The 56105-nt window shown below is 40.7% G+C and overlaps 1 protein-coding gene across 1 annotated transcript; it reads left to right on the forward strand.

The window, feature by feature from the left end:
• Positions 1 to 6366: 6366 nt before the first annotated feature.
• On the forward strand, positions 6367 to 48218 carry LOC120531649 (fructose-bisphosphate aldolase C). The gene is made up of 9 exons (XM_039757248.1): positions 6367 to 6495; positions 29479 to 29599; positions 29887 to 30098; positions 30601 to 30655; positions 30754 to 30914; positions 35250 to 35333; positions 35531 to 35705; positions 36131 to 36330; positions 47338 to 48218. The coding sequence occupies exons 2-9, from the start codon at positions 29488 to 29490 to the stop codon at positions 47431 to 47433; spliced, it is 1095 nt and encodes a 364-aa protein (XP_039613182.1). The 5' UTR covers positions 6367 to 6495; positions 29479 to 29487; the 3' UTR covers positions 47434 to 48218.
• The last annotated feature ends 7887 nt before the right edge of the window (positions 48219 to 56105 follow it).

Here is a 56105-nt window from a genome sequence, read left to right on the forward strand (position 1 = left end):
CTTGCCGCAGTCGCTTGTAGTCTGTCGCTGCAGAAAACATAGGTATTTTTCAGTCTCATGATACTCCAGGGCATAGTGGGTAAACCAGTCCAAAGATAGTACTGGTCTACAAATTGGTTGCAACAGACACCCATTTCCTGCAAAGTTACGCGTGTGTTGTTTTTCACTCATTATGCAATTACCTGCATTTTACTTATAATGATGACTATGATGCCAATCACCTGGCTGTGGAATCTGTATCAGGCAATTATCAAAAATATGGAGTAGGTATTAATTATCAATCATAAGTACAGTGATACCTTGAGATACGAGTTTAATTCGTTCCGTGACCGAGCTCATGAGTCAAAATGCTCGTATCTCAAATCAATTTTCCCCATTGAAATTAATTGAAATGAGATTAATTCGTGCCAGCCCCCAAAAAACCACCCCAATTTTTTGTTAAACGTTTTCAACATAAGAAAAATGTATTTATAATGAACAAATATTGTATACAAACAAAATAAAACCTAATAAATAAAAGAGAATCTAAAGAAATAAATAGATGTTGGTGAAGCCGATTAGCGTATTGTAATGTTTTTTTCTTTCACTTGACTTTTGTTTAAATAAATTTTTCTTCTTCACTAATTTTTTTCTTTTTCGTCACGCTTTCGTCACTTTCATTCGCAGGGCGTTGCAATAGAAACCTGTCCAAGGAGCTTTGTTTAGTCCTTCCCTTTAGAATGTTTCTGAAATGAGTTAGGCAGGTGTCATTAAGTAGAGCCGCTGCATGTTCAGTTTCTTTTCAATAAAGTCAGGCGTTAGGCAGGTGTCATTAAATAGAGCCGCTGCATGATCAGTTGTAATTTTTTTAGGGTGTTTCTTTTCTTTAAAGTTCGAAACTTTTTTTCCCACATTGCAAACACTTCCTTTATCTCACTTTAAGAGAGAACCACCTCCGCGATACCGATCTTCTGCAGAACCTCCATATGTTGCCGCGTCTGTAGTTTCATCAACTTCTCCGTTGTCAGTTCCTCGGAATTTGTGGGGACAAGCTCTTTGATGGCTCGTATTTCGAATTTTGGCTCGTAACTCAAGACAAAAAATCGCCCTAGTGACAGCTCGTATCTCAAAAAACTCGTATGTTGGGGCACTCGTATCTCAAGGCACCACTGTATTAACAAAAGTCTCAAGGGTTACAAGGGAAAGCTGTCGTGGATACTGGACATCACATCCAAATGGGTATGATTCAGTATCAAGTTGTACATTCTATGCAAAGCAAGCTCTGTGTACATCTGGAACTTAAAACTTCACACCAGTAGAAGGACCAGACAGGATGGCAAGTACGGCCAACATCATGTCCCTACCACATCTGTGCTGCCATTGGCAAGGAAAACTGATGTACATGGCACTGTATGACCAAATGGTGACAACTTCAAGCTGCTATGTGGCAAAAAGGCAAAATGATTAGTCAAGTGGAATGACGAAGAGGTCTACCTCCTAAGCACAACTCACAATGCAGCAACTATTACAGTTTCTCGAATGCCAAGACACATTTCTTGAAAATAAGCTCCATTTCCCAAAACTCTAAGCACAGTTATGAAACTGCACATTCAACTCCACAGACTTTAGAGGTCAAAACCGTGTAGTCTTATATCAAAACCAAACTTTGCCATCACACAGAACACCTCAAAAACGCTTACACTTAAATCTAGCCTTACACCACGCGGAGACCAATTGAAAACCCTGTTACTGCAACGAGTAATGCGACTTACTGTATGTCCACTCCCTCACAGTACCTCTTTACATAATGAACACAATATAAACAAATGTAAACCTTTTCTAAAAAAAATAATTTAATGTACAGCACCATACATAGAGAATTGGAAAGAAAAAGACGATTCTATTCAGCCTCAGCATTCCTTAGCTGATATGCCCAGAGAATCTCATCGACATCACATGCAATACGAGTCTTGGCAAGGCAGCAGGGGAAAACAAAATGCTGCATGCCTTATCCACCCCTGGTAAGCCTCAATTGTGATGTCTAACCAGGCTTCCTCCGTGACTTGGGGAAGGTGAACACGAATGTAGGAGTCTTGGTCAAAGACCTTCCACTGACATACTGAAACAAAAAACTCGACTATAGGGTTTAGGAAAGGAGAATATGCAGACAGAAAGATGAAGATGTTACTGAATCTGGGGTTGTTCGTGAACCAGTTACAAACCAGAGCAGCCTGGTGGAAGCTGACACTGTCTCAAATGACGACGTTAGCATGGCTGCTCCAGTTGTGCTGGCTCCTTCTGGTGGAGCTGGTATACATCAGTGGGGTGGAAGATGTGAAAAAAAGAAAACGAATCAAAAATATGAAAAATACATCTACTGAAACCAAAATAAGTTAACTTAAACTACATTCTGATACTAGAAAATTAAATATAGAGTTAAATAAATGTCGATAAAAGTTAAGTAGGTATAATAAAATATGCATCTATGATATATCATTCATTAAAAAAAGAACAAATTAGTATTAGTGGGTTCCTTTCAAAAAAACGTTAAGGGGGTGCGATTAAAACTGTTATGAAAACTCAGGTCGCAAATACTTAAAGGTTGAGAAACGCTGGTCTACATGAACTCTTGAGACCGTCAAGGAAAACCAATAGAAGCATGGTGGCATATGGACCTAGGATGGCAACTCAGTGGAGGACCCCTGAGGGGCGGGTGGCAGCACACAATGTCCCATTCCCCCCAGGGACACTCACATTGGCGCATTAAGTCCTTTTAGTGAGGTTGAAGCCTGCCTCATCCACAAAGAGGAGCTCGTGAGGAGTGCTTCTATTTCAAAGTCTCACTACTGTAGCTGACGATTCTGAAACACATTGCTGGGGTACACAAAAAAGGAGGCCATAATACAGTTTGTTCTACACTATATAGTGCTGTGCAGTACTGTAATACATACTGTTACTACATTCACATACTTCACACAGCATGAAAGAATCATACCTGCGCATATTCCAGCCACTGGTTTTTAACTCCATCGGAGTCCATTTCAGAAGGAACACGAAAGGCCTGTTTCATCGTCAATCTGTTCTTTTGAAGAGTGCGGTCAACTGAGGAAATGCTGACTGCACCCATCCCTCTGAAGTTTTCTTGGTCATCAATAACCTTCTGTTGTATCTCCTGCAAGCAAATCGTGTTGATGGCTATAACCAAACTGACCATCGCCCTCTCTTGGTCTTCTTGCTTCCATCAAACTAAATAAAGAGAAAACTGAAATTTTAGTAATTGGCAATAATGGATTCAATGAGGTTATCAGAAATAAACTTGATACACTAGGATTAATAGTTAAGACGGAAGTAAAAAACTTAGGGGTAACCGTTGACTGCGACCTGAGTTTTAAATCGCATATTCATCAGACCACTAGGACAGCATTTTTTCACTTAAGAAACATAGCTAAAGTTAGACCTCTTATATCATTGAAGATGCGGAGAAATTAATTCACGCTTTTGTTTTCAGTCAACTAGATTACTGTAACGCACTCCTCTCAGGACTACCCAAAAAAACATAAATCGTTTGCAACGAGTGCAGAATGCAGCTGCTAGAATCCTAACTGGGAAAAGAAAATCCGAGCACATTTCTCCAGTTTTGATGTCACTACACTGGTTGCCTGTGTCATTCAGGATTGACTTTAAAATACTGCTTATGGTTTATAAAGCCTTAAATAATCTCGCTCCATCTTATATATCGGAATGCCTGACACCTTATATTCCAAATCGTAACCTTAGATCTTCAAATGAGTGTCTCCTTAGAATTCCAAGAACAAAGCTTAAAAGAAGTGGTGAGGCGGCCTTCTGCTGCTATGCACCTAAAATCTGGAATAGCCTGCCAATAGGAATTCGCCAGGCAAATACAGTAGAGCACTTTAAAACACTGCTGAAAACACATTACTTTAACATGGCCTTCTCATAACTTCACTTTAACTTAATCCTGATACTCTGTATGTTCAATTCTTCATAATAATTATTCACAGTGGCTCCAAAATCCATACTGACCCCTACTCTCTCTTCTGTTTCTTTTTCCGGTTTCTTTGTGGTGGCGGCCTGCGCCACCTCCACCTACTCAAGGCATCATGATGCACCAACATTGATGGACTGAAAGCCAGAAGTCTACGTGACCATCATCATCAGGTCCTTCCATGAAAACCCTAAATACAAAGAGGACTGTTTGACTTATGTTAGGTAGATTGCCCAGAGGGGACTGGGCGGTCTCTTGGTCTGGAACCCCTACAGATTTTAGTTTTTTCTCCAGCCTTTGGAGTTTTTTTTTGTTTTTCTGTCCACCCTGGCCATCGGACCTTACTCTTATTCTATGTTAATTAATGTTGACTTATGTTTATCTTTTATTGTGGCTTCTATTTCTCTATTCATTTTGTAAAGCACTTTGAGCTACACTTTTTTTGTATGAATATGTGCTATATAAATAAATGTTGATTGATTGATTGATTAATCAGGTGGTTATCTCTCAGTTCTGGAAAACAAAATACTGCAAGTACTCTGTAACTGTAAAATCACACGTTTTACAATAGGAACATACAGTGGCTATGTGAAATGGTGCATTCACACAGCATACAATCCAAGAGAGCAAAGGGTACATGTTGGTTTTGTACATAACAGGGTACAGTACTCCAAAATTACAGCAGAGAGCAGTGCGTAAATAACCTGCGTGTTTCACCTCTGAAGGTTCAGATGATTGAAGCTGCTGTGAAGAGGCTCAGGTTTGGTTACACTCTTTGACCAGCTTCTGCCACCGACATCCCATGCACAAGAGTGGCACAAATCTCATTTTCTCTCTTTGTCTCCTTGCTCTCTCTCTTATTCTTCCTTGTCCTCTTCCACTTCCCCACTTGTGCCCTCTTGTGCCTGTGGTGGCTGAGCTATTTTTCCAAAACAAGTGAACTGACCCATGGCTCTTTTATTTATCTGTCTATCCTAAAGCTATGCCTGGTGTGTGAACAATTTTGATTTGTGTTTGAACCTGGGGAATTGCGTGCTAAATGTACTTAAGTTAATGATACTGAAGCTAAGTGAGTAAACTGTATAGTAAAGCCAATCATACATGAAGGGATTTGTGTGTAGAATTTTGCACAAATTGTTAAAGAAATCTGAATCATGTGTCTAAATAGGGGAACAGTGTTCATAGTTTCGGGAAATGAGTTTGGAATTTGGTAGATGGCGGTATGGTTTACGTCTTTTTACTTAATGATTTTGGTAATAATGTGTGAGTGATTGAGAAAACCTATAATTTTCGTGTCAAGGGAAATGTGGAAGTCGCTGTGTCTTGTGCAGTGTTAACACAATGAGTGGTGCTGATCACGCGTGCTACCCTGTCATGCACAAGCAACAGAAAGAAGATCACAAGAACATCTTTCGACATCTGCTCCAAAAGTGCTCATGTGTGTTGGTGACGACTTCAAAACATATTCCACAAAGCTTGTATGCTGAGTCTTCATCAGTACAACAACAGATACTAGACAGAGTGCTAATACTCTGATTGCGTTGAGCTTTTGATATTTATGTGTTTCTGTTACACATAAGAATATTTTTCGTTGTGGAAAAAATGTCAGTTTTGACTCATTTTCTGGGTGTAAACAAAACAATAAGGAGGCTACAATGTTAAAATTCACCTTGTGGCAAAAAGTGTAATCAGCTGATCAACAGTATAATGGATTCAGAAAGAATTCAGATCCCTTTATTTTTTCACATATTTTATGCATTTGCACACATTTTTTCTTATCCCATTCTGTGGTATTGTTGATAGATGTGGGGAGAAAAATTACTTTAAATAATTTTAGAACAAAGCTGCAACATAGCAGCATATGAAAATAGTGAATACTTTTTGAATCCACTGTTTATGCTTCATTCATTAAAAAGTTAACATAATATGTGTGTAATTATTACAGTCATACTTCCCATTGTGTGCTTTTTTTCTACCACATGCTTGCTTACCTGCTGTGGGCTGGCGCCCTGCCCAGGGTTTGTTTCCTGCCTTGTACCCTGTGTTGGCTGGGATTGGCTCCAGCAGACCCCGTTACCCTGTAGTTAGGATAACGCAGGTGGGATAATGGATGAATGCTTGCTTACCATAGGACACCAATAAAAAAATGGTTGAAATGAAGACCTGAAGTCTCGGTGGGGGGCTGTCAGCAAATAAACATAACCAAAAATGGCTTCTATCAATGACTGTTGACTCCTGTAAGTCATTTGAACACTGAAAGCGAGATTTCTGCTCTAATGAGTGACGCGTCACTCACTCTAACCTGACCTCCATAGCCCCAGTCTAATGGGTATATGACGTAGTAGGAGTCCCTCATGAATATTCATTGCCGATGTGCTGATGACGATTGGTCCCCACCTCCGGCCACTCTCCTCCGTTATCAGTCACGTAGCTCTGCGGCAGTAGAGAGATTTTTACAGCGAGGCAGGGAAGAGGAGAAGCAGTGAGGTAGTGGAGAGCGAACAGAACAGGTGAGTGCGGGTCTTCTTCCGTCGCTTCTTAAAAGGAAGCAGTATGTATCTTAACTTTTAGGCGCTGCGAGATGGACCTGCGCAGACTGTTGTGTGATGCAGGCGGCAGTGCGGGTGCTGGAGACCTGATGGCAGAAGCGCATCTCTTAACTGGGCTCAGGGGGTGGAGCCTAGTGGAGCCGAGCTTGTGTTCGGGCACCGTCGGTATCGCCTGCCGCTCCGTCTGGGATATTTTCCTGATATTTTGCATTATCATGCACGTTCTATAACATAAAGCCCAGTCAGAAAGGAAAATAATCGTTTCAGTAAGAGAATGGAAAAAATGGGCAATTTCACCTTTCGATATATTAAATATTTATTTAGCGAGCAATGTGTAGAATTTGAGGTTTTTAATATAACACTTTTATTTTATTTGTTAGTCTACGTTACATATTTTTTCCATGACAAAATCACAGCAAATGGCACTTGTTTAAACTTTTCCTTGAAAAGAGACATTCAGTATCTGAAAATTATTCTCGTGCAGAACTGATTTAAATGTACAGTATTTCTGTGTAACCGGCACCGGTATGAAATGATAGGGCTGAGGTTCTAAAGACAAGTGGAAAAATACTAACTAGGCAATGACAAGTAGATGGACTAGTGTGGCTACCCCGTTGCTCGGGGTTAGCCATGACAGCCCGTGGGTTTCTTTCTGGAAGATCACGTTTGCCGGAAGATTTAGCCAGTTAGGGCCAGTCTGGATTAAAGTCGCAGTTCCAGTCTGCCCGTTTCTTGTGCCTGCTTATCGCCAACATTCGCATATTTATGTAAACCTTGGGTTGCTGTTAAACAGGCTGGATAAATTGATACATGAAGTTTATTTATTTATTTTAAATGGGTCGAATTCAATAGTCACTGAATATAACGCGTTACTCTTTAAGGAGCGCAACTCTAGACTGCGGCACGGAAAGCCACTGCAGTCCATCGTAAAATCACCACCGTTACAGCACCTCATAGACGTGGAGGTAAATTGGGCCACTTGATCGATCCAAGTAGTCGCAGTGGGCTTTTATTGTTCATTAGCAATGTCGTAGTGTGAAATTATTATTGAGTTAGCTTTACTAATCCGTACGTGCTAGTATTGGCGAATCCTTTTGTGGAAGTATTAATTTAGCTGACTCCACAGCTATCTGTAGCAACTTACAACTCACAACGATGAGTTCCTTTTCACTATTCAAAGGGTGACATAATGGCAGGGCAAGTGTTGGAAACTGGAAAGCGTTGGACTTTGCAGGAGAGTTCCTCATAATTTAGCATTGTGACATGATTTAAAGACTCTGCAGCGCTTTAGCAGATTAGTGCATTGCGCAAGTTTACAGACTAATGTCTGTAGTCTGTGCGGTACTGTATATGGAGTTGATCAACATGTACGGTATCTACAAACAGGTGGAATGGTCTGCGCGGTTATCCTCAGTTTGCAATTATCTTGTAATTCTGTAAAGCAATTTCACCTGCACTCATTGTATGAAATATGTTATATAAATATGCATAAATTCCCATCATTATTAGCAGTTGTATTTATGCGATGATGTACCAGCATTGTGTTCAGTTCTGTTTTCTGCAGTGTTGCAGGCACAGGCTCCGTACCAATACGACCCAACACTGCAATCAATTAGAACTCAGAATGTTATGTTGTTAAATTTAATAAGAGACATTTATTTTTGAATAACATTCTTCAGTACTTCGCAGGAGATCATTCTGTGCAAGGTTACAAGCAACCGTGTCCGGTGTTTTTTTTTCTTCTTTTCACAATTGTGTGCATTGTGCCCGCATTTCTTCTCCTTACATTTTTAAATAATGTTTGCAACTTATTGTTTACACTTCTTTCTAAATAAACTCTAAAGGATCAAAATTAACCCATAGTTTTTCATCTTCCCATTATTTTTACTGTCATTTTAAACGACGCAGTAGTATTAATATTGTTATGAGTACAGTTGCATTCTGTCCAAAAACATGCAACACGTCGCCTTTCACAGAAATAAGGATGTGTTATAATTCATATCGTCATATTATTCAATATAAAACACAAACCAACTTACCTGGTGTACTCTTTATACCTGTTTATACGCAGGGATTTCGCTGAAAGTTTTATTTTTCCGTGCGTCCTTTGAGGAAAAGTCTATTAATCACAGTCCGAGTTTACACGTTCTTGTGTGTAATTTTTAGTTATTGATGATGTCGTTTATTTTTGGAAAACGTGTTCTTTTTTTGTTTTTTGTAACAATCCACACAACCTCAAAATGATATAAATTTACGCGCAAACACATTGCCGAAAGGGGACAGGCCTACGCTGATTTAGGCACGCCCATTGCTCGACTAACCAATAGAATCGCTCGTTCCTGGCGCTTTGCCGCCTTTCCCTTCACATTTTCACAAGGGTGGACCCCCTTAGACGCCAAAGGTAAGCCGTATTAGTTCGTTAGCAGCCGGGCTTTAATTGCACACCTTACATCTCAATGAGCGCCTAGTTTAACAATCTTTATTTATCGGTTTGTTCATTAGACAGACAAAATATAGTTAGGCTTTCAAGGCCGTTCATTCCTTAATTGTTGTTATGATCAATAAGAAGACCATTCTGCTTTTTTACTACTCTCTTCGTGTGGTCACCGTTACTTTCATTTATCACGGATTGTGGCACTTCCATTTTAGAGATGCATGGCACCCCTGAAGGGAAACGGCTGGCACTCATAATGTGCCCACAGTGTCCTCCCAGTAGCCCGTCATCTGTCAGTTATGGAGATAGATACCTTAGAGCATAATTTGTTGTATGGAATTGTGTTTTAAAGTGGAACATATTTTATATGTTTAGAAAAGAACTAACCTGCTCTTTGTTTTATAATGGAGCCCGTGAGTACCAGGGTCCCAATGTGAAAAAAGCATTACAGCTTACTGAATATGTCAATTTTTCAAACCAAAAATGTTATTGAGTATCGATCAGCGTCTTGATATTGTGCACATATTGCAAATCAGTGTATCCATGATGTTTAAAGATGGGATAAAAAAAAAGCAAAACATTGTTGTGAGATTCAGCCATTTTAAAAGCAGACCAGCTGTGTGCTTCACATCATCTTGTGTGGTACCCTTCTGGGCCAGGGTTGTGGGTTCACCTCGGATTCACCAAGATGTCAATTGCTGACTCTGTTCTGTAGATAACTAGTCAATAACAACTGAAAAAAATGCACACTTACCCTCACTCACAGTCTTTCATTATACAGAAGTTTATTATGTTACTTTGCAAAGATATTGCCTGCTGCCCCTCAGTGTCAACATGCATGTGTTGTACTTTGTGATCTAGCGAGGAAAAGATTTTAGCATTCAATCAAGGAACAAGAACTGAACAGACATTAAAAGCGTACATTTAGTTTTATTCACGATGAAATTTAGTAAGTTTAGTACAGATGTCTTAGCATAGGCAGAGTGGCAGCACAGAGCCTCACAGTGCCAGGTTCTGCATGCACGTCCTCCCCTTGTATTTACGGATTGATTAGTTTCAGTTAGTTCATTCACTCAAGAATGTCGTCCTTGGTTCTTTTATTAGCATGTCCTCAACACGAGCACGTCATCATGGCGTATGAATCTGTAAAAGTAGGATAAGAAGTAGAATAAAGTTTGTGGCGGTTTGGAGGTTGTTTGTCATAACTCCACCCATGGCACCCACTGCTAGCAGACAACCAAGCAAGAAATGTCCCCTTATCTCGAGAAAATAGCACCAAGAATCTGTGATAGCAGAGAATTATTTCCCGTTTACTTTTATTTCAAGCATGCCTCAGAAATGCATGTTTTCTTAATTGGAAACCTTTGCTTCTTTAAAGTGGACACAAGTTTTGGTAAATTTTAAGGCTTTTTTTAACACTGAGGCCCAGTATCCATTAGCTCTATTGTGAAATGTGAGATTGAGATAGATATTTTAAAAAACATGTAAAATATGCTCCACTTTAGAACACAGTTTCATGCGACAAATTAATATGTGCAGAAGTAACTCCTACTTGAAAACTATCGAACTTACAGTTAAACCAGACACATAGGGATGGTTTCTATCTTAACGCTTTGTCTGTACTACTTTAAGATGAGTGCATATATATATATATATATAACTTCATTATTAATACAAGCATTCTTTGAATTAATTGGCAGATTGGCATGGGGGTCTTCAAATATAATCCAAGATCTGGAAGCAGCTTTTATGGTCACTTTAAACTAGCCCCAGTCAAGGTGCATACCAGTGTACTCCATTGCCAAGTTCTAAGTGGGTTACTGCACTGATCTAGTGGCCATCTTACACGGTTTTTTTAGTCCTATTGTATGCCCATAAAGAACATCAATGGAGGAGTAGTAAAATATGTATGGGCATCATTAAAGTGTGCTGAACTTCAGTAAGGAAACTGAAGCTAAGCTTCTGTGATACATTTGAAGTTTTCATAAATAATTTTACCAGACACTGTCTTTTATGTATAAAGCCTTTTACATTCCAGTATTGGATAGTAATGTTATTTGTGCACAGAACACAAGATACTAGCAACGCAATAATTCCAACAGGATATTAAAGTGGGCGGCACGATGGCGCACTGGGTAGCGCTGCTATCTCGCAGTTAGGAGACTCAGGTTCGCTTCCCGGGTCCTCCCTGCATGGAGTTTGCATGTTCTCCCCGTGTCTGCGTGGGTTTCCTCCCACAGTCCAAAGACATGCAGGTTTGGTGCATTGCCGATCCTAATGTGTGCTTGGTGTGGGTGTGCCCTGCCCTGCCCGGGGATTGTTTCCTGCCTTGCACCCTGGGATTGGCTCCAGCAGACCCCTGTGACCCTGTAGTTAGGATATAGTGAGTTGGATGATGGATGGATAATTCTATGCTTTGCACATTCGGGCACTTTGTGAACTTGAGCTTTTGAGTTTCTCCGACACTCTATGTCACTCGATCAATTTTCTTTTGTTGTTTATACCACGGGGCAGCACGGTGGCACAGTGGTAGTGCTGCTGCCTCGCAGTTAGGAGACCCAGGTTCGCTTCCCGGATCCTCCCTGCGTGGAGTTTGCATGTTCTCCCCGTGTCTGCATGGGTTTCCTCCCACAGTCCAAAGACATGCAGGTTTGGTGCATTGGTGATTATAAATTGTCCCTGGTGTGTGCTTGGTGTGTGCTTGGTGTGTGTGCCCTACGGTGCCTGGGCTTTGTTTCCTGCCTTGTTCCCTGTGTTGGCTGGGATTGGCTCCAGCAGACCCCCGTGACCCTGTAGTTAGGATATAGCGGGTTGGATGATGGATGGATGAATATTAAAGAGGAAAAGACTGAGCACTTTAAGAATGGGAAAGGTGCTACATGAATACAACCATATTATTAAGGATGTGACAAAGGGAAAGGACAAAATATCCAAGCTATAGGTTTGTAAATTGAAAAAAATCCTTCCATTTAACAAAACCATGCTCCAAATTTAGTGTCATGACAGAGAATTTTTAAAATCAGTGAATCTCTTGACGTATGTTATGTTTTGCAGAAAATATGACACTAATATGTCAGTGTGTATGTAAAGGCAAGTGTATACGGTACAGGGATACACAAACAGATCTACCCGCTGTATACACATCACAGAACGGTCAAAGTCGATTTTGGTTAATTAATAAACAGATGACAGTCAATTGCTCTTGGAGAAATTAAAAAGAAGTTAAAAGACAACCTGTCATTCATTAAACCTTCATAATGTATGCCTTGGATTGTACCACATATCTGATTCAACAACTGCAGCTCTGCCTATTTTATGTATTTTTTATTTTCAGAGAAGTAACTGTTTTTCCCCCTCATATGAACAGTCCAAGGGTCCAAATATGTCCTCTGTTCCACCAGATCTGATGAGTCAAAGACTCAGTAATTAGCAGGCATGTGATACGCCGGAACAAAATGGTGGGCTGGCTGATGTCTGTGCTGCACAAAAAATATATTGTGGATTTATTTCATTATTGCATAAAACAAATATTTCTTCTGTCTGTACAGTACCTTTATATATTCTCTTTAAACATAATAATGAATAAATGACGGACAGTTAAAATTGTCTCAGAGACCATGAAATGGATAGAACACAGGAAATGATACGGCCATGCCTTGTGTGTTATTGTGCAAAAACACAAATTTGAATTTCACATAACGCGTACAGCATAAACCTACACAACATCTTGAAGTGTGGCAGTGTGCAGCATGCAGAAGTGAATATGTAGACAGTAATACATCCCTGTCAGAGACTCCAGTTTGGACAGCTGGTGTGCGACAGGCCGATTTTAAAGGTGATGCAGACATGTTTTATGGCCGTGTTGCTGCGATCATTTTCATGCTACCTGTTGGTGTGCAAGCATATGTGCCATTCCCTCCATCTTCATCACTCCACAAGCTTTAGCTGTTATTTGGTGTTTATTTATTTTTCCTCCTGGTCAAGCGTATGTTATTTGGTTTAGAGCAACCTTGAGAAGAAAAGTTACAACGTTCTTGATGTAGAAAAGCAAGGAAAACTAATTCCCAGTGCAGACAGAGTGTTTATTCAAAATAGTGTATGAGAGGACAAGCGTACAAGTTACGTGTACACATCGCAGTACATAAGTGTGCGAGTTATTTATCCGCTTTCTCGTCTTTCTTTTGCACTTCCAGCTGTAGACGGTGTGTACCCACCCAATATTGCAGCCTTCTTTCCATGGACAGCAAGATGTGCTTTTACTGGCTGAAGAAAATGGAAACCAGTTTATTTTTTGACATGTGCATTTAGTACATTCTCATTAGTCGTGGCACCAGAAAGCAGTGAGGAGGTGTTGCATGGTCACCCATGCAAGTAAGAATTTCTCTTGACACATGACAACACTACTGTTACTGCTAAAAGTTTTGACCTCTTCTACAATGGCTTTGTTGTATTATTCTGGAGTTAGAGTCCAGGAATATTAAGTGGATGCTTGTGCAGATTGAACCTTGTGATTTACACCCATACATGTGGCACATCCATCCATCCATCTATTATCCACAGGGGGTCTGCTGGAGCCAATCCCAGCCAACACAGGGCGCAAGGCAGGAAACAAACCCCGGGCAGGGTGCCAGCCCACCGCTGGGCGCACACCCACACCCACACTAGGGACAATTTCAAATCACCAATGCACCTAACCTGCATGTCTTTGGACTGTCCTCTTAAACTGGTGAGCAGACTGCCACTGAGCACTGCGTATGGCGCCTTTCTGTTAGTTGCCCATTCCATTTCCTCCACTCTGACGCACCAGCTTTGTGTTGAGCTGTTGCTTAGCACTGGAGACGCTGCTATTAACAGAGCACAATGGTTAGAGGTTGTTAGAAGCCATGGCCTACTTAGCAAGACACAAAAGAATGTGCCTTAAACTGCCTTATACCTGCTGGGCACGACAGGTGCCCCTGTGCTCTGCCAGCTGCCACTAGTGTGGGCTGGGTTTGATACACGTCAGCGTGACTTGCAGCCATTCAGTGTGGCGGCCTTTGTTGTCTCGTTGAGCTCTTGCTGGATATGTAATGGAAGTTATTTTTAACCTGACACTCATGTCAGTGCTTAGTCCTAGGCGCTTCTTTATCGAGGTAAACGGAGAAAGGCTGCGGCAAACAAACCATTAGATGAACGATCTGCCTGTCTCTCCCCAAGGGCTCTGCAGCTCTGCTCCTTAGTGATGTCTGCAGCAGCTCTGTGTGACTTTTTCATCTCCATCTTGTTGTTTAAACTACTTAATGCACATTTGTGAGCTCATCCTTGTTATATGTAGCGTCTTAAAAGTACTGGCATGAACAGACATTTTGAGAGGAGAAAAATAAAATGTAAACTTTACCAGAGTTTCTTTTTTTCCTTCACTGAACCTCCATTCAGTTTAATTTCCTTTCTGTATGCATTGCTGTAATGGAGACGGATATTCATAAAGTGAGACTCGCACTCCTGAGCCGCTGCATTCTGTTCACCCAGTTTTGAAATATCAGTGCCAATGAGCCTACTAAGTGATGGGACTTCAGTTTGAACACAAATTTGGCTTCTATGAGCTCCCTGAATGTGTGGAGGAAGTGACCAGGCCGTGTTTTAAAAGAGAACCGGAGGATCACATCAGAGGTATGGGGAAAGTCTGCAGTCAATACAGGTGGAGACTGTCACTGTGACTTGTAGGGGGCATGTAAAATTAGAGTCTAGCAGGATATAGACTCATTATATAGCACATTTTCATGCTATGCCTTCCCTAAAATGTCATATGTCAACCCAATGAAAAATCATTGGCATTCAGTTGCCTGCCTGTACATCCACATGCCCACCCCAGAATGGCATCCTAGTAACGCTACACCTGAATATTAAGTGCAGGGTAGGAAGTACTTATTGAGGTAGGTGTGTCAGCCAATTTGGATTCGAACAATGGCTTTGAAAGGCAGAATCTTAGAACAAATTTATGATTGGCTGCAATTGAACCAGATGAGCACTGTTGTTAGTCCAAGCTACCTGGACATTGGGGACTGGGGGGTGAACAAGTAAAATTAGAGTCTAGCAGGATATAGACTCATTATATAGCCCATTTTCATTCAAACAATGTAGCTCAAAGTGCTTTACATGATGAAGAAAGAGAAAAAAGACAAAATAAATAAGAATTATAATAAGACAAAACTCATTAACATAGAGTAAAAGTAAGGTCCGATGGCCAGGGAGGACAGAAAAAAAACTCCAGACGGCTGGAGAAAAAATAAAATCTGCAGGGGTTCCAGGCCATGAGACCACCCAGCCCCGTCTGGGCATTCTACCTAACATAAATGACCAGTCCTCTTTGTATTCAGGGTTCTCATGGAAGGACTTGATGATGACGGTCACATGGACTTCTGGCCTTTAATCCATCAATGCAGGGACATCACGGTGCTTTGATCAGGTGGTGGTGGTGCAGGGAAAAGAACAGAAGAGAGAGCAGGGGTCAGTACGGATTTTGGAGCCTGGGTGTAAGGCAAGAAGCACACGTACCAGCGCATTGCTCATCTGCAGAGCTCAATCACACAGCCAAGCAGAAAAGAGTGCACTGTGTGCAATCCAGTAACAGAAAAATATTAATCTAAGTGTTAGTTTAGTTCTAATCTATTTAGTATTTCCCCTAAATAAATATGTTGAAATAGTGTGATTGGGTGATGCAGTGACCATTGTTTGTACACTGTGTGCACAATTATTAGGCAAGTGAGTATTTTGACCATATCATCATTTTTAATGCGTATATTCCAACTCCAAGCTGTATTAACTTGAATGCTTATTGGATTTAAGCACGTCAGGTGATGTGTATTTGTGTAATGAGGGAGGGTGTGGCCTAAGGAGATCAACACCCTATATCAAGGTGTGCAGAATTATTAGGCAGCTAGTTTTCCTCAGGCAAAATGGGCCAAAAAAGAGATTTAACTGACTCTGAAAAGTCAAAATTGTAAAAGTCTTTCAGAGGGATGCAGCACTTTTGGAATTGCTAAGATATTGGTGTGTGATCACAGAACCATCAAACATTTTGTTGCAAATAGTCAACAGGGTCGCAAGAAACGTGTTGAGAACAAAAGACGCAAATTAGCTGCCAAAGATTTGAGAAGAATCAAACGTGAAGCTACCAGGAACCCATTATCCTCCAGTACTTTCATATTCCAGAGCTGCAACCTACCTGGAGTGCCCAGAAGTACAAGGTGTTCAGTGCTCAAAGACATGGCCAAGGTAAGGAGGGCTGAAACCCAACCACCACTGAACAAGAAACATAAGTTGAAACGTCAAAACTGGGCCAAGAAATATCTGAAGACAGATTTTTTTCAAAGGTTTTATGGACCGATGAGATGAGAGTGACTCTTGATGGACCAGATGGATGGACCTGTGGATCAGTAATGGGCACAGAGCTCCACTCCAACGTGGAGGTGGGGTACTGGTATGAGCTGGTATTTTTAAAGATGAGCTAGTTGGACCTTTTGCATTGAAGATGAACTCAAAATCAACTCCCAAACCTACTGCCAGTTTTTCGAAGACACTTTCTTCAAACAGTGATACAGGAAAAAGACCATGATTTTTATGCAGGCCAATGCTCCATCACTTGCATCGAAGTTCTCCACTGTGTGGCCAGCCAGTAAAGGCCTTAAAGATGAAGGAATAATGACATGGCCCCCCTTCCTCATCTGACCTAAACCCTATCGAGAACTTGTGGGCACTTCTTAAACGCTAGATTTACGGGGGAGAAAAACAATACACCTCTCTGAAGAGTGTCTGGGAGGCTGTAGTCACTGCTCCACAAAAAGCTGATCGTCAACAGATCAAGAAACTGACAGACTCCATGAATGGAAAGGCTTATGACTGTTATTGGAAAGAAGGGTGGCTATATTGGTCATTGATTGATTGATTTATTTTTTTTGAAATGTCAGAGATGTTTATTTGTAAATTTTGAGGTGTTTGTTTATTATTCTCACTATAACAGATGAAAATAAACAAGTGAGATGGGAAAATTTTCATTTTTCCTTTAGTTGCATAATAAATCTGCACACTAATAGTTGCCTAATAATTGTGCACATATGTATTCCCCTGATGATGTTCACACTCACATTTCGGTTGTGAGACATTCAGGTTTCAGGTTTATTAACATTTTGGATTGACTGATAGCACTGTGTTTGTTCCATATTAAAATTAATCCTCAAAAATACAACTTGCCTAATAATTCTGCACTCCCTGTATGTTGATTCTTTATGGGCTCAGGTCAAGGATGTAAAAATGGGATGAATGTTGTTTACTTCAGAGCAAATGAAGGACTAAATGGATTTATAAAACACATGAAAATGATCACAGGCTTCATGCTTGTTTTCAGACTCACAGGTGACTGATGATGACGTTTAACTTAGTTTGTCAATGTTTCAGCTTTTTGCTGTTAAAATCAACAGATATGGGGGTGGGAGCTTCACTAAGTGGAGATTATTGAGGAACCATGGGGTAAATTTAAGTCTGCTTCACAAAAATGCAGGATTCTTTCAGACCCAAAATCAGAAGCAGTAGGAACCTCCCCAGGGCAGCATGGTGACCCAATCGTGGGCACAGCTGCCAGGTTCTGAGATCAAATCCCAGCCTGGCCAGTGACTGTGGAGTCTGCACATTCTTCCAGTGTCTGCATAGGTTGTTCTCCCATTACTCAGTTTTCCTCCGACATCTGACAGATTTACAGATTAGGTTAATTAGACAAGCGTGTGCTCTGTGAAGGTTTAGCATTCTGACCTGGAATGATTCTCACCTTGTGTCTGATGTTGCTGGGATAACTAGGGGTTCACATGCACCCTTAACTGAATTAAAGAGGTTAGAAGGTGAATGAAAATGGACAAGGCAATCTAACGTACAGTGGTGTGAAAAACTATTTGCCCCCTTCCTGATTTTTTATTCTTTTGCATGTTTGTCACACAAAATGTTTCTGATCATCAAACACATTTAACCATTAGTCAAATATAACACAAGTAAACACAAAATGCAGTTTTTATATGATGGTTTTTATTATTTAGGGAGAAAAAAAATCCAAACCTACATGGCCCTGTGTGAAAAAGTAATTGCCCCCTGAACCTAATAACTGGTTGAGCCACCCTTAGCAGCAATAACTGCAATCAAGCGTTTGATAACTTGCAATGAGTCTTTTACAGCGCTCTGGAGGAATTTTGGCCCACTCATCTTTGCAGAATTGTTGTAATTCAGCTTTATTTGAGGGTTTTCTAGCATGAACCGCCTTTTTAAGGTCATGCCATAGCATCTCAATTGGATTCAGGTCAGGACTTTGACTAGGCAACTCCAAAGTCTTCATTTTGTTTTTCTTCAACCATTCAGAGGTGGATTTGCTGGTGTGTTTTGGGTCATTGTCCTGTTGCAGCACCCAAGATCGCTTCAGCTTGAGTTGACGAACAGATGGCGGACATTCTCCTTCAGGATTTTTTGGTAGACAGTAGAATTCATGGTTCCATCTATCACAACAAGCCTTCCAGGTCCTGAAGCAGCAAACCAACCCCAGACCATCACACTACCACCACCATATTTTACTGTTGGTATGATGTTCTTTTTTTGAAATGCTGTGTTCCTCTTACGCCAGATGTAACGGGACATTTGCCTTCCAAAAAGTTCAACTTTTGTCTCATCAGTCCCCAAGATATTTTCCCAAAAGTCTTGGCAATCATTGAGATTTTTCTTAGCAAAATTGAGACGAGCCCTAATGTTCTGTTTGCTTAACAGTGGTTTGCGTCTTGGAAATCTGCCATGCAGGCCGTTTTTGCCCAGTCTCTTTCTTATGGTGGAGTCGTGAACACTGACCTTAATTGAGGCAAGTGAGGCCTGCAGTTCTTTAGACGTTGTCCTGGGGTCTTTTTTGACCTCTCGGATGAGTCGTCTCTGCGCTCTTGGGGTAATTTTGGTCGGCCGGCCACTCCTGGGAAGGTTCGCCACTGTTCCGTTTTTGCCATTTGTGGATAATGGCTCTCACTGTTGTTCGCTGGAGTCCCAAAGCTTTAGAAATGGCTTTATAACCTTTACCAGACTGATAGATCTCAATTACTTCTGTTCTCATTTGTTCCTGAATTTCTTTGGATCTTGGCATGATGTCTAGCTTTTGAGGTGCTTTTGGTCAACTTCTCTGTGTCAGGCAGCTCCTATTTAAGTGATTTCTTGATTGAAACAGGTGTGGCAGTAATTAGGCCTGGGGTGGCTACGGAAATTGAACTCAGGTGTGATACACCACAGTTAGGTTATTTTTAACAAGGGGCAATTACTTTTTCACACAGGGCCATGTAGGTTTGGATTTTTTCTCCCTAAATAATAAAACCATCATTTAAAAACTGCATTTTGTGTTTACTTGTGTTATATTTGACTAATGGTTAAATGTGTTTGATGATCAGAAACATTTTGTGTGACAAACATGCAAAAGAATATGAAATCAGGAAGGGGGCAAATAGTTTTTCACACCACTGTATATCTTCAGTAGGTGAGCAATTAAATTACTTAGCAGTAGAGTGTTGTACCCTGTCAGCCAGAGATTGATGCGGGAGAAAGTAGGGTGAAATGACACCTTTTAATGGCTAACTAAATGGATTACAAATGTAAGCTTTCGAGGCAGCTAAGGTGATGATGATGAAGGGGCCTTAGCTGCCTCGAAAGCTTACATTTGTAATCCATTTAGTTAGCCATTAAAAGGTGTCATTTCACCCTACTTTCTCCTTTAAAATTACTTAGAAAACTACTCAACCATCTTTTAAATCGACAGAAAGATTTTGTTGTAACAACCTGCATGTCATATTAATCCCTTCTGGACTACTACCCAGTTCTGTTTCCACATTACAGAATATCTCACCTGGAATCATTCAACCTCAATAAGCAGCATTTTCATTTACCCATTGGCACATTTCAATTGTGAAAGATGGGAAGAAAGAGGGAGAAGCGTATGGTTCATTGTTTACTTGCAAAATGGCCGTACTCTCCATTTATTCAGGCTCCTTCACCCACACAGTTAGTTATTTTATAATTTTGAACACTCGTCAATAATTTTTAAAACATGCCTACAGATCCAGTGCCTTAAAACAAGATGATGGATTGTGTCACATCCACCTTACAAATTGTATTCATGAAATGGACAGTGTTTTGGCCCAAAGTAAACTCCTCTCCTACCGTCAACGTGGTGCTTCCTGCCGTACGTCTGATGCTCTAGAGTTGGATTTCTGCTTCCATTAACTCTGTCATAGACACTGGCTTCAGAAATAGTTGGACAGATTATTGCTTAAAGGTGATTTCAAGGTTGTATGCATTCACTCTTATGAAAGAAATCGTTCAATTCGGTCCATCTTTAAAGAGTCATGAAAAACTATTAGAAATATCATTCACATTAAATCCAAAAAGGACACGGACCCCCTGCCATACGGCCAGCTCCTACCAAAGGGAAACCAAACCTTGTTCCAACAGGTACAGCAATCTGATTGTCTGCTTAGAGTGTTTGGTTTCAAAATGGCGATGGCACCTATTTTGACTCTGATACGCTCCAATCATTTTCGAAACCACTCAGTCCAGTTCAGAGTGGCAGATAGCAATCTGAAACCAACATGGTGTTGTTTCAGTTCATTAAATATTCAAACAGTTTGACAAAGCAGGCGTCACAACACATCTTTGAGGGCATCCTGTTAACCTGTGGCAGTGAGCTTTTCTCATCTCTTCTCATTTCTTCTGCTGACTTGTAATAATTTGAACTAAATATTCACCGATCGTGTCACTTGGCTTTAATGAAGAAGAGGACTATCGATGTGATCTTTCAGTGGCCTTGCAATTGAAATTCTAATCATGTTATATACAAATCCAAAACTATTTTGTAAAGATTGCTAAGCAAATAAAACATGAAAACACTTCATCTGTTAACTGAGTGGATACTTTATGAGTTTCACCTGCCCATCTCTCATTATTCGCAGCACAATAGGAAGCTACCAGAGAATCGTGTGTAGGCACAGTTCACAGGCCGAATAGGAGAAACTAAAGATTGAATGGCACCGAATGTAGCTTGGTTGGTTGTGCACACGAGACACAAAAGGTTGTGAGGTTAGCAGGAACAGCAACATGGCTGGCGGTTTTCATGCAGGATAAAATCACAGGCCACCATCCAAAAATGTCAGAAATCTTGGGATTAGAAACATGCAGTTAATGAAAGGAGTGGACAGAATCTGACATGAGTGTAAAAAACGGGCTACTATGTTTCAATTAGAGGTTCTGAAAGAGGATTTACAAAGTGAAATGGCAGCTGAAAACGTTACATTCAACTCCACTGGGTGAAAAACATAATTGGGGCTGTAATGGGTTACCGGCTTCTGAAAGATTAAAAAATGTCACCTGTCAAATGGAAACCAGTTGTGACAAATACATACTGGTAAGATAAATGAGTCCATGTATTCATCCTGCTGGCTACAAGCTTTGCAGGTTGGTGATGGCGGGAGTGTAATGGTGGCCAGTATTTTTTCTTCTGTACTTTTGGAAAGGCACAGGGTATCTAATACTGCAAAGCACTTTCTATGTGCAATTCAGAATTTTGCTGTATGCTATGGGAGTTTTTGAAATTCACACGTGTGACAATTCACCCTCCCTCTTGCATTCACGTGAATTTCAGGGCTGAGTCTTTGGGTGAATTGAATTGTAAGGAAGCTGTTGACTTGCTACTTGGTCTGCACAAAATCAAGCAACGCTGTAATGTTTGTGAAAATAAAGAGCAAACTAAGCGCATTAAAAGTGTATCGGGTCACTCCAAATACTGTTTGACTACAGAAAATCATTTTCTGGCCGATTGGGTCATTTTTTGTAATTTTATATTATTGACTAAGGTGAAAGGCCAGCATTAAGTCACAGCATTGCTTTCTCTGAATTATTTGACTCTGAGCTTCCACTGCAAGGGGTGTTCACATCAAAACTCATATTTCCCACCTGTTTGATTGCATGTCAGTGCAGCATTTGTGATGTGTATACGTTGGCCATTCTAATTGGACGATCCCAGCTGCGGAGGTGCAACTATAAAAGTCGTACTTTGCTTAATGCTTGCTGTGACTGCTAAACTGCTGCTATTGCTTGTATGGAGTGCAGTAGAGGGGAACCTTAGAGGGAGTGAGCAGGCTGACTTTTCAGGTAAACCACTGACTGTTTCCAAATAAATGAGATTCCCTCTGCTGACACCAGTGTAACAAGATGAGCAAAACTAGATTTCCAGCAGCAATAGGAGACAACTCTTGGTGAGATGTTGGTTATTTCACCAATGAGGGTGATACCCCTTCATGCAGTAGACTATAAAACTAAGAGTACCAGTAAATGTCTAGATATAGTTTGGTCCCCTCCCATAATACCTCATAGTTTGTCCATCTGTCAATGAATGTGGCAAGCCTTACATTGGGCCAGTTTTGCGTCACTCTAATAGCATGTTCTTAAATTAGAATAAGGACCCACACAAATACAAGGAGAACTTACAAACCCTACAGAGGAGGCACCCTAACGGGAAATGAACTAAGGTCAAAAGTTGTTTGGCCATCATCCTGGAAATGGATTTGTAGAACCTTTTCATAAGGGTCATGCACTTGGAGGTGTGGCTCCCTTTCAAAAGCAATCCAGTCCATGTTTACTCCAGCTCCATTTCCTCAGTCGCAATGTCATTGGCGAGTCTCACAAAGACCCTTTTGTGATCCTCTGAATGGTTAGACTGCTGAGCAAGCAAAGTGGCTCCTTTCAGATACTCCAAACACATTCCTCCATGGAAGTTTGCCATCACTTGGTATTTGATAGACTAAAAACTTTGCCTAGAAATGCTTATTTCCAGTTGGCTTGATAACAATTTGTATTCAAGTCATCAGTGAAGTGTCCACTGTTAGCTGAAAGCCATTAAGAAGGTGATCCCTGGCTTCACTAAAGTTTGCTTGGGCTCTTTGTAACCATCTCCTCACTTTTAGCTGTTTCTGCTTGAGAAGAGTTTTCACTACAGTTGGGATGCAGTTTTTCACACGCCATTATCACATGTGATAAAGTGGATCAGGAGTATTGTTTCAAATACTATAAACCTTGATTGCCGTTTTATTTCCCTTAAATGCAAGTATTAATCGAGAAGGGTGGAGCAGCTGCTTTCTGTACATTGTAATGTGTCTACAGAGCAAGGCGACAGTGTATTCATAATTTCAAGATATTGTGAGTATGACATCCAACCAACCAACCAACCATTTTCTAACCCATGGAATCCGAATACAGGGTCACGGGGGTCTGCTGGAGCCAATCCCAGCCAACACAGGGCACAAGGCAGGAACTAATCCTGGGCAGGGTGCCAACCCACCGCAGGACACACACAAACACACCCACACACCAAGCACACATTAGGGCCAATTTAGAATCGCCAATCCACCTAACCTGTATGTCTTTGGACTGTGGGAGGAAACCGGAGCGCCCGGAGGAAACCCACGCAGATACGGAGAGAACATGCAAACTCCACGCAGGGAGGACCCGGGAAGCGAACCGTATGACATCCAGTACAAGGCAATTCATGTCCATGATGGGTAATAACAATAAATCTGTAGGCTGTGTTGAATGAGAATTAGGTTCACAGTTGTTCTTTGTAAAATAAATAATTGAATACTTAATAACTACAGTGGTACGTCCTTAATCCATTCCAGATCCTTTGACTTATACCAAACAGGACGTATACCAAACGAATTTTCCCATAAGAAATAAAGGGAAAATGATTAATCCATTCCCAAAAAAAAAAAAAATCCAATTGTTATTGGCATATTATACATTGATGTGATTGTATAAAATAATTTAAACACTGCTTAATACTAAAATACATAAATACATTATTAGATGAAATAAATGAAAATTTAACCTCAATTTACTTTTTAATAACGTCTTTGTTTTTCACAATCATAGATACTGTTATACAGTATGCAGCAGCCATATCCCGGATACGCATGCCACCTTCATACTTTTCAACAATCAATTCAAATTTATGCGAAAAAACACAAAATCACGTGAAAATTCACATACGGTTATAGCGCGGGTTGTTCACTGAATGCTAGCAACTGGCGTACTGACGCTCGTGGGCAGTCGTGGCTTTGTCTCGAGAGAGGTAAACAAGGTTAGCACGCGAGTCATATTCCAAACAAAGGTTGCATACCAACTAAAATTTTTTGCATCCAAACAGGACGTATACCAAGGTACCACTGTACTTTGAAATACCCATTCTTAAACTTAAAACATGCTTTGAAACAAAAATAACATTAACATAACAATTGTATACTTGAAACACATCCATACCACAAGCTTATCACAATGGTTCAAACCTGAATATCCCAAATATATAAGGCTATCAAATCAGAGCACCAAGTGAATCATTTTAAATAACAACATAACTTTCCCAAACCTACTTAACAGAAAGTTGATCGAGGGCAGGTTGCAAAGGTTTATGTGTGCTGCAGCAAGCACAAGGCCAGACCAACCCGTGCAATGCATTACAGGACCCATCGTCACACACATACAGATAGGCAGTGTGACATGGTGGTTAAGGCATTGGACTTTAAACCCTGAGGTTGTGGGTTCAAATTCTGCTACAGACACGGTGTGACCATGCAGAAGTCATTTCACCCGCCTGTACTTCAACTGGAAAAACAAAAAAAATATAACCAGTTGTATCTCAAATCCTTCAATAAAGGTATCAGTCAGATAATAATTTAATAATAATAACAATAATAAACCCACAAGACGAATTTGGAATTACCAGTTAACCTGTCAAACACATCTGAAACAATGTAAAGTGTGATCAGGCATAGGATATGCAGTGCTAACCAGTGTGCCACCAGAGTAATTCTCAAAAATTATTTGTTTATAGGACTGAGATCATATAACTGTCCAACAAATATTTTTTTTCCAAAAAAAACATAATGTTACTGCTTCTCCAACATACAGCATAAAGGGACGATGGGCTCCAAAAAGATCCAAAAACCAGCCCAGTATCTTCATTGGCCTGACAGGAAATAGGCCACAAACAAGGCACCCTTATCCCAAACTCAACAGGCATGCTTTGGCCTGCACAGATCCTGGGAAAGAAATTTTTAAAGTTCAAAATACTTCTCAAAATATACCAACATACTTCTTAAGAAAAAGGGAAACTGTCAAACCTTTGGTTTTAGGAACAAGTCTTTAAAGAATCTTTATTTAAAAAAATATTTCAATATAATCAAAAAAGCAAAATGTTAAAAGACACAAAAAAAAAGAAAAAAGGTTACACTATAAAGACAACTTACATAAAACAAATCCTAATAGAAAATCATAAACACAGAATAGAAGCACAAATTCAGAATCAAAGAAAAAAATACACTCAAAATAATGCACTTCACCAAATGCTCACAATTAACCACAATGAACCGTTGAAGGCCCTACTGCCCAGCCTATATATATATATCTATATATACAGTGCATCCGGAAAGTATTCACAGCGCATCACTTTTTCCACATATTGTTATGTTACAGCCTTATTCCAAAATGGATTAAATTCATTTTTTTCCTCAGAATTCTACACACAACACCCCATAATGACAACGTGAAAAAAGTTTACTTGAGGTTTTTGCAAATTTATTAAAAATAAAAAAACTGAGAAATCACATGTACATAAGTATTCACAGCCTTTGCCATGAAGCTCCAAATTGAGCTCAGGTGCATCCTGTTTCCCCGATCATCCTTGAGATGTTTCTGTAGTTTAATTGGAGTCCACCTGTGGTAAATTCAGTTGATTGGACACGATTTGGAAAGGCACACACCTGTCTATATAAGGCCCAACAGTTGACAGTTCATATCAGAGCACAAACCAAGCATGAAGTCAAAGGAATTGTCTGTAGACCTCCGAGACAGGATTGTCTCGAGGCACAAATCTGGGGAAGGTTACAGAAAAATTTCTGCTGCTTTGAAGGTCCCAATGAGCCCAGTGGCTTCCATCATCCATAAGTGGAAGAAGTTCGAAACCACCAGGACTCTTCCTAGAGCTGGCCGGCCATCTAAACTGAGCGATTGGGGGAGAAGGGCCTTAGTCAGGGAGGTGACCAAGAACCCAATGGTCACTCTGTCAGAGCTCCAGAGGTCCTCTGTGGAGAAAGGAGAACCTTCCAGAAGGACAACCATCTCTGCAGCAATCCAACAATCAGGCCTGTATAGTAGAGTGGCCAGACGGAAGCCACTCCTTAGTAAAAGGCACATGGCAGCCCATCTGGAGTTTGCAAAAAGGCACCTGAAGGACTCTCAGACCATGAGAAACAAAATTCTCTGATCTGATGAGAAAAAGATTGAACTCTTTGGTGTGAATGGCAGGCGTCACATTTGGAGGAAACCAGGCACCGCTCATCACCAGGCCAATACCATCCCTACAGTGAAACGTGGTGGCAGCATCATGCTGTGGGGATGTTTTTCAGTGGCAGGAAGTGGGAGACTAGTCAGGATAAAGGGAAAGATGACTGCAGCAATGTACAGAGACATCCTGGATGAAAACCTGCTCCAGAGCGCTCTTGACCTCAGACTGGGGCGATGGTTCTTCTTTCAGCAGGACAACAACCCTAATCACACAGCCAAGATATCAAAGGAGTGGCTTCAGGACAACTCTGTGAATGTCCTTGAGTGGCCCAGCCAGAGCCCAGACTTGAATCCGATTGAACATTTCTGGAGAGATCTTAAAATGGCTGTGCACTGACGCTTCCCATCCAACCTGATGGAGCTTGAGAGGTGCTGCAAAGAGGAATGGGCAAAACTGGCCAAGGATAGGTGTGCCAAGCTTGTGGCATCATATTCAAAAAGACTTGAGGCTGTAATTGCTGACAAAGGTGCTTCGACAAAGTATTAAGCAAAGGCTGTGAATACTTATGTACATGTGATTACTCACTTTTTTTATTTTTAATAAATTTGCAAAATCTTCAAGTAAGCTTTTTTCACATTGTCATTATGGGGTGTTGTGTGTAGAATTCTGAGGAAAAAAATGAATTTAATCCATTTTGGAATAAGGCTGTAACATAACAAAATGTGGAAAAAGTGATGCACTGTGAATACTTTCCGGATGCACTGTATATATATACATATAGTATATAAGTATATATACCTGTATATATATACATTGGCTAAAGGCAGGTAATTCAGCAGTGACATCAGGTTGTCCCCACCTATTGGGGGTTCTTAAAATACAAGGAACATAAGAGAACACATCATTCACAATTTTAACAAAATTTACATAATAACAATAACACATAAAATGAATGCAATAAACAAGACACAAAAAGGACATCAGCATAAGTCATGGAACGCATCTTGGCTGTAACACAGCACTCAGTAAATTAACATTTTAGAGCAAAAATGAAATGAATAAAAGTCCAACAAAAAGATATGACAATTGTCGGGCTATGTGAGTGTTAGTCTTATAATATGTTGATATGTCGTGCTTTCCGTCGTGTCTGTACTCCATTGATTTAGGTTCCTTCTATGCTGTTGGACACTGGATAGTCTCATATTGTCCAGCAGCTTTCGATTCACCCTTTTTGTCTTCATTTTTTTCTGCACTGCCATTTCTTTTCAGCTCAGATGAGGCCTTCTGCTCTAGAGAGCTAAGATGTGTCTGCCATCTCCTTTTGAATGATTACACAGTGCAGAAAAAGCAAATGGCTGCCTGCTTACCACTGAATTGAATTTGCTCTGACTTTGCCAATGACCACTCCACCAGAGGACAGAGATAATGATCAATGTCTGCAAATCCAGACTAATCTTTGCTGATAACTGCTGATCTAGATTGTTACATAACAGCTCTGTGCTAATCCTGTGGATAAAATGCTGTCCTCGGTATAACCACACAGTGAATAAATCACTATGGTTCAGACTGTCTGCTGCGAATAGAGACATTTGCACATTTATCAAGTATTAATATTCAATATTCAAATAGACTTTCACTTTTTAAAATGAATGTTTTAGGATTAAATGGTTTCAAAACTGCTAGCACTGTTGCTTCACAGCTCTAGGGAGGGTCCAATTTTCAGGCTTGTCTTTGTCGGATTGATGTTTGAATGCCTACCCAATATTCAGAAAAAAATCGCCATCTTAATCCCACATGATAAAGATGTCATCTTTATGAGGGTCTTGGGATGTGTGCTAGATCTAACTGCAGTGCCACCAGTGTTTAAGTGTTTAACACCTGCAGATCTTAGAAACTTGCAACATAATTTCATTTTCTGGTTAATTTTATCTCCTGGGCCTAAACATTCATCTCGTCAGTTATTTCCAGTCGTTTTGTGAGGCCTGCAGATTCACATCCTTGACTCTCGATTATTTTTGTAGTCTGGTCTCACATAATGTCCAAGACCTTCCACTTCACTCAAAGACGTGCATGTTAGGGTACATGGCAACTACAAATCTTTAGTCAATGGGTTCTATAACTTCTTTGCACCTAATTCAGAGTCACCAAGGTCTGATTCCATGTTATCTTAGAAGCTTATGCTTCCACACTAGGGTGTAGTCAAGTCACCACCTCAAAGTCCAACTCTTACGAGAGTGACTTCACCAGATGTTAAAAGACTGCAAACTGTTTGGTTGAGTGGGGCCTGTAAGTGAAATTTAGAAAAACTAAATTTAGTTTTATTCTTCTTTTTTGCATTTGCCTGCATTTCAAGGCTAACAATATAAGCATCTCTATATTTTTAGGATATGAAGAATAACTTTATGATTCTCAATCACTTCTGCAGTGTCTGTCCAACTCCTGAAGGTGCCACAGACTCATGTCTCCACAGTATGCTAAGATGTGCCTCTGCCCACTGCTGTCAGGCAATTCACTGATTCCTTACGACATCCCAAATTAAGTGCTTATACTCTTTAAGTTCATTTTGCAATTTCCGCACTATATACATTTATCCATTGATCCATTATTCAATAAGCTATATCCTAACTACAGGGTCATGGGGGTCTGCTGGAGCCAATCCCAGCCAACACAGGGCACAAGCCAGGAAACAAACTCCGGGCAGGGCGCCAGCCCACACACACACTAAGCACACACTAAGGACAATTTAGGATTGCCAATCCACCTTAACCTGCATGTTTCTGGACTTTGGGAGGAAACTGGAGTGCCCAGAGGAAACCCACACAGACACGGGGAGAACATGCAAACTCCACGCAGGGAGGACCCAGGAAGCGAACCCGGGTCTCCTAACTGCGAGGCAGCAGCGCTACCCACTGCACCACCGTGCCTCCCCATATACATTTATTTATTAGATAAATAAATTAATTAATATGTATTGATTTATTGGTTTATTTGTCCTATGAGACTGTATTTTTGTTTTTAATATTTTTGCTGCTGTATTCGTCTAAAGTTCTCATTGTGATTAATAACATTTATCTAATCTAATTTAATCTACTTTCCTCTTGCAGTCTTCTCTTAAAGGATGTTGTTTCTCTTGCAGGGTCTCAAAATGGCACACCAGTACCCAGCACTTTCTGCTGAGCAGAAGCAGGAGCTACAAGAGATTGCACAGCAGATTGTGGCCCCCGGTAAAGGGATCCTTGCTGCGGATGAGTCTGTAGGTGAGTTGTGGATTTGAAGTTGCTTTTAATCAAACAACCTATGACAGACAGTGAAGGTCGGAGATGCATTTACTTTGTAAAGATACAAAGATTTGTATTCCTTACCTCGTGTACAACATGGTATTTTTATAGGAGATGATGAGAAGTGACATATAACCTGCACCAGCGCTCTGCACTTATTTTGTATCATATGTCACATGACACCCCATGCAGGTTAGAGCTCATCTGATGTTTTCAGTTTCTGCAGTGGTCTAATTTTTTGTGTATGTGTAACTTTACTCTGGCAGGGAGCATGGCAAAGCGCCTAAACCAGATTGGCGTTGAGAATACCGAGGAAAATCGTCGCCAGTACCGGCAGCTACTCTTTAGTGCGGATGACCGGATCAACAGCTGCATTGGTGGTGTCATCTTCTTTCATGAGACAATGTACCAAAGCACTGATGATGGCACTTCTTTTGTCAAGATGATCAAGGACAAAGGCATCCTTGTGGGAATAAAGGTGACAGGGGATTGTAGGGTTTTGTGATTCAGAGGCTTTGCTGGGAAATGTAAAAACTTAAGCCTGAGAGTCTGGGTTGTTCTGGATATTCAGTTTATTATAGTGCATGCAGGAAGTAAAGACTAAGGCAGCTTATAAACTGGATTAGAGGCCTACCAGTTGAGAGTGAGGAGCTGAGAAGTGGTATGGGGGTGGTTTGAGACCAGAGGTCAGTTTGGGTTGGTTTAAAAAGCTTAGCCATGAAGTTAGAGACCTGAGTGGTGGTATTAGGTAATGCATGGTACTGTAGGTGCTATTCTACACTGCTATGGTCTGCTGCAGGGGGCAAAGGCATGGGAGGTGGTTCAGATACTAGAAATGTAGACCTTGGATTGGTCAGAAGACAGAGAATCAATTCAGGGGGAATTCCAGAAAAGTCTTAGGAGAAGTAGAGTTCAGATATGGATACCAGTTTGACAGTCCAAGGACAAGTTTGCCTATGTGTCCCTCTCACCATTTCTAGGTGGACAAAGGTGTTGTACCCCTAGCTGGCACAAATGGAGAGACAACTACTCAAGGTTAGTGGAGTTTATTTCTACCATATACCCAGAAAATAATACCAATTATGGGTGGCTACTGGTGCTCTGTTGCTGATGTACATTTCACCACTCTGAAGGGTTGGATGGCTTGTCTGAACGCTGCGCCCAGTACAAGAAAGATGGAGCTGACTTTGCCAAGTGGCGCTGTGTCTTGAAGATTAGTGAGACAACTCCTTCTCAGCTCGCCATTATGGAGAATGCCAATGTCCTGGCACGCTATGCCAGCATATGCCAACAGGTATTATGATTGTTACACTGTATAGAAAATATGTCATTTTTTGTTTGCTTATGTCGTTTTGTTTAATAAGGTAACTTTTAATAAGCAAGGGTCCTCAGTCACAGTTCAGGAGGGCCGCAGTGGCTGCAGGTTTTCCTTCCAACTAGTTTCCTAATTGGAAGAAAGTCCTTACTGATAATGAAACTTGGTGTTTAACAATTTGGCTTGTTAGTGCTTTCATTCATCCAAGAGCAATGTAGAGATTCCTCCTCTGCGAACTTAATTCTGTGTTTTGTGGACTAGAATAGATTTAAACTTAAAGGTCCTGTTTATTTCTAAACATTTTTAACACAGATACTTCATGGTTGCATATGCACAGGTTTAAAGGGAAGCACGTTAGCTGGAGAGATGGTGGTTTATTGAATATCTGCATTCCGTTATTAACTAATGTCTAGTTAAGAAAACAGGCAGCAATTAAAACTTAAATGCAGTTGCTAAAAACTAAAATAGGAAATTAAGGGTTCTGAATTGTAACAGGCAAGATAACTAAAATTAAGCCCAAAAAACATAATTGTTTGAAGTAAAATCCTTCAGCCATTGCAGACTTCCAGGACTATAACTGAGGACCCTTGATCTATAAAGTACCTTCATTTTGTATTTGATGAATGAAAGCCCTGACAAGGTATACAGTTAAATATGAAGTTTCACTATCAGCAAGGACTAGGGAATCCATGCTCGGATGGGTTTTTCCATTCCTGGGAATTCGGGAATCCCGCATGTCATTCTCAGGAATGACACAGTGCATAGGCATCTCACATGTGAACGGTTTTAGAACAAGCAACACTTATTTTTAATAAAACTACTGCAATATGTTGACACCAATAAAAGACTAACCTTCACTACAAGCAGTTCATGCTGTCATATAAGTACATGTATCTAATTAGTTGTGGTAAAACAAGCGTAGAAAGCACAACGTGTCGAGCCTGCGGTCGTCCGGGCGAGAGCGCACCTTCATGCAGAGTACGCCAGCCGCTGAGAAAGAACGCTCTACTTCCACTGAAGTAGGCAGCACAGTCGCGCAAAAAATGCTGCCAAACTCTGTCGTTTTTAAACTCGACAAACTCGGCCATTCGTATGAGGCTTTCAACGTAAATAACTGATGTTCCGACTGCCGACTGGACCCGAGCTTTAACACCAGCCTGTACTGTCAACAGCACAGACGTCAATGAAGTCTGCCCCGTCCCAGCATTCGTGAGCTGCAGAGTGCAGACTCCTCCCAGTCCACTGTGCTCAGTCTTAGTGGGAGCCGGGAGACTGATTGCTGCTGGTCTGTTGTTGACTGAATTAATCGGCAACACACTACACCGTGGGCCAAATAACCGTGCCACTTAATTATTTTCAACTATAACTCTGTTATTTCTTGATCGATTTTTACACTTTTACACGCTATATATGCGAACTTGGCCAATCCTGTTCACCCGGGAATTGCAGCAGTTTCATTCCTGGCAATATGGGAATGAAAAATGTCCGGGAATCCCGGGCTCCTGATTGGATTATAATGGATTCCCTAGCAAGGACTGAGTTCTAATTAGGAAATTGGATGGAATGAAAACCTGTAGCCACTGTGGCCCTCCAGGACCGTGACTGAGGACTCCTGCTGTATTAATTTTTAATATTATGGTCATGAAGACAGTGCTGTGGCACATGAGTAATACTGCTGCCTTATAGTTCAAGGAGACAGAGTTTTTTTTCTGATATCCTAAAGATGATGAGCGTGGTAGGTTCATTGGTGAATGTGAGCCTGAGTTTCGATTATGCAGGATCAACAGATGATTTAATGAATGGAATCTGCTTGTATCCCATTTGGATCTGGTCCTTCCCATAACACAAGCTTCAAGACCTAACAGACATAAAACATTCCTATCAAGGTACCCATATATCTAAATGTGTATCTGCTTATTCAATTCTGGCTTGCAGGGAGCCAAAGCCTATTGTGTGAGTGGGACGTTAAGTGCATTGGGATTTGAACGCAGTCTTCCTGGGCAGTGTGCTGTAGCTTCACATAGGTTTGATTTACAGTACATCTTTTTAATGAGATTAAAAATAAGAAAAAACCTTTATGGTTTGAGAAAATTGAGATTTAATATTAAAGTGCTTAAAATTATGATAGGATTTAGTATTACAGGTCTGAACTGTTACTTTAAAATGAATTCCTCAACAAGAATATTGGGGCATTGTTGGAAATTTGCTAAAAGCAGATTTCACAAAAATGTTACAAAGTCTTTCTTCATGCAAAGAACCAGGAATACATAAAATAAGTTACCAAGTAGTGTGGTGGAGAGTAGGACTTCAGGGACCTTCAAATCTTGACTTGATGCTATTTTGAAGAATCAAGGTGAAAGGAATGGACAAGCTTGTTGGGCTGGATGGCCTGTTCTTATCACAAATGATCTTTTTATAAATAGCTGAAAAAGAAAACTAAAGGGTTTCTAGCATCTGAAGAGATGGCACATTTTGCAGTCACTTTCATTTTCTTAGTGACCTGATGTTGTGACATCTCTCATGCATAGTTAATTAAATATTCATAAATTGCTTATGTAGAGACATAAAGTATATATTTTTTTATTTAGTTTTATCAGTTTCTAATTTAAGATGAAAGCCTGAACAGATTTGTGTGAAAAGACAGCCTACAGGTATTTTGCAGTTTAAATTCACCAAGCGCTTGTACAGAATAAAAAAAAAAAATCACAGCACCTACTATCAACAAGGAAAAAAGAAATTCATCAGTGCATTGGCATTGTGAAAAAGAAGTTAAAAGTCATAAGACAAAATTTAGGATGAGAACAACACTACTGCCTTGTAATATACTGTATAATGTCTAATGAATTCCATCTATCCATTTTGAACCCACCTATCCAGTTCAGGGTAATGCCTAACCAGGGCCTATACTGGAAGCACTAAGTGCAAGCTGGGAGCCAACACTGGACAGGATTCCAGTGTTTCACATGGCATGCACTTATTTGAAATTATTAATGCAAATAATTCAAACTTTTGATAAAATTATAGCTTGCAACATTGAAAAGTAAAAGGAGTCTGAAGCACTGCAGTCATTAGTAAATTGCATTCTCTAAATATGTAAGTAATTTTACTGCTCCATGCAAAAGTAATCACTTTTTTATTTGTTTATTTTTAATTTAATTTGTATTAAATGCTGTGAATAACAGTCACTTTGGTCACTGCAAACATACCACCAAGAAATGTATAGAATTACTGAAAATAAATGCCCCCTCCGCCTGCTAAATAAAATAATAAATATAGTGGATCAGCTAAAGATGCCTGGAGTATCTAAGTGAAAAAAATCTTTAGACTAAACTGACATGGGACGGCACGGTGGTGCAGTGGGTGGCGCTGCTGCCTCGCAGTTAGGAGACCCGGGTTCGCTTCCCGGGTCCTCCCTGTATGGAGTTTGCGTGGTGTCTGCGTGGGTTTCCTCCCACAGTCCAAAGACATGCAGGTTAGGTGCATTGGCGATCCTAAATTGTGCTTGGTGTGTGTGTGCCCTGTGGTGGGCTGGTGCCCTGCCCAGGGTTTGTTTCCTGCCTTGCGCCCTGTGTTGGTTGGGATTGGCTCCAGCAGACCCCCGTGACCCTGTAGTTAGGATATAGAGGGTTGGATAGTGGATGGATGGATAAACTGACATGTGAACTGTTTCTCTTTCTGCCATCTACTGGTTAGAAGTATAAATGCAGTTAAGTCTGAAGCAACAGAGTGACAATTGTCTACGTTTATGTTGCTCTTGGATTGCTTTCTTCCATCCACCCTTCCATTTTTTGAACCCACCTAATCTAGTTCCTTGGTCTCGGGGCCTAGAGCCTACTTCAGCAGCATTGTGTATAACGCAGGAACTAATTCAGTATGGAATGAGAGTCCATCCCAGAGCATACTCATATACATATCCACATTTCACTCACACTGAACCATTTTACAGTCTCTAGATAGGCAGCCGTATCATGTCTTTGGTTTAAGGAATTCCTGTTTGGACACAAAAAGGTGTGCCAAATGGTACAGTTATAAAAACAATAAATGCAACACTACATTTTCTAAAACACTACTACCTCATGCCTTAAAAGAACTTGTGAATTAAACTTTTACTTCAGTGGTCTGATGATGTGCTAACACCCCGGGGAGACTGGCGACTTCTAAAGAGTAATGAACAAACCAGTAATGCAAAGTTAAAGATCCCTTCCATAAACCAAACCAAACATTTTTGATTAAATAGTAAGTCCATTACCTGTTAGTTCAGTCTGTGGAAAATTTATGGTTTTAATTCAGTGATGTTATCCTTTTTCATCTCAGAATGGAATTGTGCCCATTGTGGAACCAGAGATCCTTCCTGATGGAGATCATGACCTGAAACGCTGCCAATATGTCACAGAGAAGGTAAGCGTAGTTTACTTTGTCTTCTTCTGTATATGTTGGCTCTGCCCTTGACTGTTGTTTGTTTTTTGCCACTTTCCACTGTCCATATCCTAAAAGGAAATTCCCTTTTAGCTAATTAATTTGTCCCCTGGAGTGAAAACATGTTATTTACATGCACCCAGCCCCTATTTACTCCACTTGTTTCACTGTCTTTCTAGGTGTTGGCTGCAGTATACAAGGCTCTGAGTGACCATCATGTTTACTTGGAAGGCACTCTTCTTAAACCTAATATGGTGACTCCAGGACATGCCTGTCCCATAAAGTACAGCCCAGAGGAGATTGCCATGGCCACAGTCACTGCCCTGCGCCGTAACGTCCCTCCTGCTGTTTCAGGTATTGTGCCTTTACTTCAGAAAGCATTAATAATTGATAAATGTATTATTAGTATCTAACAAGGGTTTGAGCAAGAAAGAAAAGCAATTCTAGTGGTTTAGTGATTTAGCTCACAGATGCACATAATACCACTTGGGGAATAATTTACATTTATCACATAGGCTGGGCTGTAGCAGCCTGGTTCAGAAACATACAGGGAATTAGAAGCTGAGGTGGTTTGTCTTTATTTATGTATTTAGCTATTGAGCCTGAAAGAAATGATGCAAGTCTGTTGGTGACTGAAGTATGAACCTCTACAGTCTCTTGAAAAATCAGTGTGATTATGTGAAAAGTGCAGACATGATGAGAGAAATGTACAGTACAGAGCTGGTGATTTCTTTCAGGACAAGGTCTAAGCTATGGCTTTGATTCCCCATACTGTACAGGTGTGACCTTCCTGTCTGGTGGTCAGAGCGAGGAGGAGGCCTCTATCAACCTGAATGCAATCAATAAATGTCCTCTTGGTCGTCCCTGGCCCCTCACCTTCTCTTACGGCCGAGCCCTGCAAGCCTCTGCACTCAACACTTGGCGTGGCCAGAGAGATAATGAAGCGGCCGCCACAGAGGAATTTGTCAAGAGAGCCGAGGTGAGCGCAGCCAGTGTATCAATGAGCAAGTCAGAGGTACACGGGGTTGGTTTTAGTGTCTGCTAATGCAGTGGGCCTTTTACCTCAGTGGGTCCTCTTCCTCATTAATGTATTCATGCATTTCCTGATCCTGCTCATTACAACATAGATTTAAGAGCAATGGAAGCTTTTCTCGGCTTCATCCCACATAAAGCAGGAACCAAACTTACAGTTGTGCTTGAAGGTTTGTGAACCCTTTAGAATTTTCTATATTTCTGCATAAATATGACCTAAAACATCATCAGATTTTCACTCAAGTCCTAAAAGTAGATAAAGAGAAACCATTTAAAAAATGAGACAAAAATATTATACTTGGTCATTTATTTATTAAGGAAAATGATCGAATATTACATATTTGTGAGTGCCAAAAGTATGTGAACCTTTGCTTTCAGTATCTGGTGTGACCCCCTTTGCAGCAATAACTGCAACTAAATGTTTCCGGTAACTTGTGATCATTCCTGCACACCAGCTTGAAGGAATTTTAGCCCATTCCTCCATACAGAACAGCTTCAACTCTGGGATGTTGGTGGGTCTCCTCATATTAACTGCTCACTTCAGGTCCTTCCATAACATTTCAAATGGATTAAGGTCAGGACTTTGACTTGGCCATTCCAAAACATTAACTTCATTCTTCTTTAAACATTCTTTAGTAGAACGACTTGTGTGCTTAGGGTCGTTGTCTTACTGCATGACCCACCTTCTCTTGAGATTCAGTTCATGGACAGATGTCCTGACATTTTCCTTTAGAATTCTCTGATATAATTCAGAATTCATTGTTCCATCAATGAAGGCAAACCGTCCTGGCCCAGATGCAGCAAAACAGGCCCAAACCATGACACTACCACCACCATGTTTCACAGATGGGATAAGGTTCTTATGCTGGAATGCAGTGTTTTCCTTTCTCTAAACATAACGCTTTTCATGTAAACCAAAAAGTTCTATTTTGGTCTCATCCGTCCACAAAACATTCTTCCAATAGCCTTCTGGTTTGTCCACATGATCTTTAACAAACTGCAGACGAGCAGCAATGTTTTTTTTGGAGAGCAGTGGCTTTCTCCTTGCAACCCTGCCATGCACACCATTGTTGTTCAGTGCTCTCCTGATGGTGGACTCATCAACATGAACATTAGCCAATGTGAGAGAGGCCTTCAGTTGCTTAGAAGTTAACCTGGGGTCCTTTGTGACCTCGCCGACTATTACACATCCTTGCTCTTGGAGTGATCTTTGTTGGTCGACCACTCCTGGGGAGGGTAACAATGGTCTTGAATTTCCTCCATTTGTACACAATCTGTCTGACTGTGGATTGGTGGAGTCCAAACTCTTTAGAGATGGTTTTTTAACCTTTTCCAGCCTGATGAGCATCAACAACTCTTTTTCTGAGGTCCTCAGAAATCTCCTTTGTTCTTGCCATGATACACTTCCACAAACATGTGTTGTGAAGAGCAGACTTTGAGAGATCTCTGTTCTTTAAATAACACTGGGTGCCCACTCACACCTGATTGTCATCCCATTGATTGAAAACACCTGACTCGAATTTCACCTTCAAACTAACTGCTAATCCTAGAGGTTCACATACTTTTGCCAGCTCACAAATATGTAATATTCAATCATTTTCCTCAATAAATATATTACCAAGTACTGTATACTTTTGTCTCATTTGTTTAACTGGTCTCTCTTTATCTACTTGTAGGACTTGAGTAAATCTGATGATGTTTTAGGTCATATTTATGCAGAAATATAGAAAATTCTAAAGGGTTCACAAACTTTCAAGCACAACTGTAGGTGGTACATGTTAATCATGGGGCACATTGATGCACACACTTGTCTTGCTTAAACTAGTTTGCAGATCTCAGGAATGTGGAAGGAAACTGGATTACCTGCAAAAAACCCACATAGACAAGGAGAGAACGTGTAAATGTGACACAGATAAGAAGTGTCCAGAATTCACAGAGCTGCAAGACAACAAAGACAACAACTACGCTACCATGCCATGCACTCTTGTCATTTTAAATTCAGGAAGTAATTGGCCTGCTCTCACTGTTTATAGAAGTTGCTGCACTCATCATTGGAAATCCACTATGGGAAATGAACTGATGTGCTGTAAAAGCAAAAGACAGTAATTTATAGAAAATGGGTAAGCCTCAGGAAAAGGAGCAATGTGTGGGTAGATTTAGTAAAAACTATATTCAGTCCCTTCCATAATTATTGGCACCCATGGTGAAGATAAGTAAAAAAAGTATTTAAAAAAATCACCTTTTCTGGACTGTGGTGGGCTGGCACCCTGCCCGGGGTTTGTTTCCTGCCTTGCGTCCTGTGTTGGCTGGGATTGGCTCCAGCAGACCCCCATGACCCTGTGTTAGGATATAGTGGGTTGGATAATGACTGACTGACTGACCTTTTTGTGAATTACCTTAATCTCACAATGAAACAGTAAAGAGAAATTCAACCTTTAACTGAAATAAATTTATTTTAAGAAAAAGTAATTCCTCAAGAAATAATTATTTTTAACAAAACCATATGTGTCACAATTTTTGGCATCCCTGCATTGTATTATGTTATACAACATCCCTTTGCCAATAAAACAGCACAGAGTCTCCTATAACATCTTATAAGACCATTCCTCTTTACAGACTCTCTCCAGATCATCACCAGGCTCCTAGGTTCTCTTTTCTGCACTCTGCTATTCAGCTCACCCCACAGGTTTTTCAATAGTTTAGGTATAGGGATTGAGGTGGCCATGACAAGAGCTTGATTTTTCTCTTCCTTTAACCATTTTTGTGTTGATTTAAACATATATTTCCAATAACTGTCATGTTGAAAGATCCAGTGACAGCCCAGTTTTAGTTTCTTGGCAGAGGATCCAGATTTAGATTAAAAAAATTCCTGGTATTTCATGGAGTCCATGATGTCATGTGCCCTTGCAAGTTTCCCAGCACCTTTGGAGGAAAAGCAGCCCCACAAAATCTCAGAATGTCCACCATACTTGACAGTGGGGACCAGGTTCTTTTTGGTATAGCCATCATTTTTACACCAAACCCAACTTGAGTGTTTGTTGCCAAAAAGCTCAATTTTCATTTTGTCTGACCATGTAACAGTTTCAATCAAAGTTCCAGTAACATATGGCAAAATCAAGGTGCTTACATTTGTGAAATGACAGGAAATCCCTTTTTCTGGTATGCCTTCCAAATAATCTGTTGGCATGGAGGTGGCATTTGATGGTAGTTTTGGAGACTTGGTGACCCCAAAATACTACTGTGTGTATTTGAAAAATAAACGGGTCCTCTTCCAGGCAAGTTGGTAACAGTTCCGGTTGATTTGAACTTTTGAATTATTGCCCAAACTTTAGATATTGGCATTTTTAGGCGAGTAGCAATTTTATAGCGATTCCCTGACATATGAAGTTCAGCACACCTTTCCTCATTTGAATTGTGTGTTCTCTTATCTTTTCCATATTGATGAATGAATAAGGGAATTTGATCTCTGTGCCACCTTGTATGTATACCCCAATGAAACAGGAATTCATGGATTACAGCTTGAAAGCCCCACCACACTCTGATCAACAAAAAATAAGCAAGATATAGATGGAAAAAATGTTTCAGTTACAGTTTGTTCATAAAAGTTTCCAGGAGTGCCAATAATCATGGCATATGTAGTTTTGTTCAAAAATAATTATACATCTTGATGAGGAATTATTTTTTATCAGAGTAAATTTACTTCAATTAAAGGATGGATTTCTCTCCTTTTTTAGTGCCATATTAAGGTAATTCACCAAAAGGTGCTTTATAATAATTAGTGGAGGAGACTGTTGTTTAAGGGCAGGCCAGTGGCACAGTGGGTAGCGCTGCTGCCTTGCAATTAGGAGACCTGGGTTTGCTTCTTGGGTCCTCCCTGCGTGGAGTTTTCATGTTCTCCCCGTGTCTGCGTGGGTTTCCTCCCACAGTCCAGAGACATGCAGGTTAGGTGCATTGGCGATCCTAATTTGTCCCTAGTGTGTGTGCCCTGCAGTGGGCTGGCGCCCTGCCTGGGTTTTGTTTTCTGCCTTGCGCCCTGTGTTGGCTGAGATTGGCTCCCGTGACCCTGTAGTTAGGATATAGCAGGTTGGATAATGGATGGATGGACTGTTGTTTATATACACATACACGCGCACACACACACATACACACACACGGGGTACAGTGGCATGCAAAAGTATTCAGTCCCCTTGAAAGACCTCATAATTTTCTGTATGACAAAAGATTTGTAGATATTTATCCATTCAATAATTGGAATGTGAACTCTTATAATATACAATACATATCCAAAGTCACCATTTTTTGTAGATGTTTAATTGAAGAAGAAAAACTCACAAGTTACTGTTTGCATAACTATTAAAATCTTTGCGCTTTGGAAGCTCCAGGTTTACACAAATGACACAAAGGTGATAGTCATTTGACTATAACTTAACATAATGAGGTGCTTCTTGTGGGTCCTCTATATCTCTGGATATAAAAGGCACCCTTTGTAAGGGCTATAGTCTTTGTTGGACAGTCACTGCAAAAATGAAGTCAAAGGAGCATTCTGCTGATGTGAGAAACAAAGCCATTGAGATGCACAAGGCAGGAAATAGCTACAAAAAACAATGAAGAGATTAAATGGCCTGTTAAGCACTGTTGGATCCATCATCAGCAAGTGGAAGGTTCATCACAGTACCCACTCTTACTAGAACAGGCTGTCCCTCAAAACTAAACATCAGAGCAAGATGTCGACTGGTGAGAGAGGCTACTAAAACTCTTTGGCTGAAATTGGAGTGAAGGTGCATGGGTCCGCAATTCAAGAACCTCCATAAAACAGACCTGAATGGGAGATTAGCAAGAAAGAAGCCATTCCTTAAGAAGGTCCACATAACAGCATGTGTGGCATTTGCTGCAAAGCATGCGAAAGACCCATTTGTGGGAGAAGGTTTTATGGACAGATGAGACCAAAATAAAACTTTTTTGGCCAGACTTCAAAGAGGAATGTGTGACGTAAAACTAATACTGCCCATGCCTCAAGAAACACCATACCTGCGGTGAAATATGGTGGTGGCGGCATCATACAATGGGGCTGATTTTCATGTGCGGGGACTGGGAATCTTGTCAGAGTTGAAGAGATGATGAATGGAATCAAATACTGCACAATATTACAGGAGAACTTGTTCCAGTCTGCTATGAACCTGTGGCTTAATAGAAGATTCATCTTTCAACATGACAATGACCCTAAGCAGAAGGCCAAAACAACACTCGAACGGCTCAGAAACAGAAAAGTGAATGTTTTGGAATGGTAAAAAAGTCAAAGCCAAGATCTTAACCCTACTGAGAATCTATGGCATGATTTGAAAACTACTATCCAAAGGTGCCATCCCACCATCCTAGAGGATTTCTATAAAGTCTGCCAAGAATGTGGGGAAAATAATTTGCAAGACTGGTACATATTTACCCCCTAGAAATTAAGACTGTTATTGCAGCAAAAGGGTCTTTGACAAAGTAGGGCCTGAATACTTATTCAAACACTAATAGTTCCCATTAAAAATACTGAATTGATAAATATGTGTAAAAATCTTTTGTCATGCAGAAAATTATGATGGTTTCCAATGGGACTGAAGCCACAGTATATAATACAAGGTTGACTGACTGACCGATTCATTCATCAACGAAAATACTATAGCCCACATAGTTAAAAGCGGAAATGGGACAGGATGGTACATCTCAGTCAGTGGGCATCTTCTAAGAAAGGACATTTCAATATATCAAAATTTAGTTGTAAAAAACACCCCTAAACTAAGTACCTGAGAATCAGAAAAATGCTTTGACTGATTTGATTTAAATTTGGTGACGTTATAGAGAAAAGAACATTTTTTTGTTGATGTTTTTTAATATACTGCTCAAAAGAATTAAAGGAACACTTTTTAATCAGAGTATAGCATAAAGTCAATGAAACTTATGGGATATTAATCTGGTCAGTTAAGTAGCAGAGGGGTTGTTAATCAGTTTCAGCTGCTGTGGTGTTAATGAAATTAACAACAGATGCACTAGAGGGGCAACAATGAGATGACCCCCAAAACAGGAATGGTTTAACAGGTGGAGACCACTGACATTTTTCCCTCCTCATCTTTTCTGACTGTTTCTTCACTAGTTTTGCATTTGGCTACAGTCAGTGTCACTACTGGTAGCATGAGGCGATACCTGGACCCTACAGAGGTTGCACAGGTAGTCCAACTTCTCCAGGACTTCACATCAATACGTGTCATTGCCAGAAGGTTTGCTGTGTCTCCCTGCACAGTCTCAAGGGCATGGAGGAGATTCTAGGAGACAAGCAGTTACTCTAGGAGAGCTGGAGAGGGCCATAGAAGGTCCATAACCCATCAGCAGGACCAGTATCTGCTCCTTTGGGCAAGGAGGAACAGGATGAGCACTGCCAGAGCCCTACAAAATGACCTCCAGCAGGCCACTGGTGTGAATGTCTCTGACCAAACAACCAGAAAGACTTCATGAGGGTGACCCAAGGGCCCCATGTCCTCTAATGGGCCCTGAGCTCACTGCCCAGCAGCATGCAGCTCGATTGGCATTCGCCATAGAATACCAGAATTGGCAGATGCACCACTGGTGCCCTGTGCTTTTACCAGATGAGAGCAGGTTCACCCTGAGCACGTGACAGAAGTGAAAGGGTCTGGAGAAGCCATGGAGAACATTATGCTGCCTGTAACATCATTCAGCATGAGCAGTTTGGTGGTGGGTTAATGATTGTCTGGGGAGGCATATCCATGGAGGGTCACACAGACCGCTACAGGCTTGACAAAGGCACCTTGGCTGCCATTAGGTATCAGGATGAAATCCTTGGACCCATTGTCAGACCCTACGCTGGTACAGTGGCTCCTGGTGCACGACAATTCCTGGCCTCATGTGGTGAGAGTATGCAGGCAGCTCCTGGAGGATGAAGGAATTGATACCATTGACTGGCCACCACACTTTCCTGACCTAAATCCAATAGAACACCTCTGGGACATTATGTTTTGGTCCATCCAATGCCACCAGGTTGCACCTCAGACTGTCCAGGAGCTCAGTGATGCCCTGGTCCAGATCTGGGAGGAGATCCCCCACAACACCATCTGTCATCTCATTAGAAGCATGCACCGATGTTGTCAGGCATGTATACAAGAACACAGGGGCCATACAAAGTGCTGCGTACAATTTTGAGTTGCTGCAATTAAATTTTGGCAGATTTTTGGGGCGTCTTTGAATTCAGGGCTCTGTAGGTTGATCATTTTCATTTCCATCAAACGATGTGGCATCCTTTCGTTCCTAACACATTACCCAGTCTATATCAGTATAGATAGCCAGGAGGATTTCTTTTTCCCATTGAGATCTGATGTGTTTTCAAAGTGTTCCTTTAATTTTTTTGAGCAGTTTATTATGCTAACTTGCATGCTCTGCGCTGCACCTGAAGGTGGCTTTATGCAAACGAAAGGACACAGCAGAAGCGACTAACAGCAACACTAACTAATAGGATGGACAGATGACTGGAGAAGAAGTGTTGCCCTGGACAGGATAAACAAGATGTAATCATATTGGCCGTGTACAGTCAGGTGCAAAACTGAAGCAGAAATTTCAGCAAAGCTCAATGATGAGCAAAAGCTGTAAAGCTAGAGTGTCATTGTCAGATCTCGTGGCTGTGAATGTTGGTAGAAGCAAAAAGGCAGTGAAAGAGAAGTAAGGGTGGAGGTGGTGTCCTCAGATCCAAGAGAAGGGGTCAGACGCCGTAGGTTTAAACTTAACAGGACCCCTATGAGCTACTCCATTGTAATATACACTGCCTGGCCAAAAAAAAAGTCGCCACCTGGATTTAACTAAGCAAATAGGTACGAGCCTCCCATTGGATAATTACTGCATGGGCGATTATCTTTCAGCTGGCAAGAAGTTATTTAACCCCGACTGGTGCAATGAGTTGCTTCTCATTTCTTAAACAACCATGTCAAAAGTCACATCTCGTGGTCATGGAAAAGATGTTAGTCTGTTTGAGAAGGGTCAAATCATTGGCATGCATTAAGCAGAGAAAAACATCTAAGGAGATTGCAGACACTACTAAAATTGGGTTAAGAAGTGTCCAACGCATTATTAAAAACTGGAAGGATAGTGGGGACCCATCGTCTTTGAGGAAGAAATGTGGCCGGAAAAAAATCCTGAATGATCATGATCGGCAATCATTTAAACATTTGGTGAAATCAAAATAATCAGTGAGGCAAACCGGAAAAAAAGGTTTCAGTTTGCTAGGGAGCATAAAGATTGGATTCTAGAGCAATGGAAGAAGGTCATGTGGTCTGATGAGTCCAGATTTACCCTGTTCCAGAGTGATGGGCGCATCAGGGTAAGAAGAGAGGCAGATGAAGTGATGCACCCATCATGCCTAGTGCCTACTGTACAAGCCTGTGGGGGCAGTGCTATGATCTGGGGTTGCTGCAGTTGGTCAGGTCTGGGTTCAGCAACAGTATGTGCTCCAAGAATGAGGTCAGCTGACTACCTGAATATACTGAATGACCAGGTTATTCCATCAATGGATTTTTTCTTCCCTGATGGCACGGGCATATTCTAAGATGACAATGCAGGATTCATCGGGCTCAAATTGTGAAAGAGTGGTTCAGGGAGCATGAGACATCATTTTCATACATGGATTGGCCACCACAGAGTCCAGACCTTAACCACATTGAGAATCTTTGGGGTGTGCTGGAGAAGGCTTTGCGCAGCGGTCAGACTCTACCATCATCAATGCAAGATCTTGGTGAAAAATTAATGCAACACTGGATGGAACTAAATCTTGTGACATTGCAGAAGCTTATCGAAACAATGCCACAGCGAATGCGTGCCATAATCAAAGCTAAAGGCGGTCCAATGAAATATTAGAGTGTGTGACCTTTATTTTTTTTTGGTGGCGACTTTTTTTTTGGCCAGGCTGTGTATATTCACATTTATGGAGTTTGAAAAGGGACCCTTTCTCCACTTTCCAAAATTGTTTACATGTATTTCTGCTTACTTTAAACGAGGATGGCCCATCCTCTTTCTCTACTGCTCTCCAAAATTCTTTACATATATAATCTCATCGGTGAACTTTAAACAGGAACCCCCAGTTTTTAAGAAGCTTCCAAAAATAGTACCGCCAGTTGTTTTCTCTAGTGCTTGAAGTGGAGGAAAATGACTCCAAAAGTAAAACCATTCAATTCATTGCACGGACTGTCTACATGTATAGCCAGGAAATATCGTTGCTAATGTAATACATTTAAGTAAAATGTGATTCAGTATGGACTCCTTTGGTACTGTGTCTCTCCGGAAAATCCTTGGGTACCGTTGGTTTGACTTTGTGTCGAATGAGTGGTTGCTCATGGAGTCCTGAATGAGGCACATTACCTGAATTGTGAGGGAGCGTCACTTACGGCACTACGGCCATGTGGAGCGTTTCCCAGAGGGTGATCCGGCTTGTAAGATCCTCATTGTTGGGGACCCGAATGGCTGGACCAGGCCAAGGGGTCACCCACGTAACACCTGGCTGCGGCAGATAGAGGGTCATTTCCAGAGGGTGGGACTGGACTGCGTGTCTGCCTGGGGGGTTGCAAACCGGGATCCCGAGTTGTTTCGTCGTGTAGCGGGTGCGGTAATGCACTGCCCTCAACTTGACTTGACTTGACTTGTGATTCAGTATTAGAACTTTATTGTCTGCCTATGGCAAAAAAAACTGATGAAAAACACAAAGAAAGAAAGTGAATTATGTAACCAAGTAAAAATATAATAATGATAAAATACTGAAATTTCACATTATTCCTACTGATAACCCATTTCAGTTCAAAATAATATACTTTCCTGCAAAGTGACCATCAACAAAAGCCAAGTCACTAGGAAAAGCAAGAACCAATCTAATGCAGGAATATTTTCCTCATTTGTAATTGTATCCAGCATGTTCAAGAGTCGCAGCTCCAATGACCTTTTAATATTATTATTCAACTGATGCTTTTATTCAAGGTAACTTGTGACATTTGAGATACAATTGGTTATAATTTCATTCCTTTTTCCATGCTGGAGCACAGGCAGGTCAAGCGACTTGCTCATGGTTATACAGTGTTAGCAGAAGGATTTGAACCCACAACCTCAGCATCTGAAGTCCTAGATCGAAAGCCTTGACCACTACACCACACTGCCTGCCAATAATATTAACCTTTGGTTAAAACTCTACAAATACTGTATGCAGAAAATTACTTTGTTATAGTTACATAGGGGCGGCACAGTGGCGCAGCGGGTAGCGCTGCTGCCTCATAATAAGAAGAACTGGGTTTGCTTCCCGGGTCTTCCCTGCATGGAGTTTGCATGTTCTCCCCGTGTCTGCGTGGGTTTCCTCCCACAGTCCAAAGACATGCAGGTTAGGTGCATTGGCGATTCTGAATTGTCCCTAGCGTGTGCTTGGTGTGTGCCCTGCAGTGGGCTGGTGCCCTGCCTGGGCTTTGTTTCCTGCCTTGTGCCCTGTGTTGGCTGTAATTGGTTCCAGCAGACCCCCGTGACCCTGTAGTTGGGGTATATAGCGGGTAGAATAATGGATAGATGGTTACATAATATTTTTCATCCGATTAGCAAGTGTTAGTTTCTTGTCCCATCCAAAATTGAACCCTGGCTTGTGTCTGAATCTACCAGGTTAAGGTCTGATGCCCCATAGAGGTTTAATACTACATTTATATCTTGGTCAAATGTTTTTGGTTGTCTTTGATCCAATCTGATTTTGAAGTTTAAATGCCTTTAATTTCCAATGAGAAAAACTGTTCACAACAGAATTACAGCAATGCAATGGAGAGTTAATAAAAAGCATGACAGAGACAGAAGGCAAAGGTTCCTCTCTCAATCTTGGCTGTAAGTTAAGGCTACTCTAATTGTAATGCTCAATCTTGACTGACCTGACATTTCTTTTTCCCTTTTCAAGGTAAACAGTTTGGCATCTCTTGGGAAGTATGAGGCCAGTGGAGATGGAAGTGAGGTGGCAGCCCAGTCACTCTATGTGGCCAATCATGCTTACTGAGCAGCCGTGTTGTGCCCAGGTTTCAGCTTCTGCCACCTAATAGGATCTTCCACTGCTGCCACCTTCCATATCACTGACCAATCACAGGTCTGCGTTGTCTTCTGTACTTTAGAACTAATTATATAAAACAAAAATACAGAAAATACATCTAAAAAGTCTAGTATATATAAAATTGAAATATTAATGCTTCTTGTCAGGGTGGGGGGTTACTGCAACCAGCTCATCTGATCTTGCCTAGTGCTCTTTAGGTGACTAGTAGAGTTCATAATGGGAGGAGAAGGAGCACCAGTCACTGTATTGATTATTGCTTGAGGCATGTCTTTTAACTCTCACCAGACCAGAGAGTGGGCCACCATCTACCATTTTACTTGAAAGATCAAAGAGTAGGCAAAAAATAAAAAGTGGACCTCTCTAACAATGGGAATGTGGAATAAAGGCAAGAATGAAAGAGTGGTTAGGAGACACCCACAGCTCGCTCCACAGAGATCTGAGAAGACACCCTGGAGAGCTCCATTAGGACCGTTCAGCCAAACGGCCCTGGAGCAGAAAGACAAAAGGTGGAAATGTGCCTCACAGTAGGGTGCAAATGTTTGGATATTCACATAAAGCTTGCATCCCCATCCCTTGAAATGCAGTGATCCAGTCTCTGTGCAATAACATGCTGAGTATCTGATGAGGGCCACAGACCTCTCTGCTGTGTGAGAAATGTATTTGTGTGATATTAGTGTTGTTCTCAATACACCAAAATTGTGACCAAATAAACCTGTAGAACTGGACACCAATTAGCATATCTGACGCTTCCGTTTTTCCTCTTCCTGTTGTTTATTTCCTTTCTTTTCAGTGTACTGTAAAACATTGGTACAAATATCTTACAGGCAGTGGTTGTCAGTCATATTCCAAAAATAATTTAAGGTAAAATGAACTTTATTCATTGTTCTCACTCCTAAAGGTTTCTTTACTTCTACGCCACACAAAACACAGGACTGCAAACCTCTGTGTTTCTTTGAGCTACACATCAGTCCAGCAACTTTCTTCCCAACTCAATTGTTAAGACCCACAGGACTATTAAGCTCAATTTCATTAGAGCTACTCTATATGACTGCCCAGTTTCCCCCGCGACATCACAAAAGTCTGGCTTGGTAGACTCCATGAAAGATAAAGCCTCACCCAGTGCCACTCCTCAAGTGCTGCACTTCACCAATTTTATGTGCAGTTAGTTTTTCTTATGGTTCTTCAACAAACTTCTGCAAGTGTGTGATGTGCTGGAAAATCCAAATTCAGTGACCTTTAGTATTTTCTATATAGTAAATTTCATAGTAATCACTACTTCAGTGTGAAGAGCGCTGGTAAGATTTAACTAGAACACAAGCTGTAGACAGAAACGAGACCATAGACATGGTGGCGATCATGTGCCAGAACGTGCTTCACAAAATGACACTGTGATGATGCAGGATCGCTGCACATTCCCATCATCCTTACGGGAGCCCTGAACCCGACAGCGTCGGTAATGTCCAAATTAAAAGAGTAGGACAGCTGCTGTACAGGCTTTTAAATGTTTGAATTACCGCTTGAGATGCAGATCACACGGCACAGCAGCAGCAGCAAGTCAGCAGCTGATCAAGCAAAGAGGAGTTAAAAAAAAAACTATTTGTTTCCCATTCTATCACCGTTTAAGAGGGGGTTTCAGAGGAGCGACCGCATCTCCTTGGGGTACGTTCAGCCCCCCTCTTCACAAAGCAAGCGGCAGCTATGCGAAGTGGCAGGAGCGGTTGGTGAGCAAAACAAGCAGGGGGGAACACCCTATTATATATATATACTCTGCAAAAAAAGAAACATCCTCTGACTTTCAACTGTTTTTACTTCCAGTAAACTTAATGTGTAAATATTTGTATGAACACTAAAAGAGTCAACACCATAAGACATAAACTAAAAATGTTTCACAATGTGTCCCTGAATGAAGGGAGGCTCAAAATCAAAAGTACCAGTCAGTATCTGGTGTGGCCACCAGCTGCTTGAAGTACTGCAGTGCATCTCCTCCTCATGGACTGGACCAGATTTGTCAGTTCTTGCTGTGAGATGTTACCCCACTCTTCCACCAAGGTACCTGCAAGTTCCTGGACATTTCTGGGGAATGGCCCTAGCCCTCACCCTGCGATCCAACAGGTCCCAGACGTGCTCAATTCCTTTGACGATAAACACGAAGTCCATCACCCCTGGTGAGACAAAACCGTGACTCATCAGTGAAGAGCACTTTTTGCCACTCCTGTCTGGTCCAGCGAAGGTGGGTTTGTGCCAAAAGTACTTGTTTCCTAAATTTAAACCTGTGTTTGGTTTCAACTACATCCTCCACAAAATTTCCTTTAAATCTCTCCCTCATATCAGGGGAATAATTTCTTTTTATATATTTTCTTTTTCTTTTTATCAATAAAAACTGTATTATAAAACAAAAGGAACTTACCCTACGGTTATTCAGAGGGCTTTCCAGTCTGGAGAACAGTCAGCTGCTTCCAATTGGATTTTGCAGAGAATGTGATTGACTCAACTAATAGGGCATGTCATTAAATCTGAGGAAATATTCTGCAGTTAGAGGCTATGTAATGCGAATTAGGAAAGTGGGGCTGTATTATGCAAATGACAACAACATTTACTTTTATAGGACATTATCATTCATTCAGTGGATTCAGAAAGTATTCATATCAATTCAGTTTCTGCACACAATGTGTTTTAGATTTAATTTTAAATGGATACATTTTCCATATTTGCCCATCAGTCAGTAACCCATAATGACAAAGCGAAAATATGTTTTCATAAAGGTTTGTAAATTTATTAAAAATCAAAAACTAACACATGTGTAAGTATTAGAACCCTAAAATCAATACTTTGTAGTAGCCCCTTTGGCAGCAATTACAGCTTTGACTCTTCTTGGGTAAGTCTCGGTAAGCTTTGCATATCTGGATTTGAGCATATCCTTCCTCTTAAACTCCATTAGATTGAAAAGTAAGCGCCTATAAACTGTCATCTTCAGGTCTCTCCATAGATGTTCGATGGGATTTAAATTTGGACTTTGGCTGAGCCATTCAAAAACAGTCAAAAACCTGTCATGAAGACACTTCAGTATTGTCTTGGCTGTATGCTTCAGATCATCATTGTGCTGAAAGCTGAACCATCACCCCAGTATGAGGGTGTGTGCATTCTGGAGCAGTTTATCTTCAACGACCCCTTGTCATCCTTTCCTCAGTTCTGATCAGTCTAATTGTCCCTTTCTTTGAGCAGCACCACAATATCATGACATTACCACAACCTTGTTTCACTGTAGGGATGGAATCAGGCAGGTGATGAGAAGTGCCTGATCTTCATTAGACATAGTTCTTGGCATTCTGCCCAAAGACTTCATTTTGTTGATTCAACTGAGCAGATAATCTTTTCCCTCAGAGTCCTTTAAATGCCATTTTGCAAACTCTAAGCAGGTGACTGCCACTCTACAATAAAAGCCTGAGTGTCAGAGGTCCTTTAAGGCTCTGTTAGAGTGACCATTGAGTTTTTGGTCACCTCCCTGACCAAGAACCTTCTTGCTTGGTTGCTCAGTTTGGCCAACAATATGATAAGTCCTGGTGGCTCCAGACTTTTTCCATTTTACAGTTACTGTGGTCATTGTACTTCTTGGAACACACAAAGGTTTAGACATGCTTTTATACACTTACCTGATCTATGTCTTGCCACAACGTGACTGGAGGGGTCTTAAGAGATTTTCTTGGATTTTATGGTTTGGTTTCTGAATCCACTGTAAGTGTGGCACAAGTGTTTTACAAATGGTAAAAGAAAATAATTACAATAATAAAAGAGGTAAAAGAAATAAAGAGTCTCTCATGGTTAAAATATTAAAAGTCAATTTCTGATTTAATAAAATTTGTAATGGTCAGATGGCCAGAAATGTGAGAAAAACAAAAACCCCAGCTGATGAGGATGCTGTAAAAAAAATTAACCTCTATGGACTCCAAGCCTAAAAGACCAGTCAGCACCGCCTGGGCATTCAACTGTATTTATATGTAATTCAATATTCAAATGAAAAGTCCTAGAAAATTCAGTGTTGCAGGCCTCACCATAGTGATTGCTCTTCACACTTGCTGCAGAATACTTTGGCCAGATGGCAATGGCACAGAGCACCACCACAGGATACCAGAAAGAGAAAACAAACACAGAAGAAGTCATTGGTAAATGAAAACAAAATATATATATATATTTGATTTTCAATAATTTTGCAAAACTTTCTGAAAACATGGGTTATGGGCTGTATATTTACGGGCAAAACAATAAAGTTTAAAGGCAGAAAGTGAAGGAAGGGGTATGAATGGTTTCTGAATCCACTGTATATATATATATATATATATATATATATATATATATATATATATATATATATATATATATATATATAAATACAGTGGAACACAGTGCAGACACAGACAGGTAGATATTATTTTAAGCACCACAACACGTTTATTTACAACACTATTTACAAAGATGAAACACACAACCCCAGCACTCCCCCAAAGTCCAGGCCTTTCTCACACTGCCTTCCTCAGGTCCGCCTCCACTCCTTTCCTCCAAGACTTCGTCTTTCTCCACTCCCGACTCCAGCCATCGAATGGAGGGAGGCGGCCCCTTTTATGCTCACCTGGACGAGCTCCAGGTGCTTCCTGATAACGTTCCACCGGCCCTCTCAGGTGTGGTGGAAGTGCCAAGGGCCAGGGCTATTCAGGCATCGGGGCGCCCCCTGGCGGTGACCACGGGCCCCTTTAGGGTTGAGCTTTTAAGCTCTGTTCCCGTGGTCCCCAAAGCCACCAGGGCGGTCACCCCCTCGTGGTCTGGAAGAGGTGTAAGCCCTCCTCCGGTCCTTCCAGGCATCCCAACTGGGTGCCACCCCCAGTCGCTTGCCACAATATATATATATATATATATATATATATATATAGTAAAAGAAAATCTTGAGATGGGACGAGACTATTGCCAAGAGATTTTTTTAAGTCCTGTCCTCCTCTAAACCATTTCAGATTAAGAGCCCACGCCCACGGTCCTCTCACCTTTTATTCGTGTAAGTGCTTTTCTCAGACACAGTTCCTGTGCTCTCAGCTCTTATAATTTTTTACCGTCAAATTGGCAAATTGTTTAAATGTGTATCAATAGACTATGCTGAAACAGTTGGTGGTGATGTTGTGGAAGATGAAAACATCAACTTAAAATATCCCATAAAATATCTACAACCGTTAACACCATCCGTTCTTCCTCTGCACGAATTACTGTAGAAAGAAGGATGTATTGTAATGTTATTGCGTAATTTACGTATGAGTGATGGGCTATGCAATAGGATAAGATTAGTTGTAGTTAAAATTGATCAAACAATTCTGACATATAGCTTTTGCTATGACAATTAACAAATCACAGTTACAAACATTCGATAAAGTCGGTTAATTTATCAGAGAGAAAGAAATGATATTCACTCACGGGCAGTTATACATTGCGTTGTCACGATGTAACTCCAAACACAGAAACAAAATTCAATGTGATATTGATGAAAAGTTCATTCCAAATATCATTTTCACTGAAGTTTTACAGTAAAAGTGTAAGTTTAGAAAGTATTTGCATGTTAATTTCAAAGCCAAACAGAATGAAAACGTATAACTCAATGAAAACTTCAAATGCAACATGAAACATAATTTTCTTTGAATTTATTATGTTTTACTATTTTTTACTATGGTTAACGACTCGCTGTAATGTAAAATAATTAGGTGTATTATGCATATGGTAACAATTCCCATGGAAATAACAATCTGTTTAAATTGTACATCTTCCCTATATGCGAGTAAATAACGCAAAGTGGCTAACGCGTAGCGCCCGCCTGAGGATTGGTGAGTGAAGAGAGCAGGGCACAGAGCCCCCTAGTATATATAAATACTTGGGTCGGTGTATACTTCTGTTCCATGAATTAGGCAACCATTTTGATTTCGGAAAATAACAGTGTAAGACAGCAGGACCCTCTCAACCACAATAGGTATATATTGGAGTCAGGGAGTTAGGACAATGAATGGATGGATGAATGGATGTGTGCATTAAACAGAAAATAATTCTTTGCCTAATTAAGGATTTAGATAATGTCTAGCTGTTTTGATTTACAGTTCCGATTATGCATGTGCATTGTTACATATTTTCGTATATAGACTAATATGTTTTTGCACACAATTTTTTATACATTGTAGCTTAACTTTAAGCATGGTGCAAGAACAATTGAAACTAGCAAATTAACTTCATTGCTGTTGAGTTTAACACTCCCACACGTAGCATGATTTCACTCCACAGTGCAATGTAAACCCCATCCAAGAGTACAAAGATGTAGAAGGGGAAAGCTAACACTGGATAATACCTGCTAGTGTTAACAGAATTTTACTCAAAAGATAAAAATGTACAGTCATTATTGATAATTACTTTACATAATTAAATATGGATAATCTTTAAGAGTCCTAGATTAAAATTACAGCCCAATCCCAGAGTGTGAACTTTGCGTTTTTTCAAATATCTGTGTATTTTTGTTTCCCACATCCCAAAGAGATGTGTATATGGTAACATTTGAGAGCGTGCCATGTAATTAGATGTCATCCCATCCAGTGTTAGATTTTATTTATCAGATGTAATAATCCAAGCAGAACCCATAAAAACAAATTGTTATACTTTTGAAAAGGTTAATAAACAACAGATTACATAATTTAGAGTAGGGCACAAGAAGTCTCAACACCAGCTGATAAATTAGGACTAAAACAAAACTGAAATTGCTCACTGGTTGATTGGATCAGAACAGTTCAGACATCTATTATGAGAGAACAGGATTAAAAAGCTTTGCTATTTACCAAGATGCTTTATAAAGAAGGGTGTTTGCAAGAAAAGTGTGAAAATCAGCAAACAGGAGAAATGTAGATGGTCACAGCCAGCTCATCCCTCAGCTTGGGAGCAAGAACTTTTAGCATGTTGGTGAGAGGGGGGACTTAGCAGGCCGGCTAAAGCAGAACTGAGACTTCTTATGGGGACATATGAAAAGACTAGAAACTGAAAGTGCTGAAGAGCTGTCCCATATGGGACTGCCAGGTCGAGACAAATTTTGTGACCGATGAAGAGGAGAAATGTGGGCAAAATAAGAAACAGTATACATCAACTAGGCAGCTGTAGTCTGGAGAAGTTGACAGGCCCATCAGGAAAGAGATATAATAGCTACACACATAGAACAGGAGACTGGATGGTGAAGAGGTTACAGAAAAGCTGAGGGTTTAATTTTGTGAATGTTGTAAAGAAACAAATGACAGCACTGGGTTATGGATGGAAATGTGTTGATTGAAAGAGAGGGTGCTATCTGGGCAACTCCATATCAAATGATGAGAGGGTGACAGTGTCAAGGCTGAGAGAAGGATATGTGGACAGAAAAGGAGAAGGTGAGTACAAAATGGAAACGTTAAGTTTAAGGCAATGCTCATTCTCCCAAGATGAGATGGTAGAGAGACACTTGGAAGTCAGGGCTGACATTTATGGTCCAAAAGAAAGAAACAAAGGGAAGATTTTGACAACATCTGCGTAGAAGTCTTAAAAAGGCCCATTAGAAACTCAGATGGATGAATGGTAATAATTTAAAATGAAAACATAAAAAGTGTTACTTTATTCCTTAATTTACCAAACCCTCTTATTAGGATACAGGATTGTTGCAAAAACAAGTACAAGGCAGGGATTATTTCTGGATGAGCTGCAGATCTATTAAAGGGCACAATCACACTCACTCCCACTGAGCCAGTTTAAAGTTTCCAATCATTCTAAACCCCTCATTTTTGTAATGTTTCAGAAAACCAGCGAACAAGGAGAAAGAATGCACAGAGACACAGGGCAGAATATGCAAACTCTACGCAGATGGCGAGTGAGCTGGGACTCAGACAATGGGTGACGACACCGCTAACCACTGCACAACCCAGTGCTACTTCTCTTATATTCTGATACTGTGGGTTTTAGCACACGTTTCCTCAACTTTAACAATCATTCATCAAAAGTGAATTAAAAAAAAAAATCAGGAAATATTAAAAAAAAATGCTTTTTATGTTTCAGTGTTGTCTGGATACTTTACCAGGAGAACATTTTAAAAAACATTGGTAGGAAGGTGCTACTGAATTTAACCTCTGCACAAAAAACTAACTGCTACAGATTTAAATTAATATGCTAAAATAACCAATAAGAGTGTGTTGCATCCACAACAATAGCCCAATGTGGGAGAAGGAATAACTTAAAATAATAAAACATAAAGCAACAAAATAGTACATACAAATCGAATACACTTGGATTGGATCAATTATAAAATTCCATCCATCCATTATCCAACCTGCTATATCTTAACTACAGGGTCACGGGGGTCTGCTGGAACCAATCCCAGCCAACACAGGGCACAAGGCAGGAAATAAACCCTGGGCAGGGCGCACACACACACACACACACACACACACCAAGGACAATTTAGAATCACCAATACACTTAACCTGCATGTCTTTGGACTGTGGGAGGAAACTGGAGTACCCGGAGAAAACCCACGCAGACACGGGGAGAACATGCAAACTCCAAACAGGGAGGACCCGGGAAGCGAACCCCGGTCT

Source organism: Polypterus senegalus, chromosome 6 (assembly GCF_016835505.1).
Source record: "Polypterus senegalus isolate Bchr_013 chromosome 6, ASM1683550v1, whole genome shotgun sequence".
NCBI lineage: Eukaryota > Metazoa > Chordata > Cladistia > Polypteriformes > Polypteridae > Polypterus > Polypterus senegalus.

What these genes read in the sequence shown, in the direction of transcription:
- LOC120531649 (XM_039757248.1), top strand. Translation starts at nt 29,488, where the DNA reads ATGGCACACCAGTACCCAGCACTTTCTGCTGAGCAGAAGCAGGAGCTA. An exon ending in ATGCCAGCATATGCCAACAG is followed by an intron (nt 30,915 to 35,249) that starts GTATTATGATTG and finishes TTTTCATCTCAG; the next exon opens with AATGGAATTGTGCCCATTGT. An exon ending in GCCAATATGTCACAGAGAAG is followed by an intron (nt 35,334 to 35,530) that starts GTAAGCGTAGTT and finishes CTGTCTTTCTAG; the next exon opens with GTGTTGGCTGCAGTATACAA.